The 69,340-nt window shown below is 45.3% G+C and overlaps 5 protein-coding genes across 7 annotated transcripts; 3 read left to right on the plus strand and 2 right to left on the minus strand.

The window, feature by feature from the left end:
* The first annotated feature begins 8,799 nt into the window (after positions 1–8,799).
* On the plus strand, positions 8,800–11,196 carry LOC114682644 (H-2 class I histocompatibility antigen, Q10 alpha chain-like). The gene is made up of 4 exons (XM_037199558.1): positions 8,800–9,028; positions 9,640–9,956; positions 10,184–10,459; positions 10,886–11,196. The coding sequence occupies exons 1-4, from the start codon at positions 8,952–8,954 to the stop codon at positions 11,194–11,196; spliced, it is 981 nt and encodes a 326-aa protein (XP_037055453.1). The 5' UTR covers positions 8,800–8,951.
* Positions 11,197–24,562: 13,366 nt separating this feature from the next.
* Positions 24,563–26,597, minus strand: LOC114682694 (putative uncharacterized protein ZNRD1-AS1). The gene is made up of 3 exons (XM_028856664.2): positions 26,071–26,597; positions 25,815–25,890; positions 24,563–25,332 (listed from the first exon to the last, which is right to left on the minus strand). Exons 1-3 carry the CDS (start codon positions 26,298–26,300, stop codon positions 24,574–24,576), a joined length of 1,065 nt encoding a protein of 354 aa, XP_028712497.1. The 5' UTR covers positions 26,301–26,597; the 3' UTR covers positions 24,563–24,573.
* Positions 26,598–29,833: 3,236 nt separating this feature from the next.
* On the plus strand, positions 29,834–33,714 carry Polr1h (RNA polymerase I subunit H). Its single transcript, XM_028856640.2, has 5 exons — positions 29,834–30,013; positions 30,095–30,242; positions 30,472–30,572; positions 30,724–30,833; positions 33,514–33,714. The coding sequence occupies exons 2-5, from the start codon at positions 30,107–30,109 to the stop codon at positions 33,536–33,538; spliced, it is 372 nt and encodes a 123-aa protein (XP_028712473.1). The 5' UTR covers positions 29,834–30,013; positions 30,095–30,106; the 3' UTR covers positions 33,539–33,714.
* A 1,389-nt stretch (positions 33,715–35,103) lies between these two features.
* On the plus strand, positions 35,104–38,648 carry Ppp1r11 (protein phosphatase 1 regulatory inhibitor subunit 11). Of its 3 annotated transcripts, none has more exons than XM_028856639.2 (3): positions 35,104–35,452; positions 36,928–37,036; positions 37,447–38,648. In XM_028856639.2, exons 1-3 carry the CDS (start codon positions 35,384–35,386, stop codon positions 37,647–37,649), a joined length of 381 nt encoding a protein of 126 aa, XP_028712472.1. In that variant the 5' UTR covers positions 35,104–35,383; the 3' UTR covers positions 37,650–38,648. The 3 variants fall into 3 exon arrangements, with proteins under 3 accessions (XP_028712472.1, XP_037056173.1, XP_037056172.1); XM_037200278.1 differs by lacking the exon at positions 35,104–35,452 and adding an exon at positions 35,491–35,815; XM_037200277.1 differs by lacking the exon at positions 35,104–35,452 and adding an exon at positions 36,360–36,684.
* Rnf39 (ring finger protein 39) lies at positions 38,588–44,504 on the minus strand. The gene is made up of 4 exons (XM_028856638.2): positions 43,664–44,504; positions 41,883–41,905; positions 41,567–41,658; positions 38,588–39,942 (listed from the first exon to the last, which is right to left on the minus strand). Exons 1-4 carry the CDS (start codon positions 44,024–44,026, stop codon positions 39,362–39,364), a joined length of 1,059 nt encoding a protein of 352 aa, XP_028712471.1. The 5' UTR covers positions 44,027–44,504; the 3' UTR covers positions 38,588–39,361.
* Positions 44,505–69,340: the final 24,836 nt, after the last annotated feature.

A 69,340-nucleotide genomic window follows, 5' to 3' on the forward strand; every position in this document is an offset into this window, starting at 1 on the left:
TAAACCCAGTGGAAGAGAAAACAGTATGTTTCCCTCAGCATCACAACTCAGGACTAATGATATTTGCCCTCCCTTTCTTTCTCAAGCAAAAACAAACAAACCAACAAATAAATAAATAAAAAACCATATATACCCATATAGGACCTTTTTACCATTATATTGCCTGTACTTACTATTAACATCAGTGGCCTCCAATCTTGTTCAAAAATATTCAAGCCTCTTTCTAGATCCATCATTTAGATTACAAATCATGGAGTCCAAGACTTGCTCCCTGCCCTTTTATTTTTTTTATTATTTTATTTATTTATTTTTTCCAAGATAGGGTCTTACTATGTATCTCCGTCTGCCCTGGGATTCACTATGTAGATCAGGCTGGCCTCTAACTCACAGAGATCCATCTGCCTCTGACTCCTGAGTGCTGGGATTAAAGGCGTGCACCACTATGCCTAGCTCCCCCTGCCCCCATACTGACTTTGAACCCACTATGTAGCTGTGATGGTTGTTCTTGTCAGCTTGACTGGATTTAGAATCCCTTAGGAGATGCAAATCTGGGTATCTGTGAGGATCTTTCTTGTGAGGATTACCTGAGGTGGGAAGACCCACCCTGAGTGTGTATGGCACCATCCTTTGATCTGGGGAAAGGAGAAAGCCAGATGAGAAGCAGCATCCCACTCTCTGCTTCATTATCCTCTGAGACACATCACGTCCCAGCCACATGCTCCAGCTGTCCTGAACTCAACCATGCTTTCTCTGTCATGGTGGGTGGTACCCTCTCAAATCATGAAAAAAAATCCTCCTTTTAAGTTGCATTTTTGTCATAATAATGAGAAAAGTAATACAGAAACCTAGATGGACCTTTTGTCCCATTTCTGTGGGTGTGGAGGCGTGAGCTATCACAGCCGGCCTCAGGAATGAGGCTGTAAGTGAGGATGATGCATTGCCTTGGATCTCTGTGTCTACATACTGACTGCTGTGTGACACCATCAGCTTTCTGTACCAACTTTGTTATAAATTCAGAGAACTTAGGCTCTGCACCATAGCTCCTGAATCTTGCTGAGATGTCCAGGCGACTTGTGTGCATAGCCAGGTCTTGGGTCTATGGACCTTCTAGACACAGCCCTAGAGCTGTGCATTCTACTTCAGATGTGTGCTCTGATGAGTGGATTGAACACTGGGCCAGCATTCAGTCCTTGCTCCCTTTCTTTTCAACAGCTAATCACTTCCTTTATGATTTCACTCATCTCCAAGATTTCAGATATCATTGAATACCATCTCCCAAACCTTCTTCTTCAGTTCAGACTACTCTCTCAATTACCGACATGACTGCTTTTCTTCCTGTCAGTTTACAGCAATTCTAAATTTTAAATTTTCAGTGTTTAGAATTTAAAGTACGAAATTTTCAGTGTTATGTTTAGCTCAGCTGTCCTGGAATTACAAACACACACTGCCATGCCTGGATTTTATGTAGACACTGTGGTCCTAAATTCAAGTCCTCATAATTGTTCAGCACTCACTGTACCCACTGAACCAGCTCCCCAGTCTTTCTTTCCTGTGTGAAAGTCTGTCTAGATTTAAAACCCTCTGAAGAGAATGATGTCTTACAGGAAGCCTGGGCTTTACACTCATGTGAGGCTGGACTGCCACTGACCACAGAACCCACAGATATGGCCTGGAAAAGACAGACCTTTCCCTTTAGAGGAAAGATGCAGAAGGGACCTGTGATAAATTCCCCCTTTCAACAAGATCTCTGTTTCCACTTCCTCTCCTATAAGCCCAATCTCGTCAATAAAGGAAGAAGGAGATTGGATCCAGAAATAAAATTTGACTTACATAGAATTTAAGTGCCATAGTTCTTTGTATATCCTCACAACAATGTGCCCTGGTTTACAGCACCGCCTCTCCACATCTTTCTTTTACATTCTGTTACTTGCCATTTCTCTCTGACTTATGTTTAGAGAGAGAAAATCTAGACTGACATATCTCAAGGCAAACTAAATCAGGACAATTGCTGGACCATCCCTATAGGTGACTTTAAAGATTCCCAGGGCCAGTTCCCAAACACCAGAGACAGCACACCTGAAGCAGACAGACATTTCCAGGATCATGGGTCAGGAACCTATTCTATCTACTTCCTTCATATATTGTTTTTATTTTAAGCCTCTCTCATAAGAAAGAGATGAAACTTTTAAGTACTCACCTTAAGTTCTTCCTTCATGGGTCACTCTGATTTTTCCTCCCTCTCTACACAGACCAAACTGGTCTTGAATTCAGCTTAACTGTCTTACATGGCAGAAAGCCTGTCAGTATCATAGACAGACTTTTGTCATCTACTTAAATCCTATTCAGAGTTCCAAAGAAAATAATTTTCAAACCATTTACAAATGGATCCATCCTGTGAGTCCAAGAGACTTTGTCCCATGTCAGTTGTAGTTCTCTAAGCTCACGGAGTTCCTCTAAAAATAGTTTACTGTTCCCAAACATTCTGTGTTCTTCCCACTCCCATCCCCTAGAAAGGGGCATAGAAGCTTGTGTACATGCTGGGTTGTTCTCAACTCACAGCAATTCCCCCAGCTCCAGGCTCCTGAATGCTGGAAATAGTGACTAGTGCCATACCTGACTCAGAACAACAGTTGTTGAAGCGTGTTCCATGGACCTCTTGAAGTCACTAAGACACTTTTCATGGGATATATTATCTCAAACTATCTTTATATTTCTAGAATTTGCTTGCCATGTTATTGTGCTGGGCTTCAGAGTGAATCTGTTGGTATCTTGACATGAGTTAAGCTGTGGAACTGAATTATAATAGCAGTTACTAATCACACACACCCTCCACTAATTAATAGCAAGATGAAAAAGAAAGCAGTTTCAAATTAAAAATGTATTTTCTGTGTGTTTCTTCATCTGGGAGAGTCTCATGTAGCTAGGCTGGCCTCAAACTTCATATGTAGTTGAGACTGGACTTGAACTCCTGATCTTCCTGCCTCCACCTCCCAAGAGCTGAGATTACAAGTGTGTGACTCATTTGAGCAATAAAAGTTGACTTCATTAAATCAACCCCTGTAGGGGTGGTTGTCTGTGCTTTACCATGAAGCACCAACCCTAGTAAGGCAGCAGGTAACAGCTAGGTACCTGCCCCGCCCCCCCGGGGGCGTGGCCCAGACGGGGACCCTTTAAGACCTGCGAGGAGTACATACGTGCTCACCCTGCTTCTCTACCTTGTGGTCTTGGATGCTGGTGCTGAGAATCAAGGCAGAGCTCTCCCGAGAACCGCGTTGGACCGCGCCACACCCCTCCTGGATTCCGCAACCAACTCAATTACTCTTGTTGTGAGTTAAACCCTGAATAAATTCCTTTGGCGTTCAAAAGACCCTGTGGAATTCCCCCCCATTAAACCCCTTGAGCTCACATCTTTTCAGTGTCTTTGGTGGTGTAGGAAATATGCAGTGAATTCAGCTACATTCTAAGATGTTGGTATCAAGGAAAATGACTGTTGGACAGATCTAGCTGTCTTGGACTGGTCAGATGGCTCAGTGGGTAAAGGTAAGTACCTTTGTCAATCAAACCTGGAGACAAGAGTTCAACCCACAGAACTCACGTAAAGGTGAAAGGAGAAAACTGGCTCCGTGAAGTTATCCTCTGACCTTCACAATTGCACCATGTGCATCTACATACATCAGGTATATACATCACCATCGTCATCACCATCATCATCAATATCATCATCATCATCAATAATTAAACCTACACTGCTACAGTCAGTTGCTTCTGGACAAAGATGCCAAAAACCTATCCTGGAGAAAAGACAGGCTCTTCAACAGATAGTGCCAAGAAAACCGGCTATCTACATGTAGAAGGATGAAACTAGATCACTGTCTCTTAGTATAAAAAGCAACTGTAAATGAATCAAACAGATCAAATACTTTAATGTAAGATCCCAAACTGAAGCTGTTAGAGGGAAAATACTTCAAGATACAGATATGCAAGGACGAAGGAAGGAAGGAAGGAAGGAAGGAAGGAAGGAAGGAAGGAAGGAAGGAAGGAAGGAAGGGGAAAGAAAGAAAAGAAAGAAAGGAAGGAAGGAAGAAGGAAGGAAGGAAGGAAGGAAGGAAGGAAGGAAGGAAGGAAAGAAAGAAAGAAAGAAAGAAAGAAAGAAAGAAAGAAAGAAAGAAAGAAAGAAAGAAAGAAAGAAAGAAAGAAAGAAAGAAAGAAAAAGGCAAGACTTTTTTTGGACAGGATTTCTCTGTGTAGCCCTAGCTGTCCTGGAACTCACTCTGCAGACCAGGTTGGCTGAGAACTCAGAGATCTACCTGCCTCTGCCTCCTGAGTGCTGAGATTAAAGGTGTGTACCACCAGGCCTGGCTCAGGAATTTCTGAACAGAACTCCAGTTGCCTAGGAAATACTGCCTAAAACTCAGAAATTGGACCTCATGTAACTGCTGCTGTAAGGGCCAGTCCTCAGCAGCTCAGGAATTGAAAGGGAGCCATGGAGTAGATGGACTAATCACACAACTGACTTTTCTATCTGAGGGAGTGAAACTTCATTCTCTGGGGCCAGCCAAAAAGGAACACACACACACACACACCTCTTCAGGTTCTCTATCTTCCTTCTATCATCTCCTTCTTTGTTTTTCAAATACCCTTTTTATATTCCCCACACCAGGTTCATTACAAAGAGGATTTTTCCCATAACCAAAAGTTGTACAATTAACTATGTAATCACTGTAAAAAAAAATTTTCTGGAACAACTCAACCCCAACACATTTCTTAATCACATCTTCACAGATTTTCTGAGAAACCCACTCTCAGTTAAACATTTATCTTTTAGACTTCTCACGAATCAGGAGCCTTTCAGCTGTAACTGTTTACATAGGCAGTAGTTTTTATAATTGCTAGAAAAACAGGCTATTAGTTTCACTCTTCATATTTTAAAGTCCTGTCCAATTATCTTAACTAACCATCCAATTCTTTGTTTTCTAGTTACATGAAGTCATTATTTAAAGCTCTGTTTTTACCTACAATGCACACCGAAACCCGTGAACACATCTCCCAACGTTAAAGATTAAAAGAACTCAAGCCTGATTCCTGGGACTCAGCTGTTTTTCTTAATCATTAACCTAAACCACAGCCTATAAGGCTTCTCAAGAAAAACTCATAAGTCCTAGCTGTTGACACTTCCTTGTTCCAATTTTCCATGCTCTGAGGACCCTGCTTTATCTTTTACCTATATTAATTTTCCCACTAAACTAACTTCTTCTTCTTCTTCTTCTTCTTCTTCTTCTTCTTCTTCTTCTTCTTCTTCTTCTTCTTCTTCTTCTTCTTCTTTTGGTTTTTCGAGACAGGGTTTCTCTGTGTAGCTTTGTGCCTTTCCTGAAACTCACTTGGTAGCCCAGGCTGGCCTTGAACTCACAGAGATCTGCCTGACTCTGCCTCCCGAGTGCTGGGATTATAAACTAACTTCTAACATAATCCCATACTACATTTGTTACAAAAGCCTTTAGAATCTAGAGCACCCACAATGCCAGCACTCCTACAGGGAGATGAAAGGTGAAGGCAGGAAAATTACCTGGAAGTTAAATGCCCAGGTAGCCTATGCATCTATGAACAACAAAAAGAGACCCTGTCTATAACAAGGTGGAAGGTAAGGACTGATACCTAAGGTTCTTTCTTTCTCTCTCTCTCTCTCTCTCTCTCTCTCTCTCTCTCTCTCTCTCTCTCTCTCTTTTCTCTCTCTCTCTTTCTCTCTCTCTCTCTCTCTGTGTGTCTCTCTCTCACACAGATAGATAGATAGATAGATAGATAGATAGATAGATAGATGGATGGATAGATAGATAAGTAAAATATATGAGATACTGGTTAGGATGTGGATAAAGAGAGCATATATAGTTCTGGTAGGTATGTAAACTAGGCTGAGGATGTAGTTTGTTTGGAGTCTTGCCTAGCATTCAGAAAGCCACGGGATCTATACCCAGCACAGCATAAAACAGTAATTCAGTCAGGTATAATCTCAGTACTTGGGGACGTGGTGACAGAAGGATCAGAAGCTCAAGGTCGTTCTATGCTTGAGGCCAGCCTGGCTACATGAGATTGTCTCCAAAAAGGAAACAAAAATAAACTAAACTAAAGATGCATATACCATAGAACCCAGTTACATCACTCCTGGATATTTATCTGAAAGACCCCAAGTCAACATATCACAGTGACACTTTCACACTAATATTTATTGCAGCATTATTCACAGTAGCTAAGTTATGAAACCAACACAAGTGTCCAAATTAGAAGGTATAAGAAAATGTGATATATAAATATACACAAAGGGATTTTTTTCAGACATAGAGAATAACAAAGGTATACAGCTTGCAAGAAAATTGTCAAATGAAGACAATTATGTTAAGTGAATTAAGCTAGTTTCAGAAAGATAAATTATCACATTTTCTATCATTTGTGATTTCTAGATTCTATATAGGTAGATAAAATCATAATGTATATATGAAATGAAAATGAAAAGGAACAAAGGGGAATTACAAAAAGGTGGAGGAAGGGGAAGGTACTGGGTAATGTGTTCAACCTACACTATCTACTGGAATAAAAGTGTCCTCAGGTAACACATTATATACAATGAATATACACAATAAAAAAATCTTAAAAAGTGATAACTACTTAGCTTTCTGTTGTTTTGAGTTTTGCAAATTTGGGGTTTGGTTTGTTTTGTTTGACACAGATTCCTGTATCCCTCCAATTTTCTGTGGGACCAATGATATTCCTTTGCTTGTTTGTTTGTTTGTTTTGTCAAGACAGGGTCTCTCTGTGCAGCCCTGGCTGTCCTGGAACTCACTCTGTAGTCCAGGCTGGCCTTAAACTCAGAGATCTGCTGGCCTTTGCCTCCTGGGTGCTGTGATTAAAGGTGTGTACCACCATCGCCCAGCTTGGAACAAATGATGTTCTTAAACATCCAACACTTTGGGAATCACATCCTGTGAGATAAATATGTGTCATCATATTTGGCTTTGTGTGGTGCTGAGGATTGAACCCAGGACTTAGGAAGAGGTAGGTAGGCACTCTGCCAACTGAACTATATCCCCAGCACTGTTCGTTCTGCTCTGTTTTCCTTTTTGTGGTTTCTTTTTCTTCTTTTTTACATTGTGTGTGTGTGTGTGTGTGTGTGTGTGTGTGTGTGTGTAAACCTATCCTAGTATGCCACAGTATAAGCCAGTATAAATGCCCTTGATTACTTACTGGGCCAAGGTTAACTGATATGCCTGGTCCAGGAATTAAACAAGCTTGGGTTGGAGGAGTCACAGCAAGACTGAGGCTGTGACAGTTTTTGAGAGCAATTAGACTTTTTTTTTTTAATTTTTTTTAATATTTATTTATTATGTATACAGTGTTCTGTCTGCATGTGTCCCTGCAGGCCAGAAGAGGGCACCAGATATCATTACAGATGGTTGTGAGCCACCATGTGGTTGCTGGGAATTGAACTCAGTACCTTTGGAAGAACAGTGTGTGCTCTTAACCACTGAGCCATCTCTCCAGCCCCGAGAGCAATTAGACTTTTAATACCATTATCAGGAGCAGAATAGAGTGTGAATTGCTAGGGTCAGTACAGTTGTGGTTGCCAGGATACAATGAAGTTTGCAAGCTGTACACAAGATTAATGTCTAAGACCAATTGTCCTGTCAATCTTCCATGCCTCCTTGACTTTGAAGGGAACATACAGAGGAACAGAGATTGGCCTGAATGCTTCACTGCCTGAGGGAGTTCCTTGAGAACAGAAAGGCACATTGTGCCTCAGGAACCATAGACTCTAACCTGAAAAACCTATGATGCATGCCTCTCAAGGCAGCTAGACTAGGCCAACTTCATGATTCCCTGCACCAGAGTGTATATTCGAGGTCAGAGGACAACTTTGCAGGAATCTATTCTCTACTTCTTTTATGTGGGTTCTTAGGATCCAACTCAGGTATTATTATTTGGCAACAATTGCCTTTAACTGTTGATTCATCTCCCTGATCCCCCCCTCCCTTTTTTGAGACAGGGTGTACCACAGGCTGGCTTGGAACTGTGACAAGCTTCTTGTCTCTGACTCCCAAGTATTGTGGTTACAGTCCTGGACCACCACACCCAGCCTGTCTTAATGTGTGTTCTGTTGCCCTGAAGAGACATCATGACCACAGCAACTCTTAAAAAGGAAAGCATTTAATTGGGGTTGGTTTACAGTTTCAGAGATTTAGTCCATTATCATCATAGCAGAAAGCATGGCTGCGTGCCTGCAGATGTGGTGGAGAGGTAGCTGAGAATTCTACATCTGGATACACAGGCAACAGGAAGAGAGAGCCATTAGCCATTAGGCCTGGCTTGGTCTTTTGAAACCCCAAAGCTCATCATCAGTGACACATCCTTCAACAAGGCCATCTCTACTCCAACAAGGCCATGCCCTCTAATCCTTCTCAAGTAGTGCTATTTCTTGATGATTAAGCAAATATATGAGCCTATGGAGGCCATTCTTATTCAAACCATCACATGGCCTATATTTTACTTTTTTACAATGGTAAATGCCGATCGCTGTAACCTACATAAAATCTCATTGAGGATCTATTTTGTAAAGTCATATAGAGATCCTAAAACTAAAACACTGAGAATTTCTGACTGGCACAGCAGAAACTGATAAAAAGTACAAGGTACAGGAGGAAGGGGGTGGTGGTATGGTCCCCGGTCTCAGGTTTTGTCTTTCAGGGTTGGGGATTTCCATCAGCCCTGGATTTCATTTCTCCAGCTCACTTCCTGTATCAGCTGCCAGGTTATTCTGCCTTAAACAGGTATTCTTTCTCCCATTGTATGCCCAAATTCTGGAGAAAGCCAGTCAGAGTCACCGTGGTCTCATCCCTCATCCAGTGCTATAAAATCCACAGAGAGGAACAAGGACCCAATTTCTCCAGGCCTTTGAAACACCAAGGATGAGAACCCCAGCTCCCCGAGGCTCCCTCCTGCTGCTCCTGGTTGCCCTGGCTCCAACTCTGACCCAAACCCGTGAGTACAGGATCTGGAAGGAAATGGCCTCTGCTGGGAGGAGTGTGAGGATCCCCTGGGTGGGTAGAGGAGGTGCTACAGTTGGGAAGTACTGTTGTGTGATATTTTGCTTGTGTTCTGACTAATAAAGCTTGCCTGGAGATAAGAGGGCAGAGTGAGCCACTAATTAACTATAGAGGCCAGGCAGAGGTGGCACACACCTTTAATCCCAGCACTTGGAAGGAGGAAGCAGGAAAATCAGGAGTTCAAGGCCACCCTGGGCTACACAAGATTGAACCAGTCAGAAAAACAAACAAACAAACAACGACAACAAAAACAGAGCTGGGGTGGTGGTCATGCCTTTAGTCCCAGCACTAGGAAGTGGAGACAGAAATATAAGGTGGGTGGAGACAGAATATCCAACCCCCCAATCAATCTGAGGATTGGTAGAGGTAAGAAGTTTCCAGCGGCAGCTGCTCTGATTCTCTGATCTTTCAACTTTCACCCTAATATCTGACTTGACTCCAGGTTTTTAATTAATAAGACTGATTAGGATCGCACTTCAACGTTCCTATGGCTGGGCAGCCTCTGCCCCTAGGGTCTCCATCCCCATACCTTGCTCCCCTCTCTGCACAGGGTCCCTGGAGAAGGGAGGAGGCTTGGGTTCTTATCACGCACACTGTCCCCAGGCTCACACTCACTACAGTATTTGGACATCGTTGTGTCCCGGCCTGGCCTCCCGGAGCCCCGGTACATCTTTGTTGGCTACGTGGACGACGTACAGTTTGTGCACTTCGATGGTGATGCTCAAAGTCAGACAATGGAGCCACGGGTGCCATGGATGGAGCGGATATCGCCAAAGCGTTGGGAGCAAGAGACACTGGGAGTCAACAAACATAAAGCTGGAGAGCTCCTACAGGTGGCGATCCACGAACACAATCAGAGCCTGGACGGTGAGTGACCCTAAGTCAGAGATCACAGCCCATCCAGGTCCCAGTACCCTCTCTAGTTTCTCGGGGTCCCGGGGACCTAGATTTAGCCTTGAGGTTGTAGGACCCACGGAGATCCTCAACTCGGGATTTGAGGACTGTGACTACGTTTCTGTGGTTCAGATTAGGTCCAAATCCCATCCCATGGGTCCGGGCAAGGTGGAAAGAGCTAACTGCAGGGGCGGGGCCAGTCTCTCACACTTTACAGTGCTTGACTGGCTGCACCATCGGGCCGGACCGGCGCTTCCTCCGAGGGTACAGTCGGCATGCCTATGATGGCCAGGATTACGTAGCCCTGAACGAGGACCTGAAAATGTGGAGGGTGGCTGACTCAGCGCCTCAGATAACCCTGCAAAAGTGGAAGAATTCTATTCCGGCAGAGTTCCTCGGGGCTTACCTTGAGGTGGAGTGCGTGCAGACCCTCCTCAGACATCTGAAGATGGGCAAGGATCTACTGTTGCGCGCAGGTACAATGGGGCCAAAGGGGCCATGGGGCACTGCCCTTGGATTGGGACTCAAGTCTCCCGAGGAAAGAGGAAAATGGGATCAGCTGGAATATTGCCTCTCTCTTTGTCATTGGGAAGGGGAAGTGCTTCTGGGTGTCCAATGTTTTGGAGTCTGACTCTGGTGATGCTAAGTCTCTCAGCCCCGCCCAATGGGGATCCCAAGTCCATTTTTGCCAGTGGAAGACCTGGAGTCTCCTGGGCTGGTGTAACCTCATTCTAGAATTTGCCAAGGAATAAATTTCCAGATGCCTGAAGCTGGGCTGCTGTCTCAGTTTGTACTCCTCCTCCACCCGAGTTCTCCTGCGCACTGCCAGGATGGTCACATGAGTACAACTGCATTATCTTAGTAAGAACACAAAATGTGTGAACTTTCCAATTCTTCCTCAGATCCCCCAAAGGCACATGTGACCCATCACCTCAGACCTGAAGGGGACGTCACCCTGAGGTGCTGGGCTCTGGGCTTCTATCCTTCGGAGATCACCCTGACCTGGCAGACAGATGGGGAGGACCTGAATCAGGACATGGAGCTGGTGGAGACCAGACCTTCAGGGGATGGAACTTTCCAGAAGTGGGCAGCTGTGGCGGTGCCTTCTGGGGAGGAACAGAGATACACATGTCATGTGGTCCATGAGGGACTGCCCAAGCCTCTCACTCTGAAATGGGGTAAGGAGGAGAATAGGCATGGAATTTGTTGGTAGAAAAACTAGAATCCATTCTGAAGACCTGAACAGGGTCAGGGCTGAAAGCCGACATCAGGCCTTCACTTTTCCTTCCTTCCTTCCTTCCTTCCTAGAGACACCTCAGCCCACCATCCCCATCGTGGGAATCACTACAGGTCTGATTCTCCTTGGGGTTGTGGTTACTGGAACGGTGGCTGCTGTTGTGATGAGGAAGAGGAGCAGAGGTAGGGAAGGGGTTGTTTTCTGAGGGTTTCTGCTGGGAAATTCCAATCCCTAGCTAAAATGTGCCTGTTTCATGTTTTGTTACTACAAGGCACACATGTGCATGCTTACGCAATCTGGGACCATGTGTATTCACACTAGCTTTTTGTAAAGCACTTGTGAGAAGAAAGGACAGAAATTTCATATTGATGATTCTGGAGACTCTTATCAGTGAAGAATCAGAGAAATGCCAGCTAAAGGGACAGCTTTATGGGGGCGTTTTGGTCCTCTTCCTGCCCACAAGTCTCTTCTTATTTCCAGACCCTGCTGTACATCTGTAGCCAGACTTAGAAACTTGCCTAGAGTCTAGCCATCAGAGGATTCCTAGGATCCCATAATACTGTGTACTCTTGGCCATTTTTCTTCCCACAGATGTGAATGATACGTTTATGTGCAGATAATGTCTCCAGGAATTGACTTTCCTCATTCTGCTTTCAGCCTTTGACCACATGTCCCAACACTTAACTCTCTGCACATTAGGGAACACCCCACTCACAGTCTAGTGAGGAGGCAAAGCCCAAGTCTCTCCATCACTTTCCCAAACATTCCTGCAGTTGGGAACAGCAGGAGTCTTCAGTTCCACAAGCTGAAGGGTCGCATGCTGGACTTTAACTCTGCAAAAGGTGGTAAGAAAAAACTGAAACTGCAGAGAATACATGTTGGGAAGGATGACACTGTCACATACAGTTTCCAGGAGCAGCAGGGAAAGTTTTCCATGATACAGAGACCAGCGCTCAGGCATCAGTGGTGTGATCAGTATGCCCATGGATCTTGTGTGGAATCTGGTGTTGATAGGACTGTGGGTTCTGTTTCTAGCATGATTCTTTGGCTTGTCCCAAAACCAAGTAAGCCCCAATATCACATATAAAAATGTCTGTGTTTAAGTAAGAATATGGATTCCATTATTTCTGCCAAGAAGTAAGAAACCAGTTTAGAGAATTTTCAGATAACCATCCAGAGACTTTTGTTGTATAATTGCTTCCTAAATCTTCCATCTGAGGCTATACCCCCTGGGAGAAAAAAATCTGCCAGCATAAGAACTCAGGATTGACAGCATGTTATACCTTTATTTTCTCTTAAAAATTCTTTAAATGTCCACCCTTCTCCACAAATATTGTTCCAAAATACCCAGGCCTCTTCCCAGACTCATAATATCAATGGTGGATCATGGAGCCCAGAACTCACTTTTTTTTTTCCTGACACAGGGTCTCACACTGTATCCCAGGCAGGCTTTGAACTCACTGTGTAGCTGTGATGGTTAACCTTCATCGTCAACTTGACTGGATTTAGAATCTCATAGGAAATGCATCTGAAATGGACTGTAGGGGGTTTCCACACAGGATGAACTGAAGAGGAAAACCCTACCCTGAATTTGGTCAGTACCATCCATGGCCAGGGATCTCAGACTGAATAAAACAGGAACATTGAGAGAGCCAGTATTTGACCTGATTCCTGATCAGTGGAGATGTGAGAAGTCCCAGCCACATATCCCTAAATGCCATGAGCTCTATCATACTTCTATGCCACGATGGTCTGTACTTTCTAAAGTTATGAACTAAAATAAATTCTTATGTTACTTCTGAAAGGCTTCTGCCACACAGTGAGAAAAGTAACTAATACAGAAACCCAGGCTGGCCTTGAAGTCCCAGCAATCTTTCTGCCTCTGTCTAGAGTGTGGGGATTATTGGTTTGGACTACCACATCTGGCTCCAGAAATCATTAATGTAACAAGATATAATGGATACATAAGTTTCAGCTCTGCATCAGACTTCCTGAATCTTGTTGAGATACCCAGAGGACTCCAGTGCATGGCAAAGTCTGGGACTTTCTGGTCTATAGATCTTCTAGATATATGGCTTATTCATATATCTGGAAGTGTTTTTCCCAGTGTTTTCTTCTAGCAGTTTCAGAATCTTGTGTTACATTAAATTCTTGATCTATTTTAAATTGATTTATTTAAACAGGGTAATAGCAATGCAGTGTTATTTTGCTACACCAATTGTCAAACAAGTTTGTTTTTCCAATGTATTTTTTGGCACCATTGTTGAAAATCAAGTGGCTATAAGCAGGGATTATTTCTTCATCCTCTATCCCTTTCATTGGCCTATATGCTTCTGTGCCTGTACCATGCTTGTTTTGTTAATTTGAGATAGGTAGTGTAATAATTCTAGCATTGCTATTTCTGCCAAGAATTACTTTGGCCATTCAAGGTCTTTTGTTCTTCCATATACATTTTAGCATTACTTTTTATAGTTCTTTGAAGAATGCCATTGGAATTTTTGTGGGAATTATACTGAATTTCTAGATTATTTTCAGTATTACAGCCATATTCAGAATATTAATTCCATATATTCATGAACATCTTCTAGTATGTATCTGTGTGCTCACAAAGGATCTTCCAGTGTCTTCCTCCATTTCTTTAACTGTTTTTGTTTGCTTGTTTGTTTGTTTGTTTGGTTGGTTATGTACACCAGACTGGCCCCAAAGCGTTGGCCTTCTGAGTACTGGATTACAGATAAGCCACCACGTCCAGGGTTCTTTGGTGCTTTACAGCTTTACTTACAGATGTCTTTAACCTCTTTAGGCTTATTCCTGGGTATTTAGTACTGTTTCATATCAACTATGAATGAGATTGTTTTCCTAATCTTCCTCACTCTGTTCCCTGTTACTTTGCTGAAGTTATTTTTATGTATTTTCAAATATAAGATCATGTCATCTGCAAATAAAGATCATTTGATTTCTTCCTTTACTGGTGTCCTGGTCCCCCTGTCTTACTACTCTGGCTAAGATTTTGGGAACTATCTTGAATAAGAGTAGAGAGAATAAGCCAGGTGTGGTGATGCATGCCCTTAATCCAGCACTTGGAAGGCAGAGGAAGGTAGAGTTCAAGACCAGCCTGGTCTACAGAGTGAGTTCTAGGCCAACCAGGGCTACATAGAGAAACCCTATCTAAAAAAAAGGGGGGGGATACTGTAGCACAAATCCTAATTGGTTTTATAATAAAAACCCAGAGCCAGATATGGGGGTAAATGCTGAAAAATCAGAGAGACAAAGGAACAAGCTACTAGAGAAACTTCTCAACACTACAGAATCCTCAGGCTGAAAGGAAGGTGAGATCCTGTCTCCACGAATCCTCAGACTGAATGCTCTTGAGTCCTCAGCCGAAAGGACACTGAACTCCTGTCTCCTCCTGCCTTATAAGCCTTTCTCTGCCCAGCCATATCACCTCCTGTCTCAACCTTATGAGTGCTGGGATTAAAGGCATGTGACTCCCAAGTACTGGGATTAAAGGCATGTGCCACCACTGCCTGGGCCTCTATGTTTAATCTAGTGGCTATCTTTGCCCTATGATCTTCAGGCAAACTTTATTTGTTAAGAGTACAAACAAAATATCACCACAGAGTACAGAGAATAAACGTTCTTTATCTCATGCTAAGTTTTAGAGGAAATGTTTTCAGTCCCTACTCCTACCTAGTATAATGTTCTTATGCTTGTTTTATACAGCATTTGTTATGTGGAGATACATTCCTTCTATCTCTAGTTTCTTCAGGGCTTAAATTTATCTGAAGGATGTTTAATTTTCTCAAAGGCCTTTACTGCACCCATTGAGATGATCTTGTAACTTCTGTCCTTACATCTATTTATGTGCCATTTTACATTTACTGACTGGCCTGTGTTGGGTCATTCCTGTATCCCTGGAAAAAAGCCACATTTGGTCATGGTATATGACATATTAAAGTGTTGTTTTAAGTATTGTATTAAAAATGTTAACATCCATGTTCACTATGGAAATTAGTCTATACTTTTGTTTTGTTGTGTCTTCATCCAGTTTTGGTAGCAAGATAATACCAGTTTCATAAAATGGATTTGGCAGTATTGCTTCCTTTTCTACTTTATAGGATAATTTTAAAACACTGATGTTAGTTCATCTTGAGATATAGAACTCAACAGTAGGTCTGTCTGTTCCTGTGTTTGTCTTTAAATTTGGGAGACTATATTACTGCTTCAATGCCATTACCTACTACAGGTCTGTTAATGTTGCTTATATCCTTCTGGTAGGTCATATATGTCTAGAATTTATCCTTTATTCTAGATTTCCAAATTTATTAGAACATGGGTTTGGGGGGCTGGAGGGATGGCTTCGTGGTTATGAGCACTGGCTGCTCTTGCAGACAACCCATATTCAATTCCCAGCACTTACACCATGATTCCCAGCCACCTGTAACCTGTTTCACAGAATCTGATGCCCTCTTCTGACCTCCACAGGGACCAGGCACACACATGGCAAACAGACATACATGCAGGCCACATATAATAAAAGCAAATAAATATATAAAATTAAAAAATAGAATATGGGTTTTTAATTAACATATTACTTAATGATACTCTGATTTTGTTACTGTCTGATGTAATGTTCCCCCTTTCATCTCTAATTTTATTAATTTGAGTTTTTTTTTTTCATTGTTTTTGATAGAGAGTCTTACTGTAGATCCCAAGCTGGCTTGGAACTTACTATGTAGCCCAAGCTAGCCTTGAACTTCCAACAATTCTCTTGCCTCCACCTCCTGGGTATGTAGGTATTGCCATTATGCCCAGACTTATTCACTATGGGTATACAACCACAATGGAATGGGAACATAACAAGCTCTAGGAGCAGATTTGTTATATGAATGTTTCTACAGGAAACATGTCCTGGAGAAAGTCTTGCACACCAGCTAGAAACCCAAGGATAAAATTGTTACTCCTCTTTTTTCTTTTTAAAAGCATTACTCTAAGAAAAGAGAAATAAAAAGTATCAAAAGTGCAAATTATGTAAACAGACCAGGTAATTAGTTTTTAGCATATTCATTTATAGTTCTATATGTCTTCAGGGATGAATTAAAAATATCAATAAATAAAATTTCATTTCCATAAAGTAACTGTAAACAATATCATTTAGGAGTACATTCTTGGGTGGCAAACACTATCAAGTCCTGGCATCAACTGCCCTGAATCATAGGTTAGCAGTTGTCACTAGGGGTGAAGGAAAGGCCTGTGAGTGAAGGTACAGAGGGTTCCTGGGTGTGGTGATGCTCTACTGTTCATCCTGACCAGGTACAGGGTTTTAATATGAAGCCCACTGGCTTCTGGCTCCAGATTATCCTGTCTAAGCACTGGAATTATAGGCATCTGTTACCTTACCAATTTAAAGAAAATGTTTTCTCTTATGTTTCCTGATCTGAGATCCAAGGCTATGGGTTTCCTCTAGGACTCCATAATCCTGCATCCTCCTCGGTCCTTTTCTTTCCATAGATGGAAAATGATATCCTTACACTCAGATCAGTTCTGCAGGAATTGATTTTCACCATTCCATGTCCACTCCTGAACCACATGTCCCAGCATTTTCACTCTCTTCACCTGGGTCCAGGTATTGCCTGCCAGAAGCTGTGTCTGGGCCTCTCTAAGTCTGTCATGGCAGCGGTATTTCTCAGTCTTCTTAATGCTGTGACCCTTTAATGCAGTTCTGGATACTCGTGTGGGTGTTTCTTCATGTGGGTGAACTCACCTGGAGACTGATAGAGGAACAGTGTCTCAGTTCCTAAGGCCATCAGAAATATGCGTTTATGCATTTCCCACAGTCTTAGGTGATTCCCAAAGGGGTCATGACCCACAAGGTTGAGAACCACTGCAGTAGAGACTAGACATGAGGCAGAGGCCAAGACTCTACATCACTTTCCTAAACATTCCTGCAGCTAGGCATGACCACATGCTGGACCTTGCTTCAGCACCTGGTGATAGGAAAAGCTGGAATTGCATAGAATGCATTTGGCATTGCCACACTGAGTTTCCAGGAGCAGCATAGAAGTTGTTTCAACCACGGTGACCAGCTACAGAGTGGTCAGTGGCTCCTGTGCCCCGTAGATCCTGTATGGGACCTGATGTTGATGCATTTGTGGGTTCTGTTCATAACTGTGATATCTTGAGCTCCAATTTCGCATATAAAGTCCCTTTATATCTAAATAAAAATTTGGATTCTACTATTTGTATGTAAAGCAAGAAATCATTTTAGGAAATTTTCAGGTAGCAAGCATTCACAGACTTTTGTTATATGAACTGTTTCTTAAACTCTTCTATCTATTCCATTGGGTGGCGAAACAAAATGTATCTTTTTTATTAAGAAATTTTCTATTCATTTTACATACCAACCACAGATCCCCATCTCCTCCCTTCTCCTACCCCCTGAAATATATCTCTTAATATGACATTTCCACCCAGATTACAGGGACCCCCAAAAGATCATCATGGAGACCAAATCCCATATGTAAAAGCAAAGAGCCTTTATTTCAAGCTTGGAGCTAGGAGAGCCGAGAGCCCTGAGCCCAGGCAGGGTGGGGTTTTTATCATAGCAGAGGTTGGGGTGAGGGGATATCCAGGGTTCAGGACCCTGATTGGCTGACATTGATCTAGAATAGGAGATGTTTGGAATGTCAGGTATTTCCTTTTCCTGGGTCCAGATATTGCCTGCCAGAAGCTGTGTCTGGGCCTCTAAGCCTGTCATGGCAGCTGTGTGGTCAAGCTGTTTTGGGCCCCCTGACAATGATACATGTCCTCTTCCCTTTTACTTTTTGAAAAAATTAAATGCTCATTTGAAGCTCCTCTCCATCACATGTGCTGTTCTGATCACTAACATCAGGGACCGCAACTCTCTTCTTGTTCATATCTAAGACCCACCATTTAGATTGCTGAACTTTCTTTTCTTGTTGTTGTTGTTTCTTTTTGTTTGTTTGTTTACCAAGACGGTTTCACTATGTAGCCCTGCCCAGCTAACACAGTTCTCTTTAAGGAGAAGATTACTTTGAGCTAAAGAATACTGGAAATCAACCCCCAAGGAATGCTGGCAAGCAGGGAACAAATTTTCCTTTTCTAAAGGAAATTTACATTTGAAAAGGCCCCATTCTTATCAGTGAAGAGGGCACTTGCTTAAATCTACATAACGAGTTTTTATTCATAGGCTGGTATTTACCTCACTTTCCTTGATCTCCTTCTTGTAACACAACTCCCCTCCTCCACCAGCTCACTCAGAAAGATCCACCTGCTGCTGCCTCCTGAGTGCTGGGAGATTAAAGCCCAGCGATGGCTGAACTTTTTTTTTTTGGTTTTTCAAGACAGGGTGTGCCTGTGTAGCTTTGCACCTTTCCTGGAACTCGCTTTATAGACCAGGCTGGCCTTGAACTCACAGAGATCCGCCTGCCTCTGCCTCCCGAGTGCTGGAATTAAAGGCGTGCGCCGCCGCCGCCGCCGCCGCCGCCGCCGCCGCCGCCGCCGCCGCCGCCACCACCACCACCCGGCTCTGAACATTTTTAAAGTAAGATTTCACCCTGTATGTCAGGCTGATTTGGAGCTCATGATGTAGCAATGATGGCTAATCTTCATAGAATCTCCTAGCAGATATACCCTGAGAATGTCCTTAAGGGTGTTTCAAAGATAGAAGGCTCACCCTGAATTTGGATTTCACCATTCCATGCTCTGGGGCCCAGGCTGAATCAGAGAGGAGAAAGGAGAAAGCTAGTTGAGTGCCAGTTATCTCTACTTCCTGCTTCCTGACAGCAAGATGTACAGAGTGCTGGCCACATGCTCCTGCAGGCATGAACTCCATCATGTCTTCCTCACCATGACGGACTCTCTTAAATCATGAGCCAAAATAAATTCCTCTTCCCTCGAGTTGTTTCCATCATGTATTCTGTCAGAGCAATGTGAAAAGTACACAATAGTTAATATTGACTTTGAACGTTTAGTAATTCTTCTGCCTCTGCCCAAGATTACAAGTGTGAGTGACCACAGCTGGTCCTGGGAATCACATGCAACAACCTGTGAGGCTAATGCGTACAGCCTAGAGGCTCCTGGTCTACATTCTTGCTGCTGGGTAATCTGTACATCAGTAGCCTCAGTCCAAGCTATACAGAATCTCAACTCTACACCAGACTTCATGAATCTTGTTGAGTTGTTCAAGGGACTTGTGTATATAAGAAAGTTGAAGCTGTTTTATAGTCCTTCTAGACCCAGGCCCAGGACTGTGTAATCCACTTCAGCATGTAGGGGAAGGGATTATTGATCTTAGTTTCCTTTATCTATCATTCCTTTGTTGATTTTAGTCATTTCCAAGGTTTTAAACGTCATTTTGTTGTACCTGTTTCGAGAAACCCCCAGAGACCACCAAGGAGCCGGTTTCCAATGCAAATACATAAGGGTCCTTTTATTCAGGTTCAACCTGGGCCTCTGCATGGCAGATGGAAGGAAATGTGGTGATGGCCACCAGCCCAGGCGCAGAGGTTTTTTTTATAGGGAAAAACCACAAGCTGGGAATTGGCAACTTGGGATTGGGTAGAAGGGGCATGTAGCTAGAGTTTTCCTACCTTGCCCACAGTCAGGACAAATCTTTGTCACCCGCCAGTCCCACAGCCGCTCAGACCCAACCAAGTAAACACAGAGACTTATATTGCTTACAAATTGTATGGCCGTGGCAGGCTTCTTGTTAACTGTTCTTATATCTTAAAGTAACCCATTTCTAGAAATCTATACCTTGCCACGTGGCTCGTGGCTTGCCAGCATCTTCACATGCTTCTTGTGCTGGCGGCATCTGGCAGTCCGTCCTTCTGCCTTCCTGTCCTTTTATTTCTCCTCTCTGTTAGTCCCGCCTATCCTTCCTGCCTAGCCACAGCCGATCAGGTTTTATTTATTGATCAATCAGAACAACTTTACATACAGACCATCCCCCAGCACAGCCAAGTGCAGACCATCTCAAACACCTGCACTCAGGCCCATGGTCCTAATCATCCTCTATACGGACCTGCTGGGTAACGCCACAAAGAACCCAAGAAGGGCTCCCCCAGGACATACAGAACATCCCACAGCAGGGGCAAGGTGATTTTTTGAAACTATTGGTTTAGACTTTGGGCGCGAAACCACAATCCACTGAACAGGATTGTCTGGACTGCTCAGCAGGATTATCTAGATATCTCCAAGGGCCATAAATCACAGACAGGATCTTGTTAAGATTTCCTTTCCTGTATAAACAGCAGACAGGATGTCTGCAGGAGTATCAGGATCCTGTTAAGCTTTCCTTTAAACAGCAGACAGGATGTCTGCAGGAGGATACTGCTCTGTATCCATTCGAGTTATCATGGCATATTCCTGAGCCTACAAAGTTAAGTCTAGGCCTTCACAATTTAACATCACAGCCTAAATCTTTTTCTTTAGCCCAACACATCTCCCAAATAGCTCCTAATCCATCTGTCGAGATGCCAAGTCCACTACTTCATTTGAATTTCTCCACCTCTGTGAAGAGCAATTTCATCCTTAACTTACACAATCTTCATTTTCCAAGTCTTCCTTTGTCCTTGTATTCAATTTAATCCAATAAATGTTATAATGTCCATATTTAAAATAAATCTGAAACAATTGTTTGCTACTTTTCTTTGTCACACATATCCTAGGGAGAAGCAACCAACATCTCTAGCCTGGAAAACTGGACAGATTTCCCAATACCTTCTGTTAGTTATTTAGCTGCGTTGTGTTCTTACCCTGCAAGGAAGTGTCACGAAACACGACAGAATCCGCTTATAAGAGTTTATTAGAGATAAAGGGATAGAGAGTGCGCAGTCCTGTGGGAGAGACACGTGCGTGGAGAAGAGAGAGAACCGGGAATATGGCGCTCCGCTTTAAAACCGGCTGGGGGCGTGGCCAGGTCACGTCACTACTCTACGTAGACCACATGGTCACGTTGCGCGCCATGTAGCATCACGGATTCTGGTCACGTGAGATGCCTTGGCCGGAACTTGCTAGGCGGAGGTGTCCGGCCTGACCGGAATTGGCTAGGCGGAAGTGTCCGCCTAGTAAATGTGACCGTGTTGTGAACCCTTCTCCTTCTCTACTGCCTCACCAAACAAATTCATTTCTCAGCAGGGCCCCAGAATTTTGGGCAAAACAAAAAACAACCAGATATCCTCTACTTCTGTCTCTCAAGTACTGAGATTAAAGAATGCACCACGATGTTTTGGCTTTCTGACACGGTCTCCAAGCTGAGGCTAATTTTAAATTCATTATGTAGCTGAGAGTGACCTTGACTCCTGATCACCCACCTAAATTCTGGGATTATAGACATGAGGCACCACTTTTGATCATTTATTAGTTTAACATTTTCTTTCTTAGCATGTTGCTTTACTTATATATAGAAAAGCTGCTAGTGTTTACTGTGAGACCAAAAGGAGCCATCTTAGAAATAAGACCAAAATGCTTTCACCCTAAAATTAAGGCCTAAGATTTCTCCTTTTGGGAATAGGCCATTAGTTACTGAAACCAGTCAGTTCAGATTCCAGAAACCAGGAAGTGTAGAAGTTCAGAGTCACAAGATAGTCAAAAGGTAATGCCTGCCAGACTATGGAATGTCCTCTCCCTGGTTTCCAGGGTAACTGGCCACAGAAATGCCCCCACCTGAGGGCAGCCAATGAGAAATGGTGGTGGGCAACCACTCCCTTAGAAGTAATTTCTAGAAGTCCCTAGAAGCGAGCCAATCAGAATTGTACCTGTACTAGCACCCCTAAATGATGTAACCTTGTGACTTTTCCCTTTAAAAGCTGAGCTTGCAGATAGGTGGGCACTTCCTCCAGCCTCCACTGCGTTGGATGTATTGGACGAAGTCCCTGCCTAGGCTTGTATTGCTTTCGGATATCCAGAATTAAACCTTGCTTTTGCATTCCGGCATGCTCGTCTTTGGTGGTCTCTCTGGGGGTCACGATCTGGGCACAACATTTACTATGTTGATTTTGTATAACGCTTTGTTGAAAGGGTTTATAAAATCTAACCATTTTCTGGTGGAATCTTAGGGGTCTTTTAAGTATAGGGCTCTTGTGTCATCTGAAAATCAGAATAAGGTCACTTGTGCCTGATTGTACCCTTCTCTCTTGCTTTATTGCCCTATCACTACACTGAATACTAGTGGAGAGAGTGACCACTCCTGTCTCATTCTGGTTTACAGGAAAAGCTGTTTTCCTTCACTTAGTAAGAATGGTGGCTATAGTTCAGTCATGTAAGGCCTGTTTTCCTGGTTTTGTTTGAGGTATATTCTATCTTTTTTTTTTTCCTTCTGGGCTCATGGAGATAGACTGAACTGTGTTAAAAGCCCGTTCTGAATTTGAGATAACCATGTGATTTCTCCCTTTGGGTCTATTTACCTGATGTATGTATTGCATTTACTGACTGGCATATGTTGAACCATCCTTGTGTCCCTAGAATGAAGCCAATTTGACCATGGTATATGACTTTTAGAAATATATGTTAAATTTGGTTAATAAGTATTCTTGAGAATTTTTATATTCAGGTTCACCCAAGTAATTGGGCTCTAATTTTTTGTGTTCTTATTCAGTTTGGCTAGCTTCATAAAATCAGCTTGGTGGTGTTCCTTCTCTATTTTGTGGAATAATTTGAGTAGTATTTGTCTTAATATGTAAATGTCTGGTATTCAGTTCAGCAGTGAGTCCATCTGGTCCTGAGTTTTTTTAATTGGGAGACTCTACATTACTGCATCTAAAGACAAATTCAGCTATTTCCATAACGAAGTTGTCTACAGCACTCTTTCATTCTCTTTAAGGGATTAGTGAACCTCAGAATTACAAAGGAAACTAGACTGATAACTAATATAAGATGAGCAGTATCTTCTCATACCAGCAACAGTGGCAAACACAAAAAGCTGATATGGTGGGGACTGTCATCCAGAAGACAGGAACGGTATTTATCCAGGCTGGACTGCATTTGGTGGGCAATGCCACATGTGGCGATTTACACTCAACCAAATTAGACACTGTCAAAAAACAAATTACATTCAGTTCCTCAGTACACTAGCCACATTTTGAACAGTGAATGACCACACGCAGGAAGTGGCTACTCTTCTGAAGAACACAGATACAAGACATTTGTATTACTGCAAGAAGTTCTCTTAGATAGCACAGAGCCAGTGATATTCTGGCAGTGCAGACCCTGGGTATCAGAAGTGTCACAGACTGAGTGCACATCCTTAGGATGCCCAGGTTTTACTTCTCTGGTTCTCCACTCAGGAACTATGAATTCCTACTTTCTCAACTTTTTGTTATCAAGAAAATGATCTGGTGAGCTGGCTCAGCAGGTAAAGGCATTTCCTGTCAAGATTAGAGACTTGAGTTCAATTTCTGGAACTCATATGGTAAAAAGAGAAGTATCATCCACATACATACAAACATAGACACACACTCATGAAATAAATAAATGTAATAATAAAGAAAATGAATTGATGGGACTGGGGAGATGGTTCAGTCGTTAGGAGTACTGGTTAGTTGTCCAGAGGACCCAAGTTCAAATCCCAGCACCTGCATGGTGTCTCACAACTATCTGTAACTTCAGTTCCACATCTGAGGCTCTCTTCTGGCGTCCCTGGATACCAGGCATGTAAGTAGGCATGTACATAGTGCACAGACATACATGCAGACAAAACACCCATATGCATAAATATTTTTTTAAAAAAGAAAATGAAACTGGGTATGATGACACACACCTTTAATCCCAATCTGGAGGCAGAAGCAGGTGGATCTCTTATGAATTCAAGGTCTATATAGTGATTTCCAGGACAGCCAGAGCTACATAATAGAGAGACCCCACCCATGTGCGCGCGCGCACGCACACGCACACACACACACACACACACACACACACACACACACACACATATAGACACACACACCTCACACACAATGAATAAATATAATCTAAAATGTTTTGAAAGGATAATTTGAACAAACACAAAGTAATTAGAAATAGCTAGGCAAACTTTTAAGCCTAGACTATCTCACAACTATGTATGTACATAATAGAAATAGCACCATTCATCAACTTATGCAGACAACCAGAACACAAAAAACAGATTCATATAAGAATCATGGTTTCAGCCCAGCAGCGGTGGCACACACCTTTAATCCCTGCACCCAGGAAGCAAAGGCAGGCAGATCTCTGAATTTGATGCCAGCCTTGCCTACAGAGGGAGTTCTAGGACAGCCAAGGCTACACAGAGAAACCCTGTCTGGAAAAAGCAAAAAAGAAACATGGTTTCATCACCAAAGCTCTGAAACTTTACTGATCCTTTATTTTTCCTATTTGAGTTCTCAAAAAGGGTGGCACAGCCAAGAATCTCCTTCCACAAGGTTTTATAATTGTGCCCACTTTCTCTTTGTCTGGAGATTTTTCCCTAAGAATATCCACTTTAATCCGACTGGTACTGGATGGCTGGAAAAGAGGGTATGCAACAACCTTTTCAAACTCTTTGCTCTCCTTCTTCACTCGACCACGCCTCTCAGGTGGTGGGATCTGGCTCTGGCTTTTTCTCAAGATTCTTTCTTTGAGTCTTTGCTCTAGAAGTTCCCTCCCTCGAATCATGCGTTCCCGATGGCCTTTGATTTGGAGCAGTTCTCTCTCCGTCACCTGCCTTCTTCTCTCTGCTTTCGGGATGATAGTCTTTTCTGGTACAATTTTGGGTAGTGTTATTTCACTGAGGAGTCGTGTCTGTCTCCAGGTTTTATTCTTAAATTCTCTGGCCTGGCCTGTTCTAAGGATGTGCCTTTCTATTTGTTTCTTCTCTCTCTCAGGCACCCAATACCGCACTTTTTGTCCCTCTGTGCTTGGTGGTGTTTCCTCTTCCACTGCCACCTTTGTTTCTCCGCCGGTGTCCTCTCTTTTCATCATCTCCACAATTTTCTTATTGTAGTAAGACTCTGCTTTCGCAAGCCAGTAGTCAAGAGAGTGAGCTTGCTCCCTGCAGAGTTCTCTGCTCTCCTCCCGGCATTTCTGAGTTACCAGGTGTCTTGCTGCTGTCGTATGCACACCACCAAGACTCTGTCAAAAGGAGGTTCAGAATTTTATCATTTTTCCCTTAAACACATTTAAAAGCAGTTTGCCTTCCTCACTGCTATTAAGGAAGGAGTCTTGGGCCAGCAGTAGTGGCACATGCCTTAATCTCAGAACTCAGATGTCATAAGCAGATGAACACACACACACACACACACACACACACACACACACACACACACACACACAAAACCTTTCATTTACTTTAGAGTAAATAAAAATTTAAATTTTAAACCCTATGCTCCCAGGCAAGTCTGGTTGTTCTGAAAGTATGCAGTACCAGTCCCCAGTAAATAACTAGTTTTTAAAATAGAGAGCCCAGGAGTTGGTGTTGGGATAATTTACAAGAGTGGAAGCTGCTGCTATCGGAGTACTGCCCCAAAGTGTCACCAGTGCAGGAGGACTTTAAGCCTCAACTTCCTTTTCTGGGTAGCTCCAAACTGTAAAGTATTTATTTACAACTTAGTTACCAGGAGCCTTTTCTCCAGTGGAGACTGTTGACCTTCTGCAATCCTAGGGTCTCTGGATGCTTTTGCCCAAGCCAATCTGGAAGATAGAAAACCAAAGGTAGATTGGAATGTGGGAGATGACACATTTGCTCACCAATCCCCAAAGAACTCAAATATTTGGCCAGGAACAAGGGCCTTTCCTCCACTGAGAAATCACCGCATTTTCCGTAATGCAAAATAATGAAGATCATTCTTTTTATATGAACTAAAAGCATACCTCTCCTTTGGACTCAATGTGAACCACTCAGAATCTTGTATTTGGGACTGAAAGAGGGGAGGAACAGGCTCTTTGGTTAGGGGTGGCCTAAGGACTCCCAAACCAGACTGATCGGTCTCAAAGCCTCTTTTGTCTTCGGAGGTAACTCTAGTCTCTCGCTTTGTCAGTTCACTGTCTTTCTGCACTTTGTCCAGCCAGGCCCTTTGTGCCTCTATCAGCACATACAGCATCTTTGCTTTGTTTTGTTCTGAAATTCTATTCTTGTTTGATCATCTGGGCCTCTGCTTGACTGACTGACAATGTCAACCATCCTTCCCTAAATCTGTTTGAGACTACTCCCTGTTAAAACGCTGCAGGCAGAGCTTTGTGGCCCTCTGTGTTTGTTTACCAGGCTGATGGCACCACAAGTGAAGACCACCAAGTTTTTATGAGTCATTCCTGCTCAAACCTGAGTTTACTGTGAGGTCGCTTTAAGCCACTGAAGCTGTCTAGCACACAGCTTGCAGATCCTCAAACTATGGTCAAAAGCAAAGACTTTAAGGACAGGAATAAAACTGAACCACAAATCTATTTCCTCAGTGTATGATGCAGGGCAAGCCAACTAACTTCTGTGTCAGTTTCCTTATTTATAAAATGAAGATGTAAGACAAGATCCACCTGTCAGGGTCATAAAGAACAAATATGGTTTAGTGTAAGGAGAGTACATGGTAAATTCTCAGTAAATGTCAGCTACCTGTTCTTTACAGGTAAGCTCCCTCTACAGGTAAGGCCCTTGGTCTCTATGAAGTCTTCCTTATATACTTCATAACAAGGATTGTGCCTTCCTCTGAGGAGTTTTCATTTTTACAACTCACTTAAAAAAAACAATCATTATCAGGGGCTGGAGAGATGGCCCAGTGATTAGGAGCACTGGCTGCTCTTTCAAAGGACCTAGGTTCAAGTCCCAGCACCCACATGGCAGCTCATAACCATCTATCTGTAACTCCAGTTACAGGGAACCATACACCCGCTTCTGACCTTCATGAGCACCAGGCATGCAATGTGATATACATACACGCATGCAGGCAAAACACTTAAACACATAAGTAAACCTAAAAATATCTGTAAAAGTTACTCTGTTATGGTATCTATGGTCATATATAACACTTTGATGCTGAAATTTAGAAGTGTACAAATTATAATATAAATCTACAAGTAATTATTTATAATATTGGAGAGGCTCTAATATCTAATGTTTTGCCTCATTGATTTTAGACATGCTTTTAAAAAAGATTTTTTGCCGGGCGGTGGTGTCGCACGCCTTTAATCCCAGCACTCGAGAGGCAGAGCCAGGCGGATCTCTGTGAGTTCAAGGCCAGCCTGGACTACCAAGTGAGTTCCAGGAAAGGCGCAAAGCTACACAGAGAAACCCTGTCTCAAAAAACCAAAAAAATAAATAAATAAATAAATAAATAAATAAATAAAAAGATTTTTATTCCTATTTTTAATATGTACTGCTGCTGTTTTTTTTAACCTGCATGTATCTGTGCACCACATGCACGTGGTGCACTCAGAAACCAGAAGAGGGCATCAGATTCCCTGGAATTGGACTTACAGTTGTTAGCTGCCCTAGCCCTTCTTAGACATTCTTATTTGCTCATACTTTGAGATTGAAAATTATCACCCTAGAACTTGGCATGGAGGTTTCATGCATGTCATCACACTTATGAGGTTGAGGCGGAGTACTGTGAGTTAGTTCTAGGTCAGCCTAAGCTATAAGACCCTGCCTCCAAAAAATAATAATGACCATCTCACTTGCATTTCTTCTTTATAAAATATGTATTTTTGTTTTATGAGCATAAGTGTTTTGCTTTTGTGTCTGTTTGGGTACCACTTGCCTGCCAGGTGTCTCTAGAGGCCTGAAGAGGGCATTGGATCCCCTAGAACTGGAGTTAGAGATGGCTGTGAGCAACCATGTGATGTGGATGCTGGGAAATGAACCAGGGTCCTCTGAAGAACAGCCAGTGTTCTTAACCACTGAGTCATTTCTCCAGCCCCATACCTTTTCTTGCAAAAGGCATCTAGTATAGTACTATGATTGTAAGTCTCAAAATTGTGACTTTATTATCACATAGTAGCTAAGTATTTCCTCATAACTATCTCAGGGTTGGGAATTTAACTCAGTAGTAAATGGCCTACCTACCAAGGCTCTGGGGTCCATCCCAGTACACATACACACCGTATTTATTTTAGAAATAGGGGTTCACTACATATTGAGGCTTGCTTTGCAGCCCAATGTGGCCTCAAACTCACAGCCCTCCGGATTCAGCTTCCCTAGTGCAAGATACAGGCATGTACCACCACACAGGCATGCTGCATTTTTCATTAGAGCATGGACCTGTCCTCCATGACGGCTACAGGTATATCCCTGGCTCAAGCACCTACTAGTATACTTTCTCCACATTCAAACTATTCATTTGTACTGAAAGAGAAAACAGATTTCAACTATGCAATCCCAATCTCAGCTCCAAACCTGGCACAGGTGTGCAGTCTTTATTGGATGGATGGGGCTTTTGTTGAGGAAGGAACATTGTGCCTTATGCTGTTTGTGTTCCTTCACTGCATTAAAGGTAGCTGTCAAACCATAGTGGACGTCTGACGTCAAACTTTAAAGGGAAAGTGGGGCTAATTTAAATTTCTAATTTGAAAGAAGGCACAGAGGTGAAATTTAAAATTTCACCTACTACCATGGGCTCAGCAACAGTGCTTTGCTAGACAAGCAAAATGACACCCAATTTCACCCCTAAGTAAAATGACAGGGTCTAAGTAAAATGATGTCCTTTTGACATCTTGCTGAGGATTTCTTTTAAAAAAAACTCCTTCCCCGTGGTTTTATCGCACATTAATTGCATGCAGAGAAAGACAAAGGAGGGTCTCTCCTAAGTAAAGAGTATAGTTTGTGTCCTATAAGACCAGCCTTGGCATGGCGATCAGGTTGGCTGCTGGAGGCTGGGAACGCTATCTTCAAGCTCGTCCTCCCTCAGCACACAAGTTTTCCTTCCTTTGTAGGCTTCCAGTGAATGAAATACTTACCCTACTGTTCACTTAGTGGTTGGCAAGTATTTAAACCCGGGTGAATGGGAGCTTAGGGGAGTGGAAGATGGTCTTGCAAGAGAAAGTCAAATCTAATCCCTAGTAAATCAAAAGAGGTGCTTTTGATTAATGCTAGCCTCTGTCATCCGGCAAGAACACAAGGAGATAAGAGCCCTAATCTCACGTGTTCCACCACTTCCAAATCCCTAAAATCCTTCTCAAATGTCTCGTTTGCCCTCTGCTTTCACCCTCACCATTCTCTGCTCCTTAGGAAGCCGACTCGCTCAAGTGCTCAGAGCGACAACCGGGGGGGGGGGGGGGGGCCGGCACAAAAGGATGCGCAAGAATGCTCCTTAGCTTTGATTTTAGCCACTGAGCAGCCGCAAAAGACGAAAAACGTCTCAGGAACCGGCGGGAGTTGTTGTTTGAACCCGACGGAATCAGTTGCTCTGGAAAAATTAGTAGTTTTAGGGGGCGTTCCCAACCCCCTTTCCCTACGAAAGCAGGGATTTGTGCGAGTGGCCTAACACTGGCTACTTGCCTTTGCTTAATCGACGTCACAGTAGCAGTGGGGCCTCCAAATGCCTTTCGTTAGAAGTTCGGCTCCCTCTCTAGGGCTCACTGGACTAAGTGCGCCATTAATTATGACGTCAAGACCCAACGGCCGCCAGGCTGTGAGGACGCTCTAGCCCGCCGAGCGCACTCGCTGCCCGGCGCCTTGCGATCGGCCGCTCTAGCCCGCCGCTGGGGGTCTGTGCTCTCGCCACTCGCACCCTGCGTCCCACCACGCACGGTTCCCCTGAGGCTGAAGTTCCGGGCACCTCGTACTGCACACGTAGCTGTCAGAGGACCCAGGGGGTGGTGGACTCAGGTAATTACTGCCGGGGACGCGATGAGGAACCACCTCCAAGGCAAGACTCTTGCGTCTCACTGAACATCTTTCCGTCCCCAGGTCTCACCCGCCATGGAGCTGACCAGCCCCTGCTCCAGCTTTCAATCGGACTTGGATTTCTGCCCAGATTGCGGCTCTGTGCTGCCGCTGCCTGGAGCTCAGGATACAGTCGTCTGCCCTCGCTGTGGCTTCTCCATAGACGTGCGAGGTGAGGGGTTAGTAGGCTGGACCCAGCCGAGGGTCCAGGTGGAGAGGTCGGTGGTGGAGGGTGACCCCAGCCTGGGATTAGGGAGGCGAGACCCAGAACTGGAATCTGTCTGTCAGACTGACCCAGGGAAGAGACCCGAGGGGAGGATGTGACCCACCTGCGAGAGTGTTGCTGGGATTTGTTGCCTCCTCGGCCGTTTCTACTGTTAATTTTTTTACTCCCTGAGCAGATTTCGAAGGGAAAGTTGTGAAGACCTCAGTTGTGTTCCACAAACTGGGGGCAGCCATACCTACGTCTGTGGACGAGGGACCCGAATCCCAGGGACCAGTGGTAAGTTGATTAGGACTGGTTTCCAAAGAACAATGATTGTGGGGACCTGGTTTTGCACTCCATTCCAGGAGAATGTCTGGTAATTTGATTCCTGTACGAAAGCAGAGCCTTATTGTGAGTAGGTCTCCATAGCCCATCTGTTCCTTCCTAGGTTGACAGGCGCTGCCCTCGATGTGGTCATGAGGGAATGGCATACCACACCAGACAGATGCGATCAGCCGATGAAGGACAGACTGTCTTCTATACCTGTATCAATTGCAAGTGAGAATCTTTTCCCCTCCCTCTGCCCTTTTTTTGCATTTGTAAACAACAAAAGCAGAGACAGACTTGTACTAAGTATTTCATTTGGTCCAGTCCATAATAGGGAGGCTTGTAGCCCTTTTTTATTATTTGTGTTTTTTGAGACAGGGGCTCACTATATGCCCAGGCTAGCCTTGAACTGTCAACCATACAGCCCAGGTTGGTCTCAAACCTTAAGCAGTTCTTCCTGAATGCTGTGATTCCACCAGGCTTGTTAAAAAGATGTTGGTTGTTTTTTTTTTGTAGTTATTTGTAGGTGTTTTTAATCTGCATATTTGAATGTGCAGGTGCCCACCAAGGCCAGAGACATTAAATCCCCTGGTACTGGAGTTACAGGTAGTTGTGAGCCATTAGATATGGGTGCTGAGAACTGAACTTGGATCCTCTGCAACAGTGTGAGCTTTTAACTGCTAAGCTTTCTCAACCGCTCCCTTACTCTTTTGACAGTCACTGAACTAAATCTTTTAAGATATAAAAGGAAAGCTGGGTGTGGTGACCCGAAGGAAGATCATTCATTCAAGGCCAGCCTGGGCTACACCGAGACTCGGTCACACACATAAAAAGCTACTAGAAAGGGAATTTTAAAAGACAGACGTTGGTTTGCATAGTGGTACAATATGCTGAAGTTTTTCCCTGCAAAAGGGTGACTTTGGTTACTTAATCTTGCATGATTCAAAGAACATGGTCTGAGTGGTTTGAAACAATCTTTGTCTTGGTTGTTGTTTAGCTACACTGCAGAACATTAGCATGGGGCTTTCTGTATTTTTGCTTTTTGTTGTTGTTTTCCTTCTTCCTGGGGTACTGCCAGCTTTATTCCAGGGCCTTAGGCATGCTAAGGAAATGTTCTACCCTCAGCTGTACCCTGACCTCTCTTCTTATATTTGCCCTGTTTAGGATTTTAATTAGACTTTTCCTCTTTCTTTTTTGATTTTCTTATCCTCCTGCTCCCACCTCTCAAATGCAAGGATTACGAGCATGTGCCACCACAGCTGTTTCTTATGGTGCTGAAGATTCAACTCAGTTTCATGAGAGCTACATAAGCACTCTACCAACTGAACTACGTGCCGAGCCCCTTATTAGGCTTTCTGAAACCGAGAACTGATTTATATGTCATCAACCTTGGAAATGTATCAGTTGTTATCTCATTCCAATATTGCCTGTTCACCATGTTCTCAAATTAGTTATTAGACTTTCACATTTCTCACCTTGTCTTCTATATTTTCCATCCCATTGTTTATACTGTCTTCTGGGTAATTTCTCCAGATCTTTCTTATAGGTCATTAATTCTGTCTTCAATTTATATGTGTGTATGGTGGTGAGAGTGTTGTATGTGTGGAGTATTCATGTGTTCATGTGGATGTATGCATATATTTTTGTCCATATGGAGGCCAGAGTTAGGCATTGGGTGGCTTCATCAAGCATCTTTATCTCTTCTTTACCTTTCTTTTAGTTTTGAGACAGGCTTTCACTATATTCTTGGTTGGTGTGGAACTCTGTGTAGACCAGGTTAGCCTCAAACTCACAGATATCCATCTGCCTTGGCCTCCAGATGCGCCACCACTTCCAGCTCTCTACCTTAGCTCTGGAGGCAGAGTCTCTGAGCCTGGAGCTCAGGCTAGGCTGGCTACCCAGTGAGCCTCAGACATTCATCCTGTCATTGTCCTATGCCTCCCAGCCCAAGGGGAGTCCATTCTGTACATGTGGACCATGACACCCAGCATTTTCTTTATTTTTAAGGGGTGCTGGGGATCTGAACTCAAGTCCTCATGTCTGTGCAGCAGACACTTTTCCACCGGAGCCTTCTCCTCAGCCCCTCAGTTATTACTGCTTGTTTTCAAACCTCATGAATCACCTGAACAATTTAGCCCATTAGTCATTTAAAAAACTCAGTCATTTTATTTAACATTTATTTTATCATTGTATGTGTATGAGTGTTTTGTTTACATGTATGTAAGTGCACCACGTGTATGCCTGGTACCCACATAGTCAGAAGAGATGTCAGACTCCCTGGGACTGGAGTTACAGATGGTTGTGAAACCACCGTGTGGGTGCTAGGAATCAAACCTAGATTCTCTGCAACAGCAACAAATACTCACTCTCCAGCTCCCATTAATCATTTTAAATTGCTCCTTTTATTCTTTAAATGTATATTAGGTATATTAAACTTGTTTATATGTGTGTGTTATTTCTGATATCCATTGTTTTTTCTGGGTCTGATGCTGTCTGTTTCTGCTGACTTTCTCATGGTACTTTTTAACTTTTAATTTTTGACTGTCTGCTAGTTTCTTAGAACTTGAACTTAGGGTTTCTTAAGGTCTGGGTGAATGCTGCATTCCCAGCATCTGTAGGCTTCTTTGAGATTGATCTGTGCCACCACGTCCAGCTACAACATTTTGTTTTTATGAGGTCCAGTTTATCTTTTTCCTTTTCTTGGCTAGTGCTTTTTCTGTCCTGGGAAATCTTTGCATACTTCAAGGTAATGATTAGATATTAGTTACCTTCAAGTTAGAGCTGAAGGATGGTTTCGGGGAAGCTCACCCATCCCTGTCATAAGAAAAAGTCCTTCAGGGGTTTTTATCTTATCTCACGGTGCTAGAAATTCTTTTTGGTTAAGTATAACGAGTCCTTTCTTTTTCCATAGGTTTCAGGAAAAGGAAGATTCTTGACCTTTTTTTTCTGGCAACTCAGCAACACTCCTCCTCCTCTTGGAAGGTGAAGACATCGGTCCTTTGATGACTTATCCTTCCCCCCTGGTGCCTTGTTTTCAGAATAAGATCTTCACCCCCAGGGCACTCCTTCTCCCAGTTGAATTTACTAAAGTTATATTTTTATGAAACCTTGACATCATGTGTGTTATTCATAATCTTATCCTGGTCAAGCTGGTGGCACATGCCCTGTCATCCCACCACTTCAGAGATAGAGGCAAGAAGGTCTCAAGCTTGAGGACAGTGAACTATATAAGGAATGCAAAGCCAGCCAAAGCTACTAACAAGATGCCTAAAAAATGAAAAATAACAATAAACTGTCTTATTCCAAAGGAAATTTAAATGACTTAGACTGTAGCTGTAAAAAAGAAAAAAAACTGTAGCAATAAAATAATGGAGTCTGGAATGAAGCTGTTGTGGGTCTGGGGTCACTCAGATTCATGATGACCATGAATAAATTTTAATAAGAGGCCTTATTAAATACTGGTTCTGGATACTCATGGCACTGGATGCAGCATCTAGTCAGCCCAAGGCCACAAGATTACATGTATTCTATCTACAAATAGGCAGGGTCTAATTTTACATGTATGTCTTGCAGTTGTCCTAGCCATTGAGCAGAGTAAGCAAGTTTGATTACAAAAGCAGAAATAGCAGTTAGTCTTATGAACTATTGTCTTGCTATAACAGCAAATTTTACAAGATCTGTCAGTTTAAGAACAGTCTTTACAAGTGGTGGTGGCGATGCCTTTGATCACAGCACTCAGGAGGCAGAGCCAGGCGAATCTCTGTTTGAGGCCAGCCTGGTCCCCAGAGTGAGTTCCAGGATGTCCAGGGATACACAGATAAACCCTGTCTGGGAAAAAAAAGTGGACTGGTAGGGTACAGTCTGTACAAGCTAGGAGTTTACATGCCAGAGGCATTTTTTTTTTCTCTTTGGTCTCTGAAGCATAGTAACTAATTGTAATGTTAACCATCACAAGGCCAATACAAAAAAGGCAGACATATTATACATATATCCTATCTAAATCTAGTTCCTCGTTGTAAGGAAACAAAAGTTGGGATCTGGGGATGGGTAGTGAGAGATTCAACAAAACTTAACCATATGTATTTGAATTTGCTGCCCCGTCCCCTGCAGCCTAGTCTTTGTAAATGGCAGTCTGGGTATCTCATACTTTGATCTTAGGGCCTGCCATGGTCGGAAAATTCCAAGTTTGGTGTACCTTCCCTCAAAGACGTACAGACAGGGAGAGGACTAGAACCCAGTGCGTTTCCTGCACCTGGAAAGCAATTTCTCGGCAGAATGATAAGAAAGTGGAACTTGGCCGAGTCCCACTTACTTTTGCACCCAGGTTTAAGGACACAGCGGACTGGGGAAGGGGATACTGAGCACATACAGCTCACCTCCTCCGTGCCCGCAGCCCGGAGTTGACTCTCCTCCAATGAACTTAGGCCCTGGGCCAGGTGGCCCCGCCCCACGGTGACATCACTTCTGCTAACTGCGGCGTCTGCGCACTGTTACAGTACGGCGGAACTAATCTGGTGACGCCTGCGCTTTGGCCCAGCGGTGCTGGGGAAGGGAAGCTGGTTTCTGCAGGATGCGTCACACCCGGAAGTGAAAGGCCGGAAGTGGGGTTGGACAGGTTATCCCCAGGGGTGGGGAAGCAGAGGCCCTGGAGGAAGGGGGGAGAATAAGAAGCCAGAGGATCCTGGTCACTACTCCGAATCGTGTACCGGATCTCTTAGATCTCAGAGGCGCAGAAAAAGGGAAGGGTGTCTCCTCCCGCTTCCTCGCTTTTCGCTTTAGCCATGGCGGAGGCAGGGGCCGGGCTGAGTGAGACCGTCACTGAGACAACGGTTACCGTGACAACCGAGCCCGTGAGAAAGCCGGGCGGGGGGGCCTGTGTAGGGGTCTGGGAGGTACTGGGAGGGAAATAGGGGTTTGGAAAGTTGGAGGGTTTGGGATCTGGGACATGTGGGGTTGAGTCTTGGGAAAATCGCAAGGGACTGGGGATGCTTGGAGTGGCTCAAATCATAAAAGTCAAGGAACGTTTAATCCGCAGTTACAATTAGGGTGTATAGGTGTTGTGACTTGGCGTGGTGGTCTGTGTACGTAATAAACGGAAACGGGGTTAAGGAGCACGGAGGGTAGTGGGAGGAAATGAAAGGCCATTTGAGAAAGCATGGTTTTGGAGGCAAACATAAAGGACGAGTACTTACCAGTACATAGTCATGGAGTGGGTACGTGTCAGAGTGGAGGGGATGGGGAAGCTAAATGAGGTGAAGGTAGTATTTTGACAGATCAGAGAGGAGAGAAGCAATGAGCAAACAGAATTTTTGCAAAAACAAGTTTTATTGCTTTCAAAGGGAGAAAGATGTGTTGGGCGTAATAATGTCTGGGTTTGAAGGCGTTTAGTAGTTTAGTGATCATTACCAGAGATGTCAGGATTAGAGAATAAGTGGGTAGGACGTAGAGAGCCCTGGACTTGAGAGAAGAAGGAATGAAGGCTTTCTTTGGAGGAGGAGGGTTTTGGATTTTTGTTTTATTTTGTTTTTTCAGGTGTGGGGGGGGCAGAAGTCAATCTTAGATGATTCTCAGGCACAGTCTACGTTTTTTTTTTTTTTTTTTTTTTTTTTTGCTTGTTGGATTGAGACAATCATTTTTCATGGAGCTGCCCAAATTGGCTAGGCTGGCTGGCAAGAGACCTGCCTGTCTCCACGTCTCCAGTACTGCACCACCACTGCATCTGACTTTTTAAAAAAAAATATGGATTCTGGGAATCAAACTCAGGAAAGCACTTTACCAACAGACCTGTCTCCATAGCCTTGCTTTATTATTTTTTAAAAATTTTATTTTGCTCTTGAAAGAAAAAGCTTTACCAAGTTGTAGAGGCTGGCTTCTGACTCAGTCTCCTAGTGCTGAGATTACATGCATGCAATCTCTTTAGAGAGAACATGAATAAGAGGTGTGGGGAAAGAAAAGGAGGCCAAGGCCAGTCACGGGGAACTGAGAAAATAACTTTCCTGTATTAATAACACCACGGATGATGGGGAAAGAAGACAAGAAACAAGGAGGGTTGTGTTTTCCTTTGAAGATTTACTGGCCCCAGGTTAAGAATTGTCTTTTTTTTTTTTTTTTTTTTTTGCATACTAGTAGTTTTCAAAGACAGGAATTCATATTCCTCATGAGCAGGTTAAAAACATGTTCTGTTTTGGCTCCCAGCACCTGGCTTCTCCAGAGGTGTGGTATGTGGTATGGATTGAGCCAGGGAAGAGGACAGAGGAGGTTCCTTGGGAAACAGGAAAGGTCAAGAGGAGATTAGCTAGATGGCCCATACCTCCTACCCTTGCAGGAGAATCGGAGCCTAACCATCAAACTTCGGAAACGGAAGCCAGAGAAGAAGGTGGAGTGGACGAGCGACACCGTGGACAATGAGCACATGGGGCGACGCTCGTCAAAATGTGAGTCTGCGCCCCCCCCCAGCCACTGCCCCTGCCCGGCCTCCTGAACCCCCCCCCATCCTTCCCCGTATTCCCCCCACCCCCCCACCCCCCCACCCCCAGCCACGACCATGGCCCGAGCCACTGCCCCCGCCCGGCCTCCCACGTGCTGCTCACACTTCTCTTCTTGGTTGGAAAGGAACATAGATGGGGGTGGGGATAAAAGTACGCGTTTCCAAGTCTGGGGGGCAAGCCATGGCAGAGTGGGAGAATGAGTGCCTGAGTCCCGGGGTGGGAGGCTAAGGAAGCTGGATTCTGGAAGGTAGGAGACAGTGGTGGGAGAGAATTTTCACGTAGATCTGGTGGAAATGGCACAGACTGAACATTGTGTTCTTCATCCTTTTTAACTGGGTTCCTCCCTCTCCATCTAGGCTGCTGTATTTATGAGAAACCTCGGGCCTTTGGTGAGAGTTCCACCGAGAGCGATGAAGATGAAGAGGAAGGCTGTGGTCATACACACTGTGTCCGGGGTCACCGCAAAGGACGGCGTCATACAACCCCAGGACCTACCCCAACCACTCCCCCCCAGCCTCCTGACCCCTCTCAGCCCCCTCCAGGACCTATGCAGCACTAAATCCCTCTCACTTGTCATGTGTCTGCCTGGCCCCAAATGTATCCATCTGGCTACATGGGGACTCAACCCATGGTCTGATCCCTTCTCCTGCCCCCTCCTTCCCTCTCCTGCCTGATAGAGAAGAGGAAGAGGAGGGCGGAGAGAGATCCTGGAATTCTGACTTGCTGCTGTTCCAGAACCCAGGCTTCTGGGTTCTCCCAGTTCCCTCTTCCCCACAGTTTGCCCCCTTGCCTGGGATCCAGGCACCGTGGCCCCAGTCTGTTCCTTTTGTTCTCACTGCCAAACTACCTGTCCTGGGATCCAGTTATCTTGGCCACCTGCACCCTTAGCTTGAGTCCCAAGCACCTAAACTGGGTTTTCAACAGTCCCAGCTTTCACTGCCAGGACCCCAGTTAGATTCCAGGCAATCTTGTGCCCCAGCTCTGCATATTAATCCTGGCTTACAGTTCTTCCACTTATGCAATTATCCTAAATCAGTCCTTGCCTGTGGGATCTAAGGTTGTGTGGAGACCATAGGGTCCCCAGCCCTTCTGCTCCTAGATACCCCTTCTGGCCCTTATAAGGAGTTAGGAGAGGTCTTTGTCGGTCACACCTCTCATGGAAAGTGGACCCCAAAATAGTCGTGACCTGAATATAACCTTTCTGACAAAGCTGGCTCAGACCAGTGACTTAAAGCCAACGATTTTCTCAGCCTTTAATCTTTGAGCTTCAGCACTGTTGTCCAAGGGGCCTGGGTCTCTAAAAGGAAAGGAGAGGGAGAGAACAAAGAGATGAGGGGACAGGCCCCTGCAGTATACTCCTACCCTTTCCTGCCTAGGCTGTGATGTCTCTACCAACCCAGGTGTCTTGCTCTCTCAGCCCTCCCCAACTGGTGCTGGGATCTGGGTATTGTCCTCCAGGCCTCTAGCTGTGCACAGTACAGAGATCAGCAGAATCCATGCCACCACTGAGATCTCATTTATTGCCACAGATGCACAAAATAAATAACCCAACATTGCACAATGTGTTAAATACAGGCTGATTTATACACATAGGGGAGACTATACAAGGATATTTGGGAGGCCTGGGTCGCTCCCTGGCTGAGAAGGTGGGTAGCACCATTGGTTCTTTTGTGTGCAATATGAAGTTCCAAGAAGGCATTTAAAGGAAAAAGGCTTTCAGCATAGAAAACAGTCATAAAAGAAATGTAGAGGGTGGACTGGCTTGCATACACATCCCAAAATTTGTTTTAGGCTTCAGGTCTGAGTGGCTTAAGTTATGAGTTAAGCATCTTATTTTAGGAGAACTTATTTTTCTTGAGGGAAATCCTCAGAGTGGACATCAGCAGGAGGCTCCAGACTTCCTGCTGTGGATCAGCCCCTGAGCCCTTTGGGATTGGAGGTAAATGTGGACTGTTTCCCAGTACTCGTGGTACAGAGCCTTTCTCTATCCCTGTCTGGAATGGTACAGAAAGGGAACTCAAAGAAGAGGTTGGGTTAGGGCATGGAGACGCAGGACCAGACTGGCTTAAAGGCACGGTTGTACAAGCCAGTTTGAGGTCTTGCTTTGGGAGAAAGAATGTGAGTGGGTAAAGGGTGCTTATTAATACTCCTGCTGCGGCAGGTGTACAGACAAGATCACTGAAATAGGTGGGGATTTCTGCACGGAAGAGAAGTAACCTCGAGGCATCCGGGCTAGGCTAGGCTAGGCTAGGAGGTAGATGACTAGACCCCTCAGCCTTCTCCCGGAACGATGCGCAGAGGGGCTCGGGGATCACACGTGCAGAGCAACGGGAAGACGCGCTCCCCGAGGGGGCCCGGTGCCTGGAAGGCGAAGAGCAAGTCCAAGGAGCGGCCGTCATAGAAGGCCACACGGCCCCTCTCCCAGTCCAAGTCCACGCGAATGCGCTGCGGCGGGGGCCTGGCGCCGCCTAGCAAAGTGGGCTCTGGGGCCGTGAGCGCCCACAGGCGGCCACCGCGGCCCTCCACGGCCCACACAGCCTCTGATGGGCACAGCTTGATGAGGCCCTTGCGTGTCACGGATTCCCCGGCCGCGCCCACGGCGTAGCAGCTCTCTCCTCCATCCTCATCCTCCGCGGTTGAGTCTCTGAAGGACGCGCCCTTCACGGTCTCTACCTCCCAGCAGTGGCGCCCTGACGCAAAGCCCTGCGCACCCAACACGGCTGGGAGCTGATCGAAGCGCACGGGACTGTCCAGCGGCTCTGGCGTTCCAGGTGGAGCCAGACTCACGCCGCGGTAGTCAGAGGAGATGAGCAGACCACGGTGTGCAGTACGAGGGTCAAGGGTCAGATCAGCTGCAGAAGAGAGGCATGGGGGAACACCACAGGTCAAATTTCTTGAGTCCGAGAAGGGTGGAGAAGAGAAAGCGAGTGCACTTAGAAGTGCTTGAGTCCCCAGGACAGCTCAAAGGGTGACTGGGATCGGAAAGAACTAAGGCACAGAGCAGGCGGAGGCTGGCCACCCTGCGCTATGATGCGGCACCTCTGTGGAACTGGATTTGGACAAGGACCATGCTGGTCCAGGGCAGGGACTGCATGCAGCGTGGAGATGGGAGGGGAGGCCGTCCGGTTTGTGGTGGTGGTGGAGGAAGAGTAGCTGACCTAGGGAGAATGAGGACTAATACTGCAACCAGCTACAAGCCGCACTGTACATGTCTTTAATCCCAGCACTCGGGAGGCAGAGAGGGCTGAGTTAGAGGCCAGCCTGCATAGCAAGTTTCAGGCCAACTAGAGCTACATAATAAGACCCTTTCTCATGAACAAAACAAAGCATAAACCCTTGAATCTGCAGCATCTGGGTGGGGCTTGGGAGCCAGGTCAGCAAGACTACTGAGAGAGACTGATACCTGATAGGAACCAAAGTGTTTAAAGGAGGGGCAAAGGGAGGACTCCAAGGTATCCAGTAAAACCAGGCCACTCACCCTCCAAGTTTCTATAGGAGGTGTGGCCAGAGGAGAGACAGAGAACAGAGATCGCTAAAGGGACCAGAAAAAGCCACTGGCCTTGTAGGTATGGGGTGCTTTAAGGAAATACTTCTTAGGAACTAGAAGTAAATTGGATGAAGTGGGATGAATGTGTGATTAAGGGGTGGAACATCTCTAGGCACTGTAAAAACGAATGGAGAGCTACCTTGGGAATGGGCAAAGGGGTAGGAGATGCTGGAATCTTGGGACCCTTCTCAAGAAAAGCAAGGGGAGAGAGTGGAAGTGGGGATTCCTGAGAGTGATCTTGTACTGTTTGGGTGTACACAAAAGGATAATGAAAAGTGACTGAGATCTGAGGAATTACAGATTTTGTTCTGGGTTAAATTGTGCCTCCTGGCCAGGTGTGGTGTTACATATTCATATCCTCAGCACATTAGAGGCAGAGACAGGAAGGCAGGAAGGACTAGAGTTCTGCACCAGCCTGGGATACATGTGTGTGTGTGTGTGTGTGTGTGTGTGTGTGTGTGTGTGTGTGTTTAGAAAGGCAGGGGGCATTTCAATTTTGTTCCCAAATTTTTCTGAATTTATCTTATGTGGGAAAAGGATTTTCACAAAGGTAATCAGGTTAAAAACTGAGATCATTAGGGTGGACCCTGATGCAGTATGACCGCTACCTTAAAAGGAGAAGGAGACACTTGGACACAGAAACAGGCACACAGGAAGCCCAGTAAGGTCATATGTGGGTCAAGGGAGTGCTGAGCCTCCCCAGAAGCCAGGAGAGAGGCATGGAACAGACCTCTCCTGAGCCCTCACACTTCTACCTCTGTACTTTGAGGTGTGGATGGTTCCTCAAGTCACCGATTTGTGGTACTTTGTTATTTCAGCCCTAGGAAATCAAAACCGATACAGATACCAAAAGGGTTTCGACCATTTTTGACAGCTGAAAGGGAGCAAACAGAGCACAGATTATGATCCCTCCCTTCTTCCCTCCTCACCTGTGAGTCTGTGGAGCATGTTTTTTACCACAGGGTAATCTTCAGGGAGCTCTTCCTCTGAGTTAGATGACTTGGGTGTTGGGACATCAAATCTGGACAAAGGAAGGATCAGGAAGTTAACAGCATTCCTGTCTTTTGATGCTGGTTCTGACGACCCCTTTTCCTAACCCACTTGCTCTTAACAGAAACAGGTGAGGCTATACTCCAGAAGGCCTATTGGTAAGTTGAGACAAAGACAAAGATCTGGGTCTGGAGAGGAGGTGATGGTTATGGTTGCAGGTAGTTGAAAGGAAGAAACAGTAAAAATGGAACTCACCGCCTCCATGTCTTCCTCATATCCTGGTACGGGCAAAAGAAAACATGGGCGTGAGTGTCAGGTTCATATTGTGAGGCATCCTCCCCTCCACCTCAGGTGAGCTCTGAGTGGTTGATTCTCTTCCCCCTCCTAAAATGATCTCTCTTCCCTCCTCTGCTCCTTTTTCTTCTGTTCTCCCTCTTCTTTCACAGCCTTCCCTTCTGTTCACTACAACATCACTTTCTCCTCACACTCCTCACTCCATCCTCCAAGGGTTCTCCTTTCCTCAGCCTCAACATACCTACTTCTTACATCTTGTTAATCTCCCAGCCCACGCTCTCTTTCAGTAATGCTATCCTTTCCCAGTTTCTTGAGTGTGTTCCAGACAAATGTCCACCCCTTCACCATAAAAAGTGAACACACCCATATTACTTGAGTTAAGAGTTGTTATATAAAAGCCCAACAATAAAGCTGCTTCCCCTCTTGTCTTAAAAGCTCAGTGGCGTTTATTGGGCTCTTTGTTTTATGTCATCTCAACCCCCGGGGCCCCTGAACTCAGAAGTGTCCCAAGAGGCTCCACAGATTTCATAGGGACCCACGGCAGCCAGAAGAGGGCGCTGGTTTTCTCCCCTCCAAACACTGGGGTTCCTCCATCCCTCTTTTCTGTAGCGCAGTGAGGATGGCTGGAGAGGGCAGTGTGGCAAGGGGGAAAAGAGAGGACGCAATTACACGTAGACTAATTAGGTCTGCGAAGCCTTCAAAGGGGCGGAAGCGGGACCCAGGGCAGGAGGGCGGCTAAGGGGAAGTAAACCAGATGTGATCCCCTTGAGGTACAGCGAAGGAATGGGAGTGGTTGATGTCCAAAGGGGCCCAGGGAGGGCCCAGTGGGGAGACAGTGGGACTGTAACGTGGAGTCCAGCCAGAGGCCTGCCAGCTGCTCACCCGGACCTCGCCTCCGCCAGTTTCCGCCCCCGCCTGGGGACCTGGGAGGAGCTGAGAACAATAACAACTCACAGCTCAGCTGGAGCTTGTTAGGGGACCCCTGCCTCACTTTGGATCCGACCACCACACCCCCACCCCATTTTCCAGTCTCCTAATTTTCCCATCCCTACACTTCCGCTTTTTCTGCACCCAGTCTCAGCCTTGGCTCCAGTGACTCTGTTCACTCGGTCCTATCACCACCCTCCCTGGGCTCCATCTCGTCCTAACCCGGGTGTCGAGTCGCGTCACCCCCCCCCCCTCCACGTCCTTTTCTTGCTCCCACCAGTGAGCCTGCTCAGTCCTGGCTCCAATTCCCATGCTCTTTGCAGGAGGCTTCTGAGATCTCCAAGGGACTAAGCATTCTGTCTACCACCAGCGTGTTTCTGCCTCTACAACATCTTAATCTCCATCTCCACTGATAAGACTCAGGCCTCTGTCCAGCCTCCTCCTCCTCCCCCGACCAAGTGTCAACTCCTTTCAGCTTTTCCTAACTTCCTTTCTCAAACTATTCACTCAAGACTTGGCCTCTCTTTCTCTTCCTCCCTCTCTTCCTTCCTCTTTCCTCCCCCTCCCTCTGTCTCTTAAAATTTTTATTTTAAATTCTTCTCTCTTTTTTTACTAGCCATCTCTGGATTGGAATTCGCTATGTGTACCAAGATGGATTCGAATTTGCAGCAATCCTCCTGTCTCTGCCTTCCTAGCGCCAAGCTGTCTACTACGTACATTTCCATTAGGGCTTTAGAGCTAAAAGCACGAGTGTCCGACTTTGCTAGGACATCCATAGACCTCTTCTTCACCGCAAAAAAGGCTGACCGCCTTACCTCTCCATGCGGGTCCAGGCAGCCCATGGTGGGGATGCGGCCCCCGCGTCGTCTCCCAGTCCGAGCACCGGGCTCCGCCAGTTTCTCTCGCAGCCCACGGCTGATGCGCACCTCCACTGCCAGACGCACGTTAGACCTCAGGCTGCGTCGGGGACACGGCTGGCCACAGCAGGGGCAGGAAGGGGGCGCCGTCTCCGAGCCCGGCGCCGCCGGGGTCCCCCAGCAGCGCGCCAAGCACGCGCGACAGAAGCTGTGCTCGCACGCCAGCAGCACTGGGTCCTCGAAGGGGCCCCCGCACAGCGGACACGTCGCCAGCTGCTCCAGACGCTCCACCAACCCCGGGCCCAGCTCGGGAGCCTCCATGGAAAGCCGGGGTCCGGACGCACCCTGATCCGCGACCGTAGCAGCCGCCCCCGAGGGCGCAGGTGGCGGACCACCCCCGCTGCGTGCTGACTCGATGCCCCTCGTTGCGCCTCCCTCATTCACTTCGCGCTTCCTACCTACCCCTCTCCCGGGCTGCCTCGCTTACCCAGATCGGACTCAGCGCGTCTCCTCACCACGTCAGGTTTTATAGGGAGGGAGGAGGCCCCATGCAGGAGGTAAACAGCAGACCTTGCGTAATGCCTCATCTGGTTCTCCCGCTTTCCTAGTAAGGTTTTGGGGAGCAGGGTGTAGAGACTGAGACACCTAGGTCCCAGAGCCTAGAAGGTGAGCACCAGGGCATGAGCTGTGGGCAAGGTGGCAATGTTGGGTTTGGTAGCCCCCCCCCTCGCCCCCCGTGAGTGAGTCCCTGAGGAGCGTGAATCTCCCCCTTAGCCTGTGGTGTGCCTTTGGTGGGCAGGGTGCCCAGGCTCTCTCTTGGCATGCGTGCCCACATCGCCAGGGCATGAGTCATCCCAGGTGGCTGGCACACCTACATCTGGGGGTTGGGGGCCCGGAAGCTTGGGTCCTGGACTGTGTGGCTTTGGCAGGCCTCTGAGTGTTGGCATGTGGCTGTCACTCCTGGCGCCTCATCTTCCTGCCTTGCCTATTAAGGTCTGGGGACACCTAGTCTTTGGGATAAGGGCTGGAAGCAGGCGTCTACATTCCTGCCTCTCAGGTTAGGGCTCTCTCTCAGTCCTTCCCCTACCCCCAACGCCCGCCTTGCCCGAAGTTTCTATTTTTTCTATCCTTTTCCTTTGTGTTCTTATTTTCAACGTTCTTTCTCCCCTTTTCTTTGTACCTGACAATTACCTGTTTCAGCCGTCCCAGATCTCTGAGGCCCAGAGACCTGGATCTTCAAAAGTGGACCATACCTAGATCTTCTGCCTGTGCTACTGAAGGGAATCGACTTGCCTATTTTTATTTATTTTCAGTTTAAATTGCAGATCCTGGGAGCTCCATTCCGCTCTCTTTTCTGACCTTTCCTTGTACCCGCACCTCACTTCCATCACGATCTCTTCCTCTTTCCATTGCTCTTCCCTCCTGACGAGTCTGTCTTCCTGCTCTTTCCTCTTCTAGCTCCCCTTTCTCTCCTCTAAGCCTTTCTGCCTGGATACCTTTGGGGATTTCTGAAGAAGCTTCTGTGTGTCCCTACATGTGACCACATACACTGATGTAGATGTATCATGCTCACTGATGCCTAACTCCAGTGTCTAGAAGCCTTTAGATACACTCAGAGAGTACAAAGATCACAAATGCATCTCAGTATTCTCATAACACTGAATGTCAGGAGATTGCTGAGGGACAGAAGAACATACCCAACCAAAACATGCGGAGAGGGATCTTGTCATTAGTTTTATTGTTCATAACAACAAAACAAGGCATTGAGGCTCTACAGAGCAGCAGCACTTTATTAGGCACCCCCTCCAGGCACCCTTCTTCCTCCTCCCCCATAGTTAATAGAGAGGGACTCAAATGTGACACCATGATAAACAAACCTCCACAAACAAATACGTGCACATTCACCAATCTCCCAGCTCAACATCAAAATGAGATAAAACTTGGGCAAAAGACTATCAAAATGAGGGTGGTTATGATGGGTCATGCCCATAATCCAGAACTTGGGAGTATGAGGCAAAATGATCGCCATGAGTTCCATGCCAACTTGGGCTACATATGAAACTCTTTCTCTCCCTCCCTCCCTCCCCCCCCTCTTTCTCACACACACACACACACACAAAAAAAAAAAAAACAAAAAACAAACAACAACAAAACAAAACAAAAAACACTACCCAAACTTTTTAAAAAAGACCCAAATATGATCTAAATCTGTTTTGCAAAAGACGCATTTCAACAGTATGTGTGCAGAATGGTACCATGCCCCACAGACACTTCATCCTAATTCCTAGAAATGGAATACATTGCCTTGCTTAGAAATGGAGAATGAATTTGAGGTGGTACTATATTTGATAATCAGTTTAGCTTAAAGAAGGGAGACTATTTCAGAGTACACAGGTGTGTCCACCATAATCACAAGGCTTCTTAAATGTGGAGGGTGAGAACAGAGAGAAGAACCAGAGCTATTGATCGGCATTCTCGGCCTGACATTGCTGGCTTTAAAAAACATGTTATTTTTACTTGTGTGCATATGTGTGTGTCTGTCGGAAAGTGTGTGTGGGGGAGGGTTGTGGTGGCCAGAAGAGAGCATCATATCCCCTGATGTTGGACTCACAGCAGTTGTGAGTCACCCAGTGTGGGTGCTGGGAACCTAACTCAGGTCCTCTGCAGAAGCAGAAAGCACTCTGTGCTGGCTAGTTTTGTGTCAGCTTGACACAGGCTAGAATCATTGAAGAGGGGGGAGCCTCAGTTGAGAAAATGCTTCCACAAGATATGGCTGTAGACAAATTTGTAGGGCATTTTCTCAATTAATGATTAATTGGGGAGGACCCAGCCCATGGTGGGGAGTACCACCCTTAGGCTGTTGGTCTTGGGTTCTATAAGAAATTAGGCTGAGTAAGTCATGAGAAGCAAACCAGTAAGCAGCACCCCTCCATGGCCTCTGCATCAACTCCTGCCTCCAGGTTCCTGCCCTGCTTGAGTTCCTGCCCTCACTGCTTTTGACAATGAACTGTCACATGAAAGTATGAGTGAAACAAACCATTTCCTCCCCAAGTTGCTGTTGCACATGGTGTTTCACCACAGCCGTAGTAATCCTAACGTTGACACACTATTAACCATTGAACCATCTCTCCAGCCTCATACAATGCTGGCATTGAGAACTGAAGAAGGGAGCCATGATGTAAAGAAATGGGTGGCCTCGAGAAGCAGCAAAAGCTAAGAGAATGAATTATCCACTCAAGCATCCATTAGGATCCACCTCCTGCTGACACCTTGATTTACCCCAGTGAGACATTTGTGAACTAAAGAATGATGAGACAGCAAACGTGGGGCTAGAGAGCTGGTTCCACGCTTGCGACTCTTACAGAGGACCGAGTTAGTTCCCAGAACCCACACCAGATGATGCACACCCACCTGTAACTTCAGGCCTTCTGGGCACATCCACGCGTGTAGCATATATTTACACACACACACACACACACACACACACACACACACACACCCCATGAGAATTTTAAAAAATAATTTTGAAAAATAATAAATGAGTGATTCACAGCCTTGCCTGGACTTTGAAACCACCAAGTTCCTGGTACCCAGATGACACCTCCAACCAATGGAACAGAACCTCTGGACATGAGTGCCAGACATCAGCAGTTTCCAAGCTCTTGCATGATGTCTTGCATCATGAGTCTGCAGTAGACCTGCCCCTCCTCTTTTGTTTTCCTGCTCTGGCTGCAGTACCCTTCTGTTTTCTGCTCCTTGAACATTCCAGGGCTGCTCCAGATGTAGGAACTCTGCACTCATTGTGCCTTCACTGTGGAGAAAGCTCCGCATGCCTTTCCCCTCGTCTCACTCAGGTCTCAACTCAAAGGCGATACAGTCAGAGCAGACATTTGTTTGTCAGTGTTGGGGATGCACATGCTGGGAAGTAATCTATCATTGAGCTACATCTCCAGCCCTATAGAGGGCTTCATTCACTTATGTTTATTTTTTTAATTATATGTATATGGTGTTCCTGCATGAGTTTATGTGCACATATTCACAGGTTCCCCCAGAAGCCAGAGGGTGTCTGCTCCCCTGGAGCTGGAGTTCTAGGTGGTTGTAAGTAGGGTGCCTGGTGTAGGTGCTGGGAACCAAACCCTAGCCTCTACAAGAGCAGTAAGCTCTCTTACCTGCTGAACTGCATCTCCAGCCTCAATACCACTTCTATTTCAAGTCATTTTCCTCAAAGGAGTGAATTGTCCTTTTTATTTATTATCTTCATCATCTTTATCTTTGTCTTCAATAATCCATTTACTTGTTTTTATTTCTATCCAACAGATAATAAGTCCTACAGGAACAGGAATGTAACCTTCATGTTCATGACTGCCTGACACACATCTGGCCCAGTGCCCAGCACAGTGTCTCAATATCTCTACTCAGTTGTTGAGTTACTCATTGTTGATTGGGCAGAGTGAGAAGATCCTCTGACTGATTTTGCTCATCCCATTTAAGTGCTGGACAAAGACACTCTTATCAGTCAGTAGTCCTTCCTCATTGGCAGGTGTGGGGGATGGTCCTGGAGAATGCTTGGGTGATAGAAAAGCTGGAGTTCAGTCTGATTGCAGAAGCTCATGACTAGCTGTTGCTTTCCTTCCGTAACCAGGTGGTGAGGACCTCCCTCACCTTTACAGCCTGCTTTCCAACCTTTCACACCTGGTAGTTCTAGGACATGGGTAAAGGAAAAGGCATTTGGACCTGAACTCTGCCAGGAAACATTTCACTTCTCAAGAGCTTCTCCCTCCCTCTCTAGACTCCCTAATGAGTTTACCTATTAATGATCCCCTGATCCTCCCCAGAGTTCATTCTATGACCATAAATGGAAGGGTGGAGTTGAGTGTGTGTGTGTGTGTGTGTGTGTGTGTGTGTGTGTGTGTGTGCTGGCTTGACTTTGCTTGCTCCAGTTGACTGTGACAGAATCCTGCCCCTCCTTAAAGTAGGTGCCTCCTACACAACTGTTCCCACCCCTTTCAGGATGCCTACTTATGGTGCTGTGCTATAGCCCATTCATTACCTCTGCTGCTGAGGAACATTAAAAGTGGGGCGGCCCCTTCCTTCTCCTTCTCTTTTTTTTTACTCATTTTGTTTATCCTCCAGTCTGTCTTTCTTCTGTATCAGTAACATCTCATCTTTTTAAACAGTCCCTAAGTGTTTAAGCCTTCAAGGAGGGGAGGTAGGCGTGAAGAGGTGTTTGGGAGAATGATCTTGGAACAGTCATAGTCCCTGCCCTTAGAGTGTGTGATAAGGCAGGTGAAGTATATCCATCACCACCCCAAATCTATCATTACTAAATTAGGGAGTGTAAGGAGACAGACCAAGTATGCTGAGGCGAGGGGTGGATTGAGGGTTCTTTCTGTTGACAGATTGGAGGACAAGTGGAAGTGATTTCAGAAAAGCCTCTTGGAGGAAGTGACCTATAAGTGGAAGGGTTGGGTTGAAGTGAGAGGACAGTGAAAAGACTGAACAAAGAATTTTTTTGCTGAAAGTGGAAAAGGAAGACCTGGAAGAAAAGACTCACAAATGGCCAACACTGCAATCCTTTTTCAATTTCCAATGATAGTAGCCTTCCCTTCAATCTTGATTGCTCCAATAACTGCTTATTTTTTAGAAAAGATTCTTCAGTTTTCCATGTTCTTCAGTATACTTGGAAGTTCTCCAGAGCAACTGTTCTCAAGACTCGGAGAGTCTTGACGTGTGGTTTGAGGAGGGCTGGGGTTGAGGTGGAGACGTAGGAAGACTAACTGAATCTGACTAGATGAAGTCTGATGCTCACATGGGTGGACTATTGTAGGAATCTCACCCATCCAGCCCTTCTTCTTAGTTAAGCCTAGAATGGCTTGATGAGGAATTTGAACAGGTTCAGAGTTCCTCAGTGGGAGTCAGGCCAGTGTATGACCTACCACTGACCTCTATCAAATGTCCTGTGCTCTTTCTCTTAAGTGTCTTTTCTTCTGAGACTTTGCTTCCTCTTTTCAGACATGAACCTAGGGCTGTGCATCTGAGGGCACATCATACCACTGGCCTGCTCTCAGTCCTGTTTCTTTTCTGCCTCTTTACAAATTTTCCCTCCTTCCTTTTATCAGGTCCTCTAAGAGTTGGGTGTTCATCTTCATGGATGCTCATTAGCCCTCTTCTTACCAATAACTTTCCTGTCGATGTCTTGGATACGTCTTTATCCAGCCTTTAAATATCTACTATTCATTCTCCTCTCTCCAATGTTCCCAAGCCTTCTTTCTTCCTCACAGCCTCTTAGCAGTATTCCTTTAAGAGCTGACCATTCACTCACCCATAACATTTCATCATTCAACAACTATTTTCTAAATGCCAGTGTATGCTTAACACTGTTGAGGAGCTGGGGTATAAAGGAGAAGTCACCGGTGGTTTCTTGTCCTTGGGCAATTTGAATTCTATTGGCAGGAGCTAATAATAAGCAAGTAAACAAATAAATTAGCAAGGTAATTATAGATTATGATAACTGCTCTGAGAATATAAGTGGATAATATACAAGGGATTAACCAGAGGAGGCATGGAGTAGCTTTAATAGAGTAATAGATGAAGCTCTTTTGAGGAGGTGACATTTGAGCTGAGCCCTGACAGATGAGAGGGACTCATAGTGAGAAGAGCTAGGGAGGAGTCATCTAGCTAGCAGCCTTGTAACTAACCAGGAAGGTTCAACATGGGAGTGGAGAGATACCAGAAGCAGGATCTTGGGGTCAGAATAAGAACTGACTTTGTTCTGAGCCTTAAGTGAAGGAATTAGCTGGTCCAAGTTTTCTGTTTGGAAGCTCACCCTGATTTAGCCTCTCCGTTCCTTTTCTAAATCCATTTCCCATGCAATTGACATGCAGGGTGGACATCTCTCTTTCATGTCCACCTCATCATCTTCCAAACTGTGGTATTGTGTTCCCCAAAATATTGTGCACCCTAATAAACTTATCTAGGGTCAGAGACAGAACAGCCACTAGATACAAAGGCTAGAAAATGGTGGCACTCACACCTTTAATTCTAGCATTCCAGAGGTAGAAATCCCTCTGGATCTCTGTGAGTTCAAGGCCACATTGGAAACAGCCAGGAATTGGTGACACACGCCTTTAATCCCAGAAAGCAAGCCTTTAATCCCAGGGAGTGATGGCAAAAACAGAAAGATATATAAGGCGTGAAGACCAGAAACTAGAAGCTTTTAGCTGGCTAAGGTTTCAGGATTTGGAGCAGCAGTTCAACTGAGATTCATTCTGGATGAGGACTCGAAGGCTTCCAGTCTGAGGAAACAGGATCAGCTGAGAAACTGGCAAGGTGAGGTGGCTGTGGCTAATAAGAACTTTTAAGATTCATGCTACACCAAACCATTTTTTTCACCTGCTCAAGATCCCTAAATTTACCACGTGCAGCTGATTTAATCTGACTCCTTATCATTAGAGATCATAAAATAACTTTTATATTATATATATGGAAAAACCTAATCCTCATCTCTTAGAAGTGAGGAGCAGGTTTCCTTCTGTCTCATAGGCACTAGTTTTAGATATTCATAATATATGATATGTCCAATGTTGACGTCTAGACTCATAGGAAACAGAAAGAGCAAAGAAGAGATCCATGCGCAGTGACACTTGGGTTTAATGCTCAGGCAGCAAGAGAGATACTCAACAGAGCCAGAGATGGAGCCCAGTGATACAGCTGCTTGTCAGATATGTATGAGGCTCTGGGTTCAACCCCAGTAATGAAAGAAAAAAAAGAGTTTGGGATATTAAGCAATTACACATGAGATGAAGGAAAGTACAAGGTGGTGAGAACTGTATCAGGTCAGGCTCAGGGCAGGAAGCAGAAGCCCACTGGGTATTTTTAAACAGAATGAGATTTGACCCAGGGAGCTAGATAATAATAAAATCATTGAAAGGTACAGAAGATTTAAAGTCAGAAGGTCATGACTAGATCCTAAGCATCTAAGGGACATTTCAGGATCAATCCCCACAGTTCAGAAGTCGCAGCTACTACTTAGCACGTCAGACACTGTCCCACTGTCCTTCTGCCACTGACCTCTCATGTCTACTGGAACTTGTCCTTCTTCCTCTGAAGGGCAATGACATCTTCTGTACGTCTGTTTTTCAAACTCATACAAGTTCATCTATTCATATCCAGAATTCTAGCCTTAAAGAATTCTGAGACGTAAAATGTTGTACTTTCTAATTTTTTCAACTAAAAGGGGAATGAAGTAGCCACCTATCTAGGGTTGGAAATAAGATATAAGGCATCTAGTTCAGTTTGAATTCCAGATAATAAATATTTTAATATGAGTATTCTGGAAATATTATCTGGAACATATTTATCTCAATAAGTATTCATTGTTTACCCCAAACTCAAATTTAAATGGAGACCTTGTATTTTTATCTGTTTTTGTTGTGGTCTGTTTGTTACAACAGGGTTTTGCTATGTAGTTCTGACTAGTACCAATCTCAAGTTCCTCCTCAGTCTCCCAAGTGCTGAAATTATAGGCATGGGACACCGTGCCTGGCAGTGATTTGATAAATCTAAGAACTCCACAGGTACCCAGCACAGACACTGACAGAAGAGACCCTCAGCTGTGGTGGAGGGGTGAAAGAGGCTTTTCTAAGGAGCTGATGCTAAGATCTGAGAGATGAAGAGTAGTTCATCACATACAGAGAGGAAGCAAGAGCTTCTAAGGAAGAGAGAACAGCTTTATAAAGACCCAGAGGCAAGGACACTGGGCTAGTGTAAGCAGAGCTAGTGCTCAGTGAGCAGGATATAAAGATGGTTCAAGATTATAATGAAGGCTTAGGCAAGGGATAGATCTTAGGTTCTGAGGAGTCAAGTGAGACAAGGATGGGAAAGACCTCAACTCCTTCATGCTAATAGCAGCCCTCAGAGTAACGCAAGGTGGTCATCCTGAAGAGAGAAAAACATCCTTGTAATTTAGGTGAGGAATGTTGGCTTGAGGTAGTGGGAGTGAATGAAGCTGGAATAAGGAGATAAATCTGAAGCATAATTTATAGATAAATGTGTGATCTTCAAAGGATGAGGGTAAGGAAAATGAGAGATGAGTTCTCTTTCTTTCTTTCTTTCTTTCTTTCTTTCTTTCTTTCTTTCTTTCTTTCTTTCTTTCTTTCTTTCTTCCTTCCTTCCTTCCTTCCTTTTTGTTTATCTTTTGAGACAGAGTCTCTCTGCATAGCCTTGGCTGTGTATGTATGTTTCACTATGTAGATCAGGCTGGCCTCAACCTCGTGGACACCCACCTGCCTCTGCCTGCTGAGTACAGGGATTAAAGGAGGCATTACCATGTCTCAAGAGGGTGAGTGCTACATCCACACTAGTGCTATGACTGAAATAGGGGAATCGATTAACAAACTTTAGCTGTCTAGATAGACTCAGGGAGGAGACGAGTGGTGGGAATTCCTGTCTCTGTCACACAGCTGTGCACAGCTGTGTCCTTCCTGCAGCCTCACCTGCCTGTGCTTTCCCACCTCCCTGTCCTCTCCTCCACTGTCTCCTCCTGACTCCTGTCTGCTTTGCTGTTCCATGTCTTGAGCATCTCATGATTTTCCACTTTAGGAGTTAGGTCGGCACTCAAAATTTCAAATTTGGAGGCATTTGCAATTTTAGATTTTGCGGGGGGGGGGGGGGGGATTAGGAATGACCAATCCGTATCTTCCTTCCTGGGAAGGAAGACCAAGAATGCTGGGCAGGACACCTTAGTCAGAATTTCAGTAGGTGATAAACAAGATTGGAAGAGGGCGAGAGGAGGAGACAATTGCTCATTTGGAGGAAGCTTGTAAGGATGAAGGAAAGGGCAGGCAATAGCTCTGAAGCAGAAGCTGCTGAGGCATCAGGATTCAGCATAAAGATCACATGCTGTAGTAGAGGGAATGGTAAAAAAAAAAATCAGAGGTGACATGAGGCAGGGTCTTTGTAAGGACTTTCTTTAGCGTAGGGTGAGATGAGACAAGGGGCAGAGGTGATGAGAGGGACTGGCTGTGGACTGGTCCTGATGGCGGGCAGCGGCGTGATTGGCAGGAGGACCGGATGTGGAGTGAGAGCAAAAGAGGAGCTGAGAAGAAGTGGATGAGCCCTGGCTCAGGGCGATGCAGCTGTCAGCAGCTAAGGTGAGGAAGATGATGAGCCATGGTTTGAATGAAGATTTATATGTTAAGGGGCTAAAGAGGTGGCTCCGAGACTGAGAGAACAGAGTTCAGTTCCTATATTGGGGTGGCTCACAACTACCCGAGACTCAAGTTTCAGAGGACCCAGCAGCTCTGTGGGCAGCTTAACCCGTGTGGTGCACATACAGACACATACACGTAACACTTTTAACAATTTTTTTAAGCTAAAGATTGGACTAGGCATGGTGGCACACCTCTGTCACCCCAGCTCGCTGGAAGCTGAGGCAGGAACCATTTCTGTGCATTGGAGGCTAACCTGGACTATACAGTAACACCATGGAAGGAGGAGGGGAAAGAAATGGGATGGGGGTAAGTGTAGTCCAAGGCCATGATATATGCATGGGATGATGCCTATGAAATCTATCAGTATGTACAATGATTATGCAACAAAGAGTTGAAGGTTGGGTATGTGAAGCTGATTTGTCTGTCATGAACCATATGGCCCTAAGGGAAGCATATGGCATTGTGAGTGTCAGTGAAACCAAAAAGCAAAACAGTTCCTGTGAACATTAGCATTTGTAATTTTCAGGTTGTTTTAAATGTTTTTCTGCTCTCTTACCTGCTTCATAAGAATCTAAGCATCCCCCTTACTGTAGGGGAACTGGGAGGGGGAGGCGGGGGTCGGGGGCAGGCAGAATAAGAAGCTCATTTGTACAAGATCAAAGTCAGCCTTAGGGACAGAGCAGCCAGGAGTGCTCCTTCTCCCCACAGTGTTAGAACCTCGACTCCTGACTTCCAGGGACATAATGACTCAAAGAGTATCAGGGACGTGGACTGTGAGTCAGAGACATGAAAGAAACGCGGCAGCGAGGCAGAGCAGGCTCCATGGGAAGGGAGCCGGCAACACAGAGAGTGACCTAGAAAAGCCTCTTGAGCCGAGAGCCAGTCTATGTGCCTCTGGGTCTTGGCCCAGAGAACCAACTCTCCCTCCCTCTTTCCTTCCTCTTCCCTGATGACTTGTGGCCAAAGTATCACAGGCATGCTGCTGGCAGCCAGCCTGGCAATTAGCGCAGCCTCTCCCTCTGACTTCCTCTAGAGCCAAGCCTCCAGAGATCCCCCAACTCACCCCTCCAGCCCTGCCCCACCCTACCTTGCATCTCTGAAAGGAAAAATTGACCCCAGGACCTGCCTTGGCCTCCTGGCTCCCCTCCTGGATCCCTTCCCGGCACAGAGGTGGCATCTAGCACCCTTTTATCTACCATCTTGAACACCTTTGTGAGCATCTTTGAAACCTGGGCTTGGTAGCTGTGTCCACACCCATGCTGGTCCCTGTCGCAGGGGAGGCATGGAAGGCATGAGGAGTGTGTGTGGGGGGGGACACCAGGGAAGCAGGGGCACAGGGGCCCACAATAGCTCCTGAGGTGACTTCAACAAGGCTGCGAGGAGCTGCTACCGGGAGGAGAAAGGTGAGGTGGACACTGAAAAGGGACTCGGGGAGGACAGTGCCCACCAAGATGGAGAGGGGTAAGGCAGTGAACAACAAACGCCAGAAATGAATAAGGCATCAGCAGAGGAGGAGAGGCTGAATCTGGGAGGGAATTTCTTCAGAAGCGTTTCACATTGTTACAGCACCCTCAAGTTTCATTTCAGCGTTCATTCCACATCCGTCATCTTTATCATCACTCCCGTTTTACAGATCACAGATAGAGAAACCGGGGCTGAGAAAGGAGAAGTCAATCACATGGCTAGTAGAATGAAAATTCTCTCGTTCTCTCTGGGGAGAAGACTGACAGGTCTCTGGGGCTGACTGGCTGGCCAAGCAGCTTACTTGTCAAGCTGCAGACCAATAAGAAACCTTGTTTCAAAAACCAAGATGGATAGCTCCTGAGAAAGGACAGTTAAGGTTGTTCTCTGGCACACACACACACACACACACACAATTGTACTCACAAGAGCAGGCACATACACACAAACAAAGAAAGGAAAAAGCTGGACCTGGTGGCTCATGCCTTTAATGTCAGCACTTGAGGGACAGAGGCAGGCCATCCAGGGCGACATAGAGAAACCTCGTCTCACAAAGCAAACAAACTAAAGGCAGAAGTATCTTTCTCTTTCCTATCACAGCAGTGTCTGTTAAAAGGGGAGAATAGACATCTAGGAAGTTAAACCATCTCACCCTGTCCCACCACCACCACCAGATAAGGACCTGGTCTCACTGTAGCCAGGGCTGGCCTTGAACTCTTGATCCTGTGGCCTTCACCTCCCAAGTGCTGGGATTAGAGGCCTGTGCTACCATGCCTGGCTCCTCCCCACCCCTTTTTATCACCTGCTGACAGGCTGAGTGCTAAGATTCTAAGACACGTTGCCTCCCAAAGATGGAGCTACTTGTCCAGAAGTGATGTGATATAAGTGAGCCAGCCAGATAGGGGTGTGGCCCAGGGCTTGAGGGCTTCTCTGGGGGAGGGCAGTTTAAGAAAGCTTCACAGAGGAAGTCTGGGAAGAGGGAAATGCACCAGAGGATGGTGGGAGGAGGCGGGAGAGGGCCTGTCAGGCAAAAGCCGGCAAGCACAGTGTGTGGGAGAACTGAGTAGGTTCAAAGAAAACAAAGGAGGGATGTGAAGGGAGCTGGATAGAGAATCTGCGGGAATGATGTGGAAACAGCAACATTAAATGTATGGTGCTGTGACGGGGGGTGGGTGGTGGTGGGGGGGTACAACTTACAACCACAGTGTTATGGGATGCTGAAAACTTTGGTGACGTAAAGAACATTCGCTGATCATGTCTATACGCCAGGCAACATGTAAAGTGCTTTCATGCACATTATGCAAATTAATCGATGCTGCAGTTAAAAAATAATGAGGAGGGGCTTGGAGCAGAGCTCTGTGTGAGGCCCTGGAGTCCATGCCCAGCACCAAAGCAAAGCAAACAAACCAATAAAAAGGAGTGAGGAGAACTCGTGTGGGCCGACTTGAGAGGAGCTCCGGGACGCACGGTTAAAAGAACAAAGCGCAGAACACGGGGTGCTGTGAGTTACAGCCCATCCTACAGAAGCGCACACGGGGAATGGCTTCGGTGTGGGAAAAAGGGAGGCCAGAGCCCGGACGGCTGCGACAGACGGTGCATCTGGAGGCGGGAGGGAGAGGATTAGCATGTGTTGACGGTGGCACTTCATGTCTGGGCCTGGCACCGAGAGCCACTCAGGGCTGGGTGCCTCTTGTTCCTTTACCTGGGCAAGTCTTAGTTTTTAATTTAATTAAACAATAATTCCTGGACAGGGTCTATGTGCTCCTCCCTCCTAAGCCTCCTGAGTGCCGGGACCGTCCGTAGGCGTATACTGCCACATACAGCCCAGCCAGTCTTAAAGTGGGGGTGAAATCTGACTAAACATGTTACTGAGATGATTCTGGCTCCAGGTAGAGAGCAGATGGGTGGAGGTGTGAGAGAACAGGAAGGCTGCACCAGGATAGGCCGTGGGAAAGGAGGGGGGAGAGGGGAGTGTGAGAACCTCACCCGAAGGGGTGGGTGGGCAGTGGGTCCTGGTTGTGATTCCTGGGGGGGGGGGGCATAAGGACCACACAGTGCAATTTATTATTTTCAGAGTTTGAATAGAAGTAATATGTGGAAATTAAATGTCAAATAATTTGGAAGAAGTAATTAGGAAAAGATACCAACCCTGTTCTCTGTCTCTACTACTGTCAACTCTTTTAGCTCATTTGGGGGTTTCTTGGCATTTAATTCTCAGCCTGTAACTATCAGAATTATATTCTTATTACTCGGTCCTTTCAATTTTCATCATTGCATATGGATTTACTTTTAGGAAAGATAGCCATTAAATTAAAAAAAAAATCCCTCACTTAATCCACAAACATTTCCCCATCCTCATTATCTTACTTACAGCTATTTCAAAAGCATGCATATCTACGCATATCCATGTACGTGAACACATGAAAATATACAGAAAAATGACCTGTGAGACCTCATCCAATTGTGATTCAGGAAGACAGTGGCCAAGGAGACTTTCATTCTTCCTGTTCAAATGCTTTATCAATGAATGTATACACTAATTACTCTCATAGTTAATGTTAAAAAAATCCACACAGCAATACTAAAAGATCATTATTTTGCATGGTTTACCAATGTGAGGAACTAAAACCTGGAGTATTAATTTGTTCAAGAGCCGGGTTTGGTCAAAAAATCTCTGCAATCCCAGAATTCAGGAGACTGAGACAGGAGGATTGTGCGTTTGAGACCAGCCTAATGTACATAGCAAGAACTTGTTAAGAAAAAAAGAAAGAAGGAAGGAAAGAAAGAAAGACAGGGGGCAGGAGGGAGGGAAGGGAAGGAAGAGAAAGAACCAGAGTCCAGCCTTGGGTAGAAAGGAGTAATGAATCGCAGCTGTGTGGTTTGAATGTTGAAGGATGTTTAAGGACTGTACTAGGGAAAGCTTTATCAAGAGTCAAGACTGTCGCCCTGAAGGATGACGGGTCATGGCCCACATGCTTAGAGAGCATTCTCGGGGAGCTCAGGAGCCAGGCATGTGCCGGCTGTTGATTTACTCCACAGTGAGTCACTGGATCCCTGAAACTGACAGCCAGAGTGAGGTCACCACCCCACAAGACAAGAGGCAGAAACAAGAAGGCCCTTGGGGACTGCAGAGCGGAACCTGTCTGGTCAGAGGCCACCATCACAAAACCAACGAAGAATTCATCTCTGACAGGTTTTCCTTGGGGCTCAGATGAGTAGGTCTGGGAGTCACCCAGCTGTGACAAACAACTCTGAAGAAAATAACCTACAGTCTGCCCTGGGAGAACAGACATATGAGGCAGAGGTGTCCACAAGGCCTCAGCCAGGCCACCAAGGCAGCTTGCTATTATATTCACAACTCAGCTTTCCCAGGGTCATCTGAAACCTTTCATGGACTTTGAAGTGGTGACTTTAGGGACTGAAAGTGTCTGTCCTGGGGCTGGAGAGACATTTGGTGGTTGGGAGCACTGCATGCTCTTCCAGAGGACCCAGGTTCAATTCTTGGCATCCACATGGTGGTTCACAGCCGTCTGTAACTCTAGACTCAGAGGATCTGTTAACCAATTCCCTTTTCTGGCCTCCAAGGGCACCAGGTTCACATATGGTACACAGTCATACAAACATCCATAAACATAAAATAAATAAATAAAATAAAAATATGGTACCCTGATTCTATCCATTTATAAAAAAAATAAGTAAAGAAAGAAAATGCTGCTGAGCAGCAGTGGCACACACCTTTAATCCCAGCACTCAGGAGGCAGAGGCAGGCAGATCTCTGTGAGTTCGAGGCCAGCCTGGTCTACAGAGCAAGATCCAGGACAGGCACCAAAACTACATGGAGAAACAAACAAACAAACAAACAAACAAATGCCTGTCCTATGACCTAAGATTCTATGGCCATGTTGGGAAACCTCATAGATGAACCCAACACTTGGCTATTTGAAGAGTTCTTACAAATGAGTCTACTCTACGTGTATAAACACATATGTCCTAAACACACTAATACATTCCCTCAACTCTCCATTGGAGACTCTGCTATTCAGAACTTGGCTATGGGATTAAGAGATACTTGGTAGGTAATGGTGTTACTGCACCACCTGACAATCTGAACTCAATCATCAAACCCCTCCTAAAGGTGGAAGGAGAGAACCAACTCCTACAAGGTGTCATCTGAGCTCCACATGCACATTGTCCAACACCCCCAACTACTACTACTAATAAATAAATAAAACAAAAAAAAGTTTTCAAAGAAGCTGGCTGACAATCACACCAAGCCCTGTCCTCCTACACATACACTGTCCTACATAAAGCCAGCCTCAGACAAGTTTATTCAGAGACCATGATACAGTCATAGCAAGGTATTGGTCACGTGGTCAGTGATCCACACACAAAATACCAAATGCCTCTTCTCTCAGACAAAAGGAAAATAATATTTTGATCAATTTTTGAAATGACTGCCACCTTTATTTTTTAACCAATTAAGCCCCATCTTCATTTTAGTCTTCCCTATGTACAGTTAAGATTGCTTGAGATAGTCAGTCATATGGTCTTTGTCACTCTATGACAGTATTGATATTACACACTCTCTTCTCTTGCTTAGATCCACCACAAAATTACCTAACTAACCCCCAACTATAAGACAGGCTCTCCTGCTTACTAAGAACTCCCCCAACTTCCAGTGAGTTGCATTCTTACTCCCTGCAAGAAATAATAAAACCAGCCTGCTCAGCTATAAACATGTTTGGGGAATCTTTGGCTGAGAACATCAATAAATACCCACTGTTTGGGTTTTTGTTTGTTTCTTTGTTTTAATTCTCTGGGATGCACAGAGAAGAGCTGGACCTATGCTGGTGGGAGAGGATGGTACTAAGCAGGGGATGGTATCAGAAGGGACAGAGAAGCTATGAATCTACTCAGTTAATATTTACCGAGCACTAATGTGTGCTATAGACAATGGTAAATATGGCAGGATTCCCAACTTTTCAGAATACACTCAGTTGGGGTGTCAGGGAGAGACATATAAGCAGATCATTGTTGTTTGTGGACATATGCCACTGTGTCTGGGATGTGCTCTGTGCTCACCTCAGAGGGTCATCTAAGGATCTGTAGGATAGGAGGCAGGGCCCAGGAAGGGCTCTCTGAAGAAGAAGGTGGTTGAGGCCCTAGAGGTTGATGACAGGGCCCTTAAGAAGAAACACAAAGTCATGTGTGATAAAGCACACTTGTAATCTCAGCATTTGGGAGATGGAGGCTGGAGGATCAGGAGTTCAAGTCTAGCCTCACCTACACTGTGAAGCTGGGACCTGGCTGTATAAAATCTTGCCTCAGAAACAGACAAACAATTAACAGGGCCAGGGGGAAAGAAACACACGAAGGTCAAGGAGATGTTAGATATCTAACAATGCAGGGAATGAGCATTTGGTGCACTTTGGTCTCGTTAAGGCAAAGCATGGCAAATAGGAAGAATGAGTGATTAGGTTGGAGACACTTGCTAACCTCAACAGGTACTGAGACCTTATCCTTTAGAGAAAGGTGACGTCATCACAAGTCCAAAGAATGCTGATGTGATCAGATTAGAATCTAATAAATATAACCTGTTGGCATATTTAGTTTACTTATTGTCGCTGTCCTGGGCCTTCAGACTTGCTGGAGATCCATTTCACACACTTGGCATAGAGGATGGAATTAACCAAGTCTCAGGAAAGCAAGAAACAGGCTTATCCTGAGGACCTGGGGATAAGGTGGGAATGTCTGTCCTAAACTCTGTCTTTGTCTCAGCTTCAGTCAGGATAATGAAACCTTATCCATTAGTTACTATTTTCATCACTGTGAACAATACCCATAGCGACCGACTCAGGAGAGGACGGGCTTACTCTGACTAACGGTTTGAGTCCATCATGCTGGAGGAGGCATGGCTGAAGGGTTCATGGGGGGTAGGAGTGTGTGGTTGGGACTCCTCGAATCTTGGCAGACTGGAAAGCAGAGAATAGGGAATGCTTTTGCTCAGCTAGCTCTCTTCTGTCTCCATTTTCATTCACCCCAGGACCCCAGTCCGTGGGATGCACCACCCACATCAAGAGTGGGACCCCTCCCTTCAGTGTAACTTTATTGATTTAAAGATTTGTTTTTATTTATGTAAATGTGTCTATGTAAATATATGACACATGTATGCGATTGCCTGAGGGGGCCAGAAGAGGGTGTTCAATCCCCTGGAGCTGGTTTTTCGGGAGCTGGTGTTACAGGCTATAATGAGCTTCCTGACATGGGTGCTAGGAACTGCATTGGAGTCCTCTGGAAGAGCAGAAAGTGCTCCTAACTTCTGAGCCATCTCTTCAGTATTATTTTTTATATTTATTTATTTTTATTTTACATGCATTGGTGTTTCACCTGCAGGTTTGTCTGTGTAAGGGTGCCAGATCTTGGAGTTACCAACAGTTGTGAGCTGCCATGTAGGTGCTAGGAATTGAACCTGGGTCCTCTGGAAGAGCAGTCAGTGCTCTTAACCGCTGAGCCATCTCTCCAGCCCCTCTTCAGTACTATTTTAATTAAAAAAATTTACTGTGTGCATGTTTATAGTGTGTGTGTGTGTGTGTGTGTGTGTGTGTGTGTGTGTGTGTGTGTGTACATCTGGGCCTGTACCCACATGTGTAAGTGGAAGTCAGAGGCTGAAGTGCAGTGTTCTCATCAATTGCTCCCTATATTTGTTTTGTGAAATGAGGTCTCTCACTGAAACTGGAGTTCATTGACTAGACAGGCTGGCCAGCAAGTCCCTAGGCTCTCTGTCTCTGCCTCCCAGCACTGGGATAAGTTCAGATCGCTATCCCTAGTCTCCCACACAGGTGCTGAAGTTCCAAACTTGGACTCTCATGCTTGTGCAGCAAGTACTTTGAGCCATCTCCCCAGGCCCTCTGTAATTTAATTTAAAATGCATGGAGTTATATGATGGACTAGGATGAAGGACTGGGCAGGAAAAATTGAGTGTAATGAAATGCAAATGCCACAGCCTAGGTTGTAGATGTCTGGGGAATCATTAATCATTGCAAAACCCTTTCAACTCTTCACTCTGTTGAAAATGTTCATAAAATGGAGTTTGGAGGAAGGGTCCACATGGGAGCTAATGGCCTAACCCAAGCAGCAGCAGGGATGGAGGGTAGTGGATGGAACCCTGAAGCAGAAGCTACCAGTGGACAGAGCAGGGCCTGAGGATTGTACGAGTGAGGAAGGACAACTCCTAGGTGAGGCAAGCCACTAGAACAGTGGTTCTCAACGTTATGAATGCTGTGACCCTTCAACCAAGTTCCTCATGTTCTGGTGACCCTCAACCCTAAAATTATTTCTTTGCTACTTCATAACTGTAATTTTGATACTATTATGAATCATAATGTAAATATCTGATATGTGACCCCAGAGGGGTCGAGACCCACAGGTTGAGAACTGCTGCACTAGAAGATGATATCAGCAAATTTAGATAGGATAGAAAGACAGGGAAAAGGAACTGGAGAGATGGCTCAGTGGTTAACAGTCCTGGCTATTCCTCAAGAAGACCAGGACTGTATTTTCAGCACTTACCTGGTGGCTCATAACCATCTATAGCTCTATTCCCAGGGGATTTGGCAACTTTTTCTGGCCTCCAAAGGTACTGTACACATATGGTACACAGACATATATGCAGGCTAACACTCATACATTTAAACATAACTTAAAAAACAAAAAAGACCAGGCATGGTGACACACGCCTTTAATTCAAGCAATAGGAAGGCAGAGGCAGGCGGATCTCTGACAGTTTGAGGCCAGCCTGGTATTCGCTTCCAGGACAGCCAGGACTACATAGAGAGACTTTGTTTTTTAAAAAATGGGGGAAAAAAAGACAAGAAAAAAAGGTGGGGCATGATGACACACAACCGAAATCCCAGCACCCAGGATGCAGAGAGATTGCCACAAGCTGGAGGCCAGCCTGATCTGCAGAATGAGTTCCATGCCAGCCAAGGCTACATAAGACTTGTCTCAAAAACAATGACATCAAAGACAAAAAAAAAAATGAGAGGTGGGGTTAGAACTGAGGGAATACAGGAAGAGAGGGAAGTGCCTCATATCTGTCTCAAATCTGTTTTGTATTTCTCTGGCTGACAGTCAAGAATCAAAGCACATCTGATAAAAAAAAATTAAGCTGCTATTGCTATGCCTACAGAACCAGTATTCTTTTTTTCCGAGATGTCTCAAGCATGTTAAGACAGTTAATAAACCTGAGTAAAGCTCAAACACAGACCTTGAGTTTAACTTTATCAGCGCTTCTCTTTCATACCTAGAACTAGATGGCATGGCATGGCCATAGGGTAAAAGATCCTAGAGGACTTCCAGGTTTGAAAACCTACCAAAACCCACCAATCCCTGGACTCAAAGCCCCACCAATACCTGGGCTTGACTTGAAATCTCACAGTCCCCACTCTGGATAGCACTACCCTGGAAAACGCCTCCCCCAAGAAACCCTGTAGAAGCTTGTCTCCTACTCAGTTCCCTGTCAGAGCAGAGGCAGCCACCCTCTTGCGTTTCCCAATAAATCTCTATGTGAGGCTTGTTGTGTGGTGTGACTTTGTGGTATCCCTTAACTTCTGACTGCCAGGATGCCTTTCCCTTCAGAGCCGCACCACTTCCACAGGGGAAGCGTTCCCCCTCAAATGCTGCAATGCCTGCATTGGTGAAGCCTTTCCCTCAGAGTTATAACATCTTCATTGAGGAAGCTTTTCCTTTTAGAGCTGTAACACTGTCATAGGGGAAGCTTTTCCCCCTTAAAACTGTAACACTTACAGTGATCACACGCACTAGTAACCACAGAACTCGGAAGTTGTGGACAGGAAAATCAGGAGTTCCAGGCCACCCTGGGCTAAACGAGATCCTGTCTCAAAGAAAAGAGGAAAAAAAGGAGCTGGACAGAAGGTTCTGTGGAAGAGAGCACATTGCTCTTGTAGGGAACTCAAGTTTGGTTCCCAGCACCCACACTAGACAGCTTTCAACCTCCTGTATATAGCTCCATGGGATCCAATGCTTTTTGGCCTCTATGGCATCTGTACTCACCAATCATATGCCCACACAGAGACTCATAAGCATATACATAGTGAAAAACAAACTTTAAAAATAAAACCCCTTAACCTAAACAATGTACTTCATAATGCAGCATATGAGTTCACTTACAGAATTGTTTAAGAGAAATAAGTAAAACAGGGGTCATTGAAATGGTGCAGTGGAATACAGGCATTTGGTACCTGATGACCTGAGTCTGATCCTCAGAATCCACATGGTGGAAGGAGAGAACTGTCTCCTAAGTCGTCCTCTGACCTCTCCACATGCACAGTGGCATTGGCATGCAACTCAACTCCCTGCTGCACACCTACAAAAATACATGTAAAAACTAGTAAAAGAGAAACAAGTAAACAAGATCATTTTTAAAACTTAATTTTGAAACTTTGACCTTTGGACCTGGATGAAAATTATATCCTTTGAGCGATGTAACTTCAAAAGCCACAAAATCATACATACAGCCATTGTTCAGACAGCTAGGTGTGTCTCTTAATGCCTACACTTAAAACTAAAACATTATTCTTTCTCAATAAATCCCCACCTTGCTTCACGATGGCTCATCATCAAATCCTTTTTTGTGGTGTAAGTCAAGATCCCAGTGTCACATTCATGGCAGTCCTTAGGAGGAGACCTCCTCAGGGTACAGATAGTGGTATAGGGCTGAGTCTCCCCATACAGGGAGACCCCTGACAAAGTGAATAGGGAACAGGGAGTCAAGAACAGATTTGGGCAGGGAACAAGATGACTTTGTGGTCTTTAAGTGTCTGTGGGCATTTTGGGCATCCTGGTTCCTTGTGGAGCCCAGGGCTGTGGCCCTTCTCTCTTGATGGTGATATCAGTTTTCACTGGGCTTCCCAAGAGCAGGGAGGCTCTTATCCTCTCACTCTTGCCCTCCTGGTACCTGTCTGCTCAACTCTCACTGTACTGGTTCCTCTTCAGTTGTAACTGGCCTATCTGGCGGGGATATATATACTCCAAAGGGACACATGTGCTCCTCTTGGGCTTTCAAACTATTGAAAGAATGGACCTCAAGAATCTCCTGCGGAGAAAAAGAAGTATAAGGTCTGGGGGTACCACATTCTGAATGGGCTGCTCTCTTGCTTTCTGGCTAAACACTACCCTGTCAGGACCCTGGAGATAGTGACTGGATCTCTGTCTCTCTTTCCAGTACAGCTACAGTGAGTCTACCTCATTTTTTGGCTTCCCCTCGCCCAGAGCTGAGGACTGAACCCAGGGCCTTGCTTGAGCTTGCTAGGCAAGTGCTCTCCCACTGAACTAAATCCCCAACACCGGGCTTTCCAGTCTTAATTTTTTTTTTGTTTTGTTTTTTGTTTTTTTAAATTGGCTTATTGAAGATGGGAGGCTGAACCTGATTTGATGGGGCACATGCTGTGGACCTCCAAGTTAAATAACATTATCCCCCCACTTCTTTTGGTCCCTAGATGTGGTAGACCAGCTCCCACTTTTCCCCCAGGGTACTCTTGAGGAGAAAGCAATAAAAGATTTAAATAGAAATATAGAGGGGAGAGAGACAGATAGAAACACAGAATAGCCTCGGGAGGGTCTGGATCCTTTTCCATTGGCCCTTACTGTCTCTTCTAAAGGGCTTTTTATAGGAATGCCAAGGGGTGGAGCAAAGACCTCTCTCCCTAGCACAACCAAGTGCAAACCCTTCTAATTACCTAGTAACCACACATAGTCAAGCAATCCTCTAATGCAGCCCTGCTGGGTGAAGCAAGGTCGGATCTCACTAGGAAACCTTAGTGGGCCTCCATCCTAGCCTTGGTGCTTCTCAAACCTACTCTTGGGAGCTACTTCTTCTATGCCTCGTGTGTGCGTGCGTGCGTGCGTGCGTGCGTGCGTGTGTGTGTGTGTGTGTGTGTGTGTGTGTGTGTGTGTGTGTTGAGACAGGGTTTCTCTGTGTAGTCCTTACTGTCTTGGGAACTTGCTCTGTAGACCAGACTGGCCTGGAACTCAGAGATCCACCTGCCTCCCTAGTGCTGGGATTAAAGGCGCGCACTACACCACTTGGCCTCCAAGATACCTTAATTTCTTTTTGTCTGACTTTTCTCAGGTCTTGGCCTTGGTTCTTCCATTAACCATGAACAATGATCATCCTCTTTCTCCACTTCCAGAGGCAGAATTCTCTCTTTTAGAGCCTTTCAGAAACTGTCCTGTTTTTCTTGACCTAAAACTCTCTTTTATGCTTTCTCAGAAGTGAGCTATAGAGAGAATTGTGGGTCTGCCAGAAAAACACAATATTTTGAATACTTAGTTTAAGGTATCTATGAATGTGATGCTATTTGAAATTGGGTTTGTTTTTGTTTTATTTAGGGGTAATCAATTAGAGTAGAAACTTATCTAATATGGCTGGTGTGATATAAATGGGAAGTGTGGCCACAAAGATAAAGGAGAGAAAACCAGGAAGCAGAGATGGAATGATACAGCCACCACCCAAGAAGTGCTAGATGTCCGCAGAAGAAAGGGACCTCCTTAGACCCTTTAGAGGAACCAGAGCACTCCTGATACTGCGATTTCATACTCACAGTTTCCAAAGTAGGAGACAATCCATTTCTGTTGTTTTGAGTCACATAGTCTGGGTTAATTTGTTACCATAATTCTATGAAGCCAATGGAGGAGTTTATGGTGTCAGAATGGGGTGGTAGTAGGAAAGCTGACTGTTCATTATAACTATTCTATCACACATTTTATAGAATTTTATCTTTTCAGGATGGCTTTTTGTCTGCTTGCTTGTTTTATTTTGAGGCAGGTTTCTACTCTGTAGCCCAGGCTGGCCTCAAACTCAAGGCAACCCTTTTGCCTTAGTAATGTGAGGATTCTTTTGTTGGAGAGACATAGACAACACCCTCTCCCTCCTTGTAAGGTCACAATGACAAACCAAGGTCCGATTTCATCAAAGTTCTCCCAAGAACCCAAGCGTTTATTGTGCTTGCTTGTAGAGCACATGCGAGGAGCTACTTGCAGAAGCATGGAGGACCCCAGAGCAGCCACACTCTTCACCTAGCATGGATAATCACTTCCCCATAGCTGCATAGAAGGAGCCCCTTTAGGTCACCCCTTCCCAGCCTATATGCTGTAGCCCCTCCTGAGACTCCAAGGCCACATGCAATTAGGGCAGAATTACATACAAATGGCTGGGAGGAGTGGCTGGAATCTCAGGTGAGCGTCTGCTGACCCTCCGCATCCCTCTTTCTATGAGGGAATATCAAAAGCCCACACACACATCCTGATAGTCTCTTAAAAGCAGGTGCAGCTGATCTGATAAAGATGGTGGCTGTTTTGCTCTAGAGTACTCAGCCCCTTGAATTTGGGATCATAGAGGTGTGTCACCATGGCCATTTTCAAGATGACTTTCACATATTTACTTCTGGTGAGTTTAGGGATAATTTGCCATATATAAAATGTCAGAGTGTAGTGATACCTAAATCTTCAGGATGTGATGAGGAGTAACAATAGTGTCACTGTAGGCTGAGTTTCTCTGTGTCTCGGCAGCTGCTCCCAAATAACCACTGAGAGACTTATTATTAATTATAAATGCTTGGCCAATAGCTAGGGCTTATTAATAACTAGCTCTTACAACTTAAATTAACCTATTTCTATTAATCCATGTGCTGCCCCAAGGCTCATGGCTGTTACCTCTCCTGCATGTCCAGCTTCCTTTCCATCTGGCTTGGGACTCCTCTTACCCCATCCTCTTTCTTCCCAGCATTTTTCTCTGCCCAGAAAATCCTGCCATTGGCCCATCAGCTTTTTATTAACAAAGAGCAATGCATATTTACAGTGCACAAAGATTGTCCCACAGCAAGTCACTATACATTTACTAAACTGTTAAGCTCTGGAAACAGTCAGCCACGTAGAGGAGCAGAATTTGGATTTGGTGAGCCCTTCATAAATATTTGTTTTCCCACTTGAATTTCCAGCCAGAATGGCTGGAGTGGACACTCTTCTGGGAAATTTGGCCTCTGAAAAGCTCTGAAGGAGGGGCTCCCTTCTCACCCAGATGGGTATCATGGTTCATCTTTATTCTCAGCTTCATTGACTTTAGAGTCACCTGGGAGATTATAGAGGGACACCCATGGGTGTGTCTGTGAGGACATTTGCAAGAGGAAACTAACTGAGATGGGGTTGACCTATGTCAAATGTGAGTGGCACCCTCCAGTGGCCTGGGGTTCAGGACTGAATAAAAGGTAGCTCGGAAGAAGTGAACCTGACAGCCAGCACTCCCCTTCCTGTTTTCTGGTCTGCAGATGTGAGCTGCTCTGTCTCACCACCACAATGAACAGAAACTTCTGAAGCCCTGGACCAAATGAACCTTTCCTGCATGAGGTTGTTTCTGACAGATATTTTGGTCACAGATATAATCACAGTAAACAATACAGAGCCAGGAACGTAGCTCAGTTAGTAGTGTTTGCATCACATGCATAAGGTCCAGAGTTGGTTCCCCAGCACTGCACAAGCCGGGCATGGGTTGCAGGTCAGCGATCCCAGCACCCAGGAGACAAAGACAGGAGGATCAGAACTTCAAAGTCTTCCTCACCTACACTGGAGGCTAGAGGCCAGCCCTGACTAGAGACCCTACCTCAAAACCAGCTGGGCTGTCAAGATGGCTTAATGGGTAAAGGCCACCAAGCCTGACTACCTGAGTTTGATCTGTTGGACCCACATGATGGAAGGAAAGAACCAACAACCACAAGTCGTCTTCTGACCTGCACGTGTGCCCTGTGGCATATATATATATATATATATATATATATATATATATATATATATATATATATATATATATATACAAACTTTAAAATATAAAAGAAATGTTAAAAATAACAAAAATGAACAAGCAAAAAAGGAACTCAGACAGACAGGTCTT

The sequence above is a fragment of the Peromyscus leucopus genome, chromosome 16_21 (genome assembly GCF_004664715.2).
Source record: "Peromyscus leucopus breed LL Stock chromosome 16_21, UCI_PerLeu_2.1, whole genome shotgun sequence".
NCBI lineage: Eukaryota > Metazoa > Chordata > Mammalia > Rodentia > Cricetidae > Peromyscus > Peromyscus leucopus.

What these genes read in the sequence shown, in the direction of transcription:
- LOC114682644 (XM_037199558.1), top strand. Translation starts at nt 8,952, where the DNA reads ATGAGAACCCCAGCTCCCCGAGGCTCCCTCCTGCTGCTCCTGGTTGCC. An exon ending in ACTCTGACCCAAACCCGTGA is followed by an intron (nt 9,029 to 9,639) that starts GTACAGGATCTG and finishes CTCTCTGCACAG; the next exon opens with GGTCCCTGGAGAAGGGAGGA. An exon ending in ACACAATCAGAGCCTGGACG is followed by an intron (nt 9,957 to 10,183) that starts GTGAGTGACCCT and finishes GGGCGGGGCCAG; the next exon opens with TCTCTCACACTTTACAGTGC.
- LOC114682694 (XM_028856664.2), bottom strand. Translation starts at nt 26,300, where the DNA reads ATGCTGTATGTGCTGATAGAGGCACAAAGGGCCTGGCTGGACAAAGTG. An exon ending in ACATTGAGTCCAAAGGAGAG is followed by an intron (nt 25,891 to 26,070) that starts GTATGCTTTTAG and finishes TCTATCTTCCAG; the next exon opens with ATTGGCTTGGGCAAAAGCAT. An exon ending in CACTGGAGAAAAGGCTCCTG is followed by an intron (nt 25,333 to 25,814) that starts GTAACTAAGTTG and finishes TCCTTTTGACAG; the next exon opens with AGTCTTGGTGGTGTGCATAC.
- Polr1h (XM_028856640.2), top strand. Translation starts at nt 30,107, where the DNA reads ATGGAGCTGACCAGCCCCTGCTCCAGCTTTCAATCGGACTTGGATTTC. An exon ending in CTTCTCCATAGACGTGCGAG is followed by an intron (nt 30,243 to 30,471) that starts GTGAGGGGTTAG and finishes CTCCCTGAGCAG; the next exon opens with ATTTCGAAGGGAAAGTTGTG. An exon ending in CCGAATCCCAGGGACCAGTG is followed by an intron (nt 30,573 to 30,723) that starts GTAAGTTGATTA and finishes GTTCCTTCCTAG; the next exon opens with GTTGACAGGCGCTGCCCTCG.
- Ppp1r11 (XM_028856639.2), top strand. Translation starts at nt 35,384, where the DNA reads ATGGCGGAGGCAGGGGCCGGGCTGAGTGAGACCGTCACTGAGACAACG. An exon ending in TTACCGTGACAACCGAGCCC is followed by an intron (nt 35,453 to 36,927) that starts GTGAGAAAGCCG and finishes CTACCCTTGCAG; the next exon opens with GAGAATCGGAGCCTAACCAT. An exon ending in GGGGCGACGCTCGTCAAAAT is followed by an intron (nt 37,037 to 37,446) that starts GTGAGTCTGCGC and finishes CTCTCCATCTAG; the next exon opens with GCTGCTGTATTTATGAGAAA.
- Rnf39 (XM_028856638.2), bottom strand. Translation starts at nt 44,026, where the DNA reads ATGGAGGCTCCCGAGCTGGGCCCGGGGTTGGTGGAGCGTCTGGAGCAG. An exon ending in ATGAGGAAGACATGGAGGCG is followed by an intron (nt 41,659 to 41,882) that starts GTGAGTTCCATT and finishes TCCTTTGTCCAG; the next exon opens with ATTTGATGTCCCAACACCCA. An exon ending in CATGCTCCACAGACTCACAG is followed by an intron (nt 39,943 to 41,566) that starts GTGAGGAGGGAA and finishes TCTCTTCTGCAG; the next exon opens with CTGATCTGACCCTTGACCCT.